Source organism: Polypterus senegalus, chromosome 3, assembly GCF_016835505.1.
Source record: "Polypterus senegalus isolate Bchr_013 chromosome 3, ASM1683550v1, whole genome shotgun sequence".
Taxonomy (NCBI): Eukaryota; Metazoa; Chordata; class Cladistia; order Polypteriformes; family Polypteridae; genus Polypterus; species Polypterus senegalus.
Genome location: NC_053156.1, coordinates 225,974,200 through 226,035,147, shown reverse-complemented (window position 1 = coordinate 226,035,147; position 60,948 = coordinate 225,974,200). Strand labels below are relative to the sequence as shown.

General features: G+C 38.6%; 1 protein-coding gene across 1 annotated transcript; it reads right to left on the bottom strand.

Annotated features, from left to right (window-relative positions):
• Positions 1-200: 200 nt before the first annotated feature.
• Positions 201-53,412, bottom strand: ppardb (peroxisome proliferator-activated receptor delta b). Its single transcript, XM_039748634.1, has 9 exons — positions 53,297-53,412; positions 53,067-53,147; positions 15,263-15,885; positions 9,322-9,473; positions 8,520-8,658; positions 5,478-5,683; positions 4,705-4,911; positions 1,544-1,787; positions 201-843 (listed from the first exon to the last, which is right to left on the bottom strand). Exons 3-9 carry the CDS (start codon positions 15,822-15,824, stop codon positions 596-598), a joined length of 1,758 nt encoding a protein of 585 aa, XP_039604568.1. The 5' UTR covers positions 15,825-15,885; positions 53,067-53,147; positions 53,297-53,412; the 3' UTR covers positions 201-595.
• Between the last annotated feature and the right edge of the window lie 7,536 nt (positions 53,413-60,948).

Genomic DNA, 60,948 nt, shown 5'->3' with positions numbered 1-60,948 from the left:
AAAGAACTAATAGTTTAATCGAGAATATCTAGTTTGTGAGCAGATTCAAATGCTACAGCTTATGAGATGTTGAGGGATTAAAATAATTAAATAAATCTGAAAACTAAATGATTTTCTCTCATTCAAATTTAAAAATGCTACCTATTTTTAAAAATTAACTGTATTTGCCCTGCCCGGCTCCAGCAGACCCCCGTGACCCTTTGTTCGGATTCAGCGGGTTGGAAAATGGATGGATGGATGTCCTCCCACAGAATGACATTTTTTGGAAATGTTTGTTCACTTAGTAAAACTTGAGCTAATATCCTTTCAGAATTTGCTTAATGGCTTACCCGTTGAAATGTTCTTCAATAATAAAAGTAGCAATAATGTATTAAAAATGAGTTTGGGCATGCCGTCTTCAAATTTCACTGTTAATGTCAAATTTTCTGGCAACGTCAAGAGTTAATTTTTTAGGGTGAAAATAAAACAAAACCCAAGTGTCAAAGAGAGATTCCTGCTGGAGGCAGAACTTGTGGGAAAAAAGAGATGAACCATACTTTAGAAAATAAATCCCAGCAGATTTACTTAATAGTCGGTGTAAATCTGTATTTTATATTTAGTACATATCTTTATATATTTCCTGTAGAAGCGGGTGCAGTGAGGTCTCTGACTCGGTTTTTTTAATCTTCTGTACCAGCTGGGCATTTTCAGTCACTAGCTGCCGCAGATCTGCCATTTTCTGTAGAAGCTTTGGAAAAAGATACTGGGAGTCGGGATGGTTGGCCAGTAGGTGAAGGTTCAACACTTGTAGAATATTGTCTTGGATTTCTTCCACTTGCTTCACACTCATGAGTCCAGGCCGGTCTGTAAGAAGATTGCAAAAGAGGTTAAAAAACAATACGCTACACTTCCAGCCATAACAAATGAAAGACGTTTATAGTGCATTCACATTACAAGCCTCACTGCTCAATTCTGATTTTTTGCTCAGGTCAAATTTGCCTTTCTTTACGGTTCACATTCTTAAGTACAAGTGACCTGCATCTAAATGTAATGTGAACGCATCTGTCCTCTGAAACAGTGTGCACAAGTCACGGTATTGAAACCGACAAAATGCACAAACTAATAGCAAGTGTATGCCATCATTTTGCAATGGAGGATGGCAAACAGTCGTCAGCTATACATGATTAGGTCAAGATGTATGGGTATGAGAAAAGGGCCAGCGATGGTGGGACTGGGGCTCTGGTCACAGTTGCAGTTCTGCTCCATTGTTGTTTTGCTGATGATGACAGCGCTAAGCTCCTGTGTATCGACAAAAAATCTTATGAATTCTAATCTTCCCATTCGTGTTGCAGAGCCATAGATCAGATACGTATCTGATCTAGGACCACATGCAAAAGTGATTTGAAAAGGTCAGATTTCTATGTCCACACAGTCCCGAAAAGATCAGACCTATTACACATTAAGGCAAAAAACTGGATTTGAGTCACTTCAGCCTGGTAATGTGAACGTAGTCTTTGATCATTTTCTGCACTCATTTAGAATTCAAATCATAATTACACCTCACCTCCACAGAGAATGATGGCAGCTACAAAAAGAGAGAGGTCACTGTCATCAAGTTCCAACGCATTAAACTTCACAGCAAATTCAAATTTAGGCTCCATAATTTCATTGAAAGGGCAACGTAAGCTGCGCAAGAACTCTCGTGTCACAAAGCCTTTTCCATTGGCTACAAGCAGACCATCCTTGTTCATAAATGAGGGCAGCATGGCAAAGATGGCCTCATGAACTCCATATTTCAGAAGTGTGACCTGTCAAGAAATTACATCACTTTAATTAGAAAAACTGTCATTTGTCAAGGACCCAAGGATTCACACTCTTTTATATTCCTATCACGTTGCTTGGAATCAAGAGATCATCAGAACTGAAAATAAATGTACGCCTCCAATTGAACAGCGCAATACACATGTGGTTTAATGTCATATTGATATTGGCGTGAAGAGATGTCTCTTTTTAAACATTGCGCTATCCACTAAATACTAACTGAAACTTGTGCATACAGCACAAAAATGTCAATTAAAGGATAATATTAAAAAAAAGTTTAAGACATAAATTATTTGATATTGTTTTATTATAATATGTTATCTCTACAGCGTCTAAACTCTGCAATAATATGCCTTGTCACACATGCATGTCTGAGGATCGCCGTCCAAGCTCTTCCCAAGTATGCAATGCAATGCCGCTAACTGCCTTGTCAATTTGTCATCTCCACAGTCTCGAGAAACTGCCCAGTGAGGGTAGCTGACTCTGCCCCTTCTGGTCCCAGAAGGAGGTGTTGTGGAGACAACGTGACCAAAGGCGCTCTGAGTCTGACAAACTGACAGCAGCGCTGAATTAATAAGAAACCACCCTTTTAGGTGACGATAGCCTTTCTATTGCTTTGTTTACTCCATCGAGATTTTTTTATTACAAACCACAAGTAAATGGAGAGAGCCATGCTGGCAGCCTAAAATATTCTACAGCTGTCAACCTTTTCTCACTCAGACTACCACAGTCTATTAATATTAAATAAGCCTCATTGCTCTCAGTGTTGAAATTAAGATTAAGTACTGATTATTTTGCTTTTTAATTCTAGTAATACTTTTTTCATTTCTATTTTTCTTCTATTGTGGGTCTCCATGTTGGCACTGGCTGTGCCTTGGAATGGATGCCCCGCCACAAATGATGGATCTGTTTTCAAACATCTTCTATTCAGATGAAATTATCATAATTTGTCTACAGGATGATCCTTCCCAGAATGCAGCTGACCTTAGCTGACAGTTGCAATATGAATGGAAACCCCCCCCAGCCAGTTTGTGTATCAGGATGTACAGCATCTAAATGCAAAATAGAAACTACTGATCGACATTGTGCTGGGTGAAAAAAAAAAAAACAGTTTATTGAATATGGACATCAATACAATGGAAAAATGAAAACTGACAAAATGCAAATTATTCAGCTTAACAGGTTATCATATTATCACTGCTAGTGGTAAAGTCATCTCACCAAAGTTAGTTAGGTCCATTTTAAAATTACAACATCAAAGGTCAAATGTGATCGAACATGGAAGTGTTGTAAGTAACACAAAGGAGAACGAAGTAGCTGTAAAGCCAATTAATTGCTGCACAGAAAAAGTGGGAAATGACAGAGAACGAGAGATTAGCTGAGGAAGCGCTCCGCTCGCAGTGCTCAGACACGGTCTCTGTGCGGATAACTAATGGAGTTCTCTCATTGGCCCAAGCTACATGGATACCACTTCTAAGCCAGAAGCCGTGGGTTCTCTGCTAACCAGTATAGTACAAATCTTCAAACTGAGGTACATTATAGCATGAGTCTACCTCAATTCAAAGAGACAACAGCGACCTAATAAGTTACTGTGTGTGTGAATGACTGCGAACAACACCAGTGACACAAATGGAACAATATTTATTTTATAATGTAATTAGGAGATTCAACTCTAGATAAACTAGGCCCATGACACAGAATGCATTGTTTTCCACAGAGGACATCTGGCTCTAGGATGCTTGTAACCTTCCTCTAAGTGTGGAAATTGTATATACTGTATGTCTTACTTCTCCGCAATCAAATATTCTCATGTTTTGTTATTTATGTTTGTGTTTAATGTAAGTAATATAACTGAAGTAAACTGCCTAAAAGATTTACAGTTTTTGTTTCAGATTCAGCATAAGAAGGTTGTGATTGTTTTCATTTGTAATCTGAAAGCCCTGCACATCATTTCAAATCAAAAACTGAAAGAGGAATCATCACACTGATCAACGGTAAGACTAAATCTTCTCAAACACAATACAGTACAATACCTCAACAAGTCATACTACTTCTTCATCTGTGTGGCTGAAGCTTCAAAATGAAGACAAAACAGCATTCTAAGCCTGTCAAAGCTCTGGTGAGAGACAAGCAAAAGTCTGTACTGTAGATGGGATCAAAACCTTTTCAAAGTTACTGAACGCCCTTTTAATCTCCACTTCATAAAAGTGATAAACATGAAATCCCTGGTTCAGTGCCTAGTTTTGGCCATTCTTCTAAACACAGTAGACAGACAACAAAAGCACTTATTAGAGAAACTAAAGCAAGATAAAGTCTGACTATAATGTGGTACACAAGTCAGTGGCTGGAATTAAAGATGATGTTCATGGACAGACATCTTCCAAGAAGAGTGCCAATTATGAAGCTAAAAAATACCTTTGCTCCAAAGATTTTGTAGAAGATCTCGCAGACACAAGTGCTGTATGTACTGATAGAACTGATGCTCCGATACGACCAAACTAAAACATTGTGACATGCTAAAAGTTAAGTGTTCATTATAAACTTTAACCATGCCATTATATAAACAGAAAGAAACAGACCTAATGAAATAAACCCCCAGTTATCTCACAGCTTAAACAATTTTTAAGCTGCTAAAACACAAAGCAGTGGATGAATACTTCTTGTGTACTTGGCTATATCTCAGAAATTAAGAAAGTAAAAGATTACCAGAGGTTTACGAGCACATGTTGGAACACAATCCAGAAGAGAATTTCTCTATCTGGTGGCAATCTGACATACAACTGTGGCGCCATTCTCATTTCTGAGAGTGCGATGGAGAGGAAAGGGCTAACGGGTCACTGTACTCACATTCATCCAGGCTGATCGGCAACTAACAACTTCAGAGTGAATGAAGTAAGCACTTACTTGGTCATTAAGGTAGAGCTCTACAAAGCCAGGGATATTTTTGGCAAACTCTGTGAGTTCCCGTACAGTCTCCACAGTGGTGCACTGGCATCGATAGAACACATGAACCCCAATTTCTTTGTTTGGCGGTGCACCATGTGTTAGTTGATTCCACACAATGCCATTCTCTGCCTGCCACAAAGTGTCCATGTCATGGATGACGAAGGGCTGGAAAGTGACAGTAGGAAAAACAGTTAAAATTATTCCAGTTCAATTTATTTAAATAATTATCCATTCAGGAATGACCAATATACCCCATTACCACAACCAACACTGAACCATCTGTCACGTCCTTAACAATTAATATTTTAAAATGCACTGTTCGAGTTAGAAGTCCTGGAAACATTCTTTCCAACCATGTAATGGGAAAAAATGTCCTAATGCTCAGAAAGTATACAATGTAGATGGAATCAAAATTACTACGCCGTTCTGTTTTTGCCCAAAATAACCCCAAATTACACACTTCCAGACCATGAGCAGCATGCATGAAAACTTTGCTTTGCTAGCTATTACACTTCTGGGGCTGGGGCTTTTTTTTTTTTTTGAATAAGAAGTTTGTTTTTTTGTTTCTTGGAAAACAAACTGCAGGACAGATAAACAAAAAAAGTTCAAAAAGAACACCACGTAGGTTGGTATGAAAATAAGTATTCATGCTCTCTCAAAACCCAAACAAGTCAAAATACTCTATTTTCTCAGTACTGTCATCTAAAATGAACAATTTTACAATGTAGTACCGGGTTTGAGCTGTTTTTGCCTGTTAAAATACTGCGTGCTTTCTTCTTTGTCATATTGAGGCTCTTCAAGTAAGCATTGTAGACATGTTTGGCCAACAACTTGAAATCTGTGCTCCCAACGTGGTTTTGGATATCCACTTCTCCAGCTTGAAGCCCAGCTACCAGTTTCCGCTTCTCTGCTTCAGGCATCCTGCCATATCGGATTGCTGCAACCACAAGAAAAGACAGAAGAAAATGAAAGTAGGTGTCATTATCACTTTATGATGCAGGTACTGCACTTACAGATGATCTTTCTTATATTGTGATTTCCACTGATATCTGCCTACACCTCCAAAAGCAGCAGACATTTTATGAGTTTTACCATAAAACACAAAAGCTCACACTCCTGAAACAACCAATGAAGCAAAGGTACACACAAAACATACATTTTATGTGCTGCCATGTAGCTAGGCCAATACATGACACATTCAAATATCTCCACCATGCTGATAATTTACAAGTTTGGAATAACACGGCACCAGTTTCATAGCGTAGAATTTTCTAGAGCGATGACTGCAAACTCTTGTCTCTCTCTGGTGGTTCAAAGGCCTTTTTCTGGTTTCACATACAGAGGAACTTTAGGCTGCCTCTGTTCAAAAAAAAAAAACGGATCACTACTTGACAGAATTAAATTTAAAGTGACGTAGGATATATCAGGGCTTATCCAACATTTGCCCTTCTTCCACATTTCACCAGCACATGCTCCCATATTTTGATATTTTGAGTTAGATTTTGGACAAAAAAAAAAAAGAACCATAAACAAACATGCACAAACAACAACAACATTTATTTATATAGCACATTTTCATACAAAAAATGTAGCTCAAAGTGCTTTACATAATGAAGAATAGAAAAATAAAAGACATAGTAAGAAATTAAAATAAGTCAACATTAATTAACATAGAATAAGACTAATGTCTGATGGCCAGGGAGGACAGAAAAAAAAAAAACTCCAGACGGCTGGAGAAAAAATAAAATCTGCAGGGATTCCAGACCATGATACCCGCCCAGTCCCCTCTGGGCATTCTACCTAACATAAATGAAACAGTCCTCTTTAGATTTAGGGTTCTCACGGAAGGAATAGTACTACAAAACCAAACATATACCAGCATTCTGCGCAAGCTCTAAATATGGCAGTATGAAGAATGTTGAGGTAATGTACACTTAGATTTGTAATCGGATACATTGTTAAATCTCTCTATCTTGGAAGGCGACGAGTAGGGATTTTCTCTGAGACACTCTTTCGGCCAGCTGATCGTGCGACCGCGTCTTCTTAGCGTGGGTTCAGCTCCCCTCTTCACAACACGCGCGGCAGAGATGTGAAGTGGCTGGAGCATAGCGCGCCCCGTTTTTGGTGTTAGGTGGTGGTAGGGGGTGAGCGAGTGAAGTGAGCCGGGGGCAAAGCCCCCTAGTCTTTCAAAAATCTGTAATTAACTTGCTAATAAAGTTAAGCTAATAAAGCTGATATACAAGAACAGGGCTCTAGACTAACTTTTTGCACTGGTTGCACTGGTGCTCCTAACTTTTTTTCTTAGGTGCACCAGCACAAAAGTTAGGTGCACCCAAATTTTCAACCACATCACATTTAATGTTTATAGTATTCATTATTCACCTGTTGTTTCAGAAAATTTCTCAGACTTAACAGAAATCTTCTTTTGCACATTTGTATCTTCCTTAGCATTATATCTACACCAGGAAAACAAATGAACATGTTGATTTTTTTTTTCCCCAAAAAGAAAAAAAAATGTTATTACATGCAACATAAATATCTGGTGCCCACTTCTGTACTAATGCAGATTTAGTACATGTCCTTTGTGTGATGTGCTTTAAGACAGTCACCAGATGTTGCAATTGGGACAGTAGAAGCGTGTTTCTTTGCACACTTTTCTTATATTTATTTCTGTTGTTTGCAAACAAGATGGCAGAAAATCAGTGCCTGACCTGCATGACTAATGTTCTCCTTATGTTACTGTAAGCTACCACAGTGCAAGGCTTAGCGACTTCCACATTTCCCCTCACACAGAGTCAGACAGTTGTGACCTGTGCTTAGGGGGCTAAGATCTTGCTTGTCCTTTGCTATGTTGTCATGCAGCTACTGTCACATCATGGTGAAACTTCACACAACTTAATTTACTGAACATATCACATCAGTTCGTTCATACTGTGCCGTATTGTGCATCAGTTTTGCTTTCCATGTCAACATCTTATGACTAATTCACATCGTCATCACTATCTTTTGATCCGAGCAATGGTCCAGTTCCAGTTCATTCTAAAACTACCTTTGTGGCTTTTCATTTGACACTGAGTTTTTAGTTGAGGTTCAGCTACACTCTTGAATATTAATAAGAAACCTCAGAGTTACCATAAAGGGCCAGAAAAAGCACAGAAATATTCATTTTTTGCAGCATTTTTGTTATTTCATACACTACATGGCAGCAGAATACTGTCCCAAGAGCTCTGTGGGTTTACGACTACAAAGTGGATCATTACACATCAACCTGTGTTTGACTTGGGTTTAACAGTAATTGCATAGAATTCCATGCCCAAGCCATGCTCGGGATTAACGCCAAGGAGATTAAGCTCCTTCTGATTATGCTTGGTTATACCAAATTTATCAGGAGGACTCTGCTGGGTGGAGATTATTATGGGTTTATGTTAAGACAGCTATGTCTTCCTCTACTCAAGGGGATTTCTTTGTTGGGCTGGTGACTGTGAGGTCTTCTCAAACCAGAAGCCATTGTTTTGAAGCAGAAGATAAGAATAAAAAAGTGAATGACCCCTTGAACAACTCCACTTAGCCTGCATCACCTACCAAGGATTCCTTGCAATTTGGAATTTTGAACTTTAATGTTTTCCCTCTCTGTGATCATCCTGTCCTCAAGTTAATTTTGCTTAATAAAGGCACTATTTTTAAGTATCTTTTCCTTGTAGAACTTTACCATCCCTGACAAAATGCTTCTACTCTATCACACAATATTCTTCACAATGAGTAGAAGCACTTACCATCATGAGACATGCCTAAAGCAAGGCACTTTTGAAAGCGACAGTACTGGCATTTGTTTCGGCTCTTTTTCTGAATCTTGCAGTTTCGTTCGCATTTCTCATACTCAAGTTTCATTCGGATTGTCCTCCGAAAAAATCCCTATCAAACAGAAAATTTGTGAGACCATAAGAATAAAGGAACCAGTTACAACATAAACCTCCTTGACCACACATTTGCAAAGAGATCAGGCCAGGAATGGCTAAACATCTGAAAGCAAAAGGACTCCATCATTTACATTAAAGAAGACATGAGTGAGCAGTGCAGTGCTATTGGCAATAAGTGAAGAGTAATACTGCACAGCATGCTGTATGTTACTGTATGTTTCTAAGCACTGCTATGAGATACATTACTCTGCCAACTGTTCCTCTGAAATGAGAGGCACGATGTAGCCATAATATGCACAGGAATTATTCGATTTGAAAATGGATAAAAAGTTAATGACCATCAAAACAGAAACACATCTTATGAATACTCTTTAACTACTAAACAGAAATGATAGATAGATAGATAGATAGATAGATAGATAGATAGATAGATAGATAGATAGATAGATAGATAGATAGATAGATAGATAGATAGATAGATAGATAGATAGATAGATAGATAGATAGATAGATAGATAGATAGATAGATAGATAGATAGATAGATACTTTATTGAGGAGGTCTCCTCCTCAAGTGAATAGTTAATAGCCTACTCATGCTTAACAGTTCTAAGTATCTGCAGGGTAAATTCCTGTTCCAAAAATATTGTTAAGATGTACCTTGCAGCCTTCACAGGCATGTACTCCATAATGAAACCCAGAGGCCTTGTCTCCACATATTCGGCACTCAACATTTAGTCCTGCCCCAGAGGTTTCTTCACGACCGAGCCGGAGTTGATCAGAAAGCGAAGGAGAGGATGTCTGTGATAGGTCTGGATAAGGAATTAAAAGAAAACGTATCTCAGATAGTTACTTTCAAATGTTTTCATATATTGTTTTGCATAGTTGCTAAACAATTACAGGTTCTAAAGATTAATTTATAATGACACTTGCTACTTATTATAATGATTATGATTCAATTAATCCATTTCTCTTCCTGCTTTTTCCATTTTACTGTCAAGTTGCATGCAATCCTGGTAGCATCAGAACCAATGCAGGACACTCACCCGATGCAACAGATGCATCCCCCTATGATTACTCAAGGAAATGCTAAATAATTGAATGCAGATTCAACCAACACTGGCTTTGTCAGAACTCTAACTTTAGCCTCTGGAACTTTGAGGCTGCAGAGTTAAAGTTTATCAAAGCTGGCTTTTGGTATCCTTTAATTGGATTGCCTCATTGGCTATTGGATAAGTCTGTTCATTAAAAAAAAAAACAAGGATTAAACAAAGGTCTGGTGTTTTTGTTTCCCCTCAGAAAACCTCTATTATTTAAATCCATGCAAAGATCTGATAAATTTCCAGTGTTTAAAAAGACTTGAAAATTAGGGTATTTTATTTCAGAGAACTGGAAGCAGTGAAAGTGTCCTGTCTAGTCCAGCTGAATGCATAACATGTTTGTCGTGGCTGAAAAGACCTAGAGACTCCTGGCACAAGTTCGGGTTCCTCCATGTGTGAGGAAGGTTTTATGCTACTGTTCTGGCAATCACAAAAGCAAGGGTGCTGCAATATGATCCTAACAGAACTAATTTTCAACATTTCATAATCAGGGTAGTCCTTAACACTGTTGAAATGATGTTGTTACTCTTTATTGATTTTATTTGCTATTCCATTGCCTGCTTCTAAATGTTTTAAAAGCAAATGAACACTGTATTACCTAAATAGGCACTTAAACAACAGTTTAACTAGGATAGGGGTCATTAATAAGAAAATCATTGTCATCCATTCACACTCTTTTATTATTAAAAATAAAAAAAAAAAAGTTTAATTTATATTTTTAAAAAGTTAACATGGTAGTGTCTAAGTAAAGAAGTAATACGGATAGGAATCAGCCAGCTACAGCTCGGATCAAGTCTGGTAGCCAGTATCCACAAAGAAAAATAAAAAAGGGCTGTACACTGAACTAAAAAGAACCGTAAAAGAATGCACTTAATGAAAGAAAGGCAAATAAAAAAGCATTGTGTAGGATAGAACTGTTCTGTCGAAAAATGTAAAAAATTAGAGTAATAAAACTTTATACGTTGTATAATTATGCAAATACTATAAAAAGAACTAAGTTGGTTTACTAATACAAAATCACACAAAACATGCCATTTATCTCAGTACTGCTCACATTTTTTTAATGCCCCTTCACCTAATGTTTTCAAAGTATTGTCAAGCTAAGATCTATAGGTCTCAAATGTACTGATATCCATTAGATTACTTGGTAATTTATGCCATTATTTTTTAAAATTATTACAACATGCATGCAGAATTCACACTAACAGAATAACTTCATTATTTTAAACACTTTTTTTTATATCACCTCTGGATCCTCTCTACTGTTATGCCCTTACAGACAATGTTCCTAGATGAGTCTTCACAAATGCATTATGTATCTCAATGTTACTTAATATCGAACTGCGAGGGTGCCGCAAAAGGACTGCTGCTATCTTGACTGGCCCAATGAAAATCAGATACTGTACTTCTGTAGTAACCTTGGGTTACCACTGGAAGAGGTGTTAGTTATGCCATTGGAGGCACTTACTCTCTGTGTGTGGACCCCAATGCCCCAGTGCAGTAAATATGGCGCCGCCATTTGGATGGGATATGAAACTGAGAACTTGTCATGCATGAGTGTCAGAGGACCTCCTATCAGGCTCACATGAATAACCAACCAAAACAAGAGGTGACACTGCTGCTAATGATTTCATGTCCCTCTTTCCCGACAATGTAGAGAAGCCACCCAAAAAAGGCAATTAACCCCACTCTTTCTGGTCCAGCCACCATAAAAGCCCAGGTGTCCTGGAAGGAGGCGTCATTACTGGCCAGAGCAACCTACCAGACAGAGCTCCTTTGTCTACTTTTCTTGATGAGTGACTTTGCCTTTTGTTTAAATTGCTGTCTCTGGGCAATAAGCAGGAGGACCTGAGAGGTACCCCAAAATTTCTTTGCTGTTTCCGGCGCTCTCATTACAAACCCTGCCTCACCTCTCTGTGGTCATAAAAGATTTGAATTCTGATGTCCTGGCCAAATTGCTCATCATGGCCTTGTCCATTCTGGCCTCCTAATCATTCCCTGTGACTTATTGGCTAACTATCTCTTTCACCTCTTCACCACCTGATAGCTAATGTATGGTGTGTGTACTGGCGCTAGAATGGCTGCTGTCACACCATCGAGATGTACAGTATGCTACACATTAGTGGAGGTTGAAGTAATTCCCCATTCTCTATGTTAAGTGATTTGAGTAGTGAGAAAAGTTCTTTACACGTCTTGCAATTGTCCTGTATTTATGGATATTTTGCACCGTGGTACTGGGGAACTTATTTCGTGCCCATTGTATGCTGCAATACTGTGTGTGGATGTTATGACAGTAGAGCCACTTGACTTGAATAAAGAAATTAGTGGAATAATAGAAGAAGTGCAATGACCTGCAGGGAGACTATGTGGAGAAATGATCTAACAGTTACGTTCATCTGCTTACAGTTACCGGTATTAAAGGGGAAGACGGCTTTCCTTTTTGATATTCCATCATATTATTATTATTATTATTAGCAGACACCATAAATGTCAGAAACAGAAGGCTTTTAACTTTGTGGGTACCATATAACTACTTGCATTGTCATTACTCACACATTTATTTAATTAGTCCTTATAATCTGTTATAATCCAATTCTGTACAACATGAGTCAAAATCCAACCCTTGACAGGGAGACTCATTCACAAGTATCCAGTTTATTGTGCTCAAATAATTATTAAAGTTTAAAAAACAACATTAATGAGCTACAGAAATAACATAAAAACGTTTATCATAAAATAAACAGTTAAAAAATTGTAAAGACAGTAATAACAATAAACATACTACCACAGCAAACCCAAGGAGCAAAAAGCAGTCGAGAGAAATTTACCAACAGACAATCACAAAACCAGGACTGGTGGGCACTACTAAAACATGTGCAAAAAAGTATCTGGAATGCTCGCCTAGCAGAAGGAACAATATGGATCAGTGGACAGACACATGGCATAACACTTCTAAAGAGTAAAAATAAAAATGCAATGAATGCTCCTAAATTAAATTTTTTGAAGAATGTTTTTTTAAGGAAAGGTCCCACTGCCAAACAGAGAACTGTTAAAGGTCGATATGAAGATTTGCACAAACAAGCATACAAGTAGCCAGTTTATAAAGCCAGGTCTTTTGAATTAAGGAGGTAACTGATCCAAGTATGTACTAGGCTATGGCCTGGCACTCTAAGGTTGGATGGAGCGCTTGACTAAATGGTGCCGAGAGAGAAAGGCATACTGAACCATTAAACCCCCTTCTCCTTCCGAACACACACACACACACAGATGTGCACACTCACAAAATATACAGTATCTTCAGAAAACTGATGATTATCTTGGATCGTTATGTTTATGTCATGGTCACTATAATTACTTAATGTGTTTGGAGTAAAAAGAAGTCTACAATAAAAAGTAAGCAGCCGCACAATTACTGTAAAGAGGATGGCCCTGAATGCTTTAACCTTTCATTCACTCACCCATCCAATTCCTCACTTTTATGCTGCATAAAGCAGGAGCACATTCCTGTGAGATTGAGTGCAGATTAGGATAGAAACCAGTCTTGGACAATGTATCACCGATCGCAGGTCACAAACACCCTGTGCTAAAAGAATCATTAACCTTAGATCATTTCACCTTTCACCATGCAGTTTATTTTTTAATCTGTGTAAAAACAAGAAGGAGGAAAAGGGAGTTTCACAAATTAATTAGTTTGGATAAACTGCTTAAAAAATACGAGTGTCTTAGTAACAGAGTAAAGGTTTGGAAAACAGTGATCGATCATCCTCCACAGAAAACAGTTAAAATTTGCAGTTCTGTTATTAATAAATGCATTCTGCTACTTAATACCAGAAGTGTTGATATAATTCAGTTTCATTAGTCTTAAAATTTCACCAACTTTGCTTTTGTTGATTTTGATTGCAGTAATGACAATTTCACTTCAAGATTAAAATCTGTATAGTGTTTATTTTATTCACTGTTTAATTTTAAAAATGTATATTTACCCACTTTTTTGTTAAAAAAGTGTAAACATTAAAAACAATAAATACACTGTTAACCTTGTGCTACAGTACAGCCCTAACTTTCAAAGCACAAGAGTATCACATAAGCCATTATGCTATTTAACCACAGTGATGCTAAACTTTTTGTTGAAAAGTAGCAACTGAGTGAGTCAAATTCATGGTGATGTTTGCAAATAGTAGATTATAGTAATATGTTTAGTAACAACACTGTACAAGTGTATTCAATGTTTAGATCTCATTAATATTAATTTCTTTAGCTTGAAATTCCATATTGTATTTGGTATTAAAGGGTTTCTCAAAAGTAAGTTATTTTCCCCACTGTGAAACAAACCAAGTATTCAGAGAAAGTACAGTATAAAACATTGCAACTTTTTCTGAAATACAGTATATAAACACAGTTGAAGCATAAATATCAAAACCTTCTTAAAAATAACCATAGCAAGTGGCCTAGTAGCTGTACAATTTCCTATTACACAGATTTAAACATGAACAGTAAAGAGATTAAATGAAGCAATCTTATCACTAATAAATGATACACCATGAGTGCTACCTTGTGATCACGAACAGTCTGCCCTCAGAACAGCGAATATAGTGGGAGCAAGTGTGCATACCTTTGAAAATTCAGCATTCCCAACTCCCAAATATAAATCATATATACTTTTTTCAATTTTTTAAATTAATTTTATGTTTTGCCCACTGTCCATTGTGGCCAAAATCCAATGGGTTATGGATTAAACTAAATGAAACAAACCAGTCATTAGCAGTAAGAATGGCTTTCTCACTTTTCTCTTCTTAGGTATTTCAAACACTTTGCACCAGTAAAATGTCATTTTTAACTTTAGTTTCTTTTTACATTGTATTAAATAAAGGTTTCTATTTATTTCAGTGGTCAATATATTACGCTACATGCAATTTCTTGTTCAATAAACATTAACAGTTAGAATACATGCTCATGTTTTTTAATTTAAATGCATTTTAGAATAAACTTTAATAATATATATCATGGGGCGGCACGGTGGCGCAGTGGTAGCGCTGCTGCCTCGCAGTTAGGTGACCCGGGTTCACTTCCCAGGTACTCCCTATGTGGTGTTTGCATGTTCTCCCCGTGTCTGCGTGGGTTTCCTCCGGGCTCTCCGGTTTCCTCCCACAGTCCAAAGACATGCAGGTTAGGTGGATTGGCGATTCTAAATTGGCCCTAGTGTGTGCTTGGTGTGTGGGTGTGTTTGTGTTTGTCCTGCGGTGGGTTGGCACCCTGCCCAGGATTAGTTCCTGCCTTGTGCCCTGTGTTGGCAGGGATTGGCTCCAGCAGACCGCCGTGACCCTGTATTCGGAATCAGCGGGTTAGAAAATGGATGGATGTATGGAATATATATCATGAAATTAAAATGACTTTGAAAGAATTAAAAAAAAAAGACATTTTACTCTTGTCTTTACCCTTCTGCATATAAAACTTCCACTTCTGGATCATGACCTTTTTGCCCATGCCACCTGTACATTTACCTGTATAGCTGCTTGATGGAGCTGGGCTCTCAGACCCTGTGGTGCCACAGGCACTAGTGTTAGCTTCAGAGCCATCCTCCACGACTGGGCATTCACTATGTTCTTCTCCATTAAGGGAATTCACATGCCACACGGTGCTATTGGGGCAAACCTCTGTTATCACTTCCTCCTCAGTGTCTGCCAACTCTACTTGCACTGCCTCATCCGGACAAATCTCAAGTTCTTTCTCAGGAGAGTGTTCTGCCTCTACCTTAAGGGAAACCACATGGGGCCGTGTTCCCTCTAGGGTGTAGATCTGCCATGGCTTTTCTTGGGCAATTTCTTCATGGGTGAAAATGTCTGGCTCCACCTCAGGCAGTTTCCCACCTGTCCTGTATGGTACTTTGGCCATATTGAGAATTACTGTTGGCTCATCTTCCTGCAGCAAACGCTGTGGTTTCTCCTGTTCATTGAGCTGAATCTCCTGCAGCACCACCATTCCTTCCCCTTGCTGATGGATGTCCAATCCTAAATCCCGATTCTCCGCGCCAACTCCAAATACATTGATCTGGGCAGGCTCCATATTGGCATGCCCTTTCTTGTTATCGTTGACTTCTCTCCATCATAGTGTTGCAATGATTGCCCTGTAAAACAGACACAAAAAAGAGATATTCACATGTAGCACTTTTCAGAAGAAATCAGTTTTTTATTTAAATGGCAGCCCAATAAGTATCTTCACAAACTGCTTCATATAATAATGACAATTTTAATTTTACATATCTCCATCCTGATTACATTCCCACAGGAAAAAGTAAGGTTTAATGTGCCTCAACACAATAAATAAGCATTTACCAGAACCTGAATGCCTTTTCTGCTATGCGGTGAATGACTAATTTTATGTTATTATTAAATAAAACACAGAAATGGTGGGTTAACCAATTGTGACAAAATAAAAATCTAAAAATCATATCCGTCCCACTTGAACTATTGAGCACTAAAGTTGCAACAAAACCACTTTTGTAACAAAAGCTTTCAAATCAAATACAAGCCACATAATCAGGTATCTGTCATCTGAATGAATAAGGCTATATTTTCATTTGTGTATTCTGGAAACATAAGCTGATTAATGACATTTAGTAAAAAATTGTCTGTGCCTTCTAATGCGCTATTTTAGAAAACCAGTAAATCTGGTTTTGTTGTTTAGTTTCATGGAATCTTAAACAAGTGATCAGATGTTTACTATTGTTCATGTAACAGCAGAAGGAAATTAACTCTTTGAGGGCTGAATATTTTTTCCAAAAAACAGATTTCTGAAAAGTAATGGCTTCACACAGAAATCAAAATAAAACATCTGTTACTGCATGCTGCGGCTGCCAGTTTGCCAAGAATGTGCAGCAAGTTTGCTGCCAGACTGTCTTCGCGTGGCTGGGGCAGCAGCAGTAGTCACAGTCGCAGTGCATTGCAATCTGGTTTCTACCTCTTATCATTATTAAGTGGCAGTTCTACCTGGTGAACATTGCTGTAGGCGTGTCAGCTACATGAACCTGTTCAGCACCACAATTAGCTAGGGACCAGTCAGCTGAAGCTGGAACCTCATATATATTTTCGATCACTTGTATCAAAACCAGAGTCTGACGAGTCATAGTCCAATTCAGAGATAATAGGCAAAACGTCGTCCACAGAGTATTTTACTTTACGCATTCGCCATTATGTCAGCACCATTTTTGCCATTGTTTGCGCCTTACAGCTCACACGAGCACAGGAAATCTCGGTCAAAACCAATTGAGCTAACTTTCCTTCTAGCAATAAGAGTTCAACTAAAACATAACTGTTGGTTTTGTCACAGTTTACAGATAATTACCATCATCAACTCCTCTTTTGACAAGAGTTGACATCAGCCCTGAAAGAATTAAAAGAAACAGAATTCCATGGTGGACAAATAAGGAGTTAAAAATAAAATTACATAGGGTAAAAAAAGGGTAAAAACAGCAGTCTTCGAATACGCATTTTTCTAGTCGATAATCTTGTAAAAGGGACTACAAAGTAGCATCCACACTATAAACAGTATTTTTAAAAGGAAATGATATCTGTCGACACTATTATTTTTATATCGTCTACAAAAGTATTTTCAACCATAACAAAATGACCAAAAACGCATATGACAATCGTCTGCTTATGCTTGGCATGGGCACATTCTAAGCATCTTAAACTGGGCATACTCTGTGCCGTTTTGACACAATTTTAAGCCTGATTTTCAGTCACTAATTGATTTTCTGAGTCAGCCTGAATTTTATCTTCATCCGCCATCATTTCACGTGCAGTATGAGAGTGGCTGTGATGCCCAATTGACTCTCACAATTGGGCTTTAACACGATCAGAAGAATTTCTGTCATGTCAGAAATTGAAGTTGGTTCTTTTGAAGCGTGCACAGACTCACATGCCAATTTTCTAATGTTGCCATCAAACTTGCTGAAATCCAGCTACTGCAGTGCAGCACTCATGTCTTGCACAGAATTGCACAGAAAGTGCTTATACAGTTTGACCAAATATACGACTGGCAACTCTGTCATGAAGTAAGAGTTCGCTTGACCAGGATTTCTAAAAATCACAAAAAATGCAATCTAGATGCATACAGGCAAGTAACACAGCAAGGATCATGGAAAGCAACTCTTTTATGCCCGCTATATTGGAACGTGTATTTTTTCTTCCATGAAGGGTGACCAATCAGGGAATGAGACGTTGTAACAAGCAGGATCCAATCATGTATCAGCCATGTAATAAGATAGTGACAGAGTCTGCGCTTTCAGGAATCTTCATTTTTACCACACTGAAAAACCGCACAGGTGTTTTCAAAAGTCTCTAGCTCAGATTTCTTTGGGTGAAAACGCATGGGGAAGTGCGTATAAAAGGCGAAAACAGAGGCAAATGTATGCATTTTTAAATGAAAACATGCTAGTGTGGATAGGGCCTTAGTGACCAGAAAACTGTAGAGGAATTTTGAGAAGGCTTTTCATAAGGTATCATGTTAAAGGTTATGGATCAAATTAAAAGAAGTGGAAATCCAAGATGTAGTGTGTGAGTATATAATTGACTTAATCACAGCAAGCAAAGGGCTATGGTGAGGAGAACTTCGTCAGAATTAGGAAAGTTAAAATTGGTGTCACTCAGGGATCATTGCTGGGACCACTTACTGCATATACTCGTGTATAAGTCGGGTCATGAATTCCGAAAAATCTATCATAAAATCAGACCCCAATTTATATGCCCATTCAAAAATCCAACACTTTTTTATTTTTAATTTTTTTACATCTTCTTGTTTCCTCCAATCTCGCACTAGTTTCTCAGACACATCAAACTTTGTTGCAGCAGCACAGTTAACAATTTGTTTCGCCACTTCAACGACGTTTAATTTAAAACCAGCTTCATATTGTCTTCTGATTGAACACTCCATCATAGATAAGGGATGCTCTTACGATAAAGGAGTATGAGGGCGCGAGATACAAAAAACACTAAACGGTGCAAACGTCGCTTCGGAATAGTTTGGGTATTACCGTGTGGTCACGTAGGCACAATACATAGAAAAAAGGCAGTGTGGTCCATGGTTACTCTCTCAGGTAGGCGTTAACATATCATCATCTCTTGGACCAATAGCGTGAGTTTTCCGCATTCGAGTTATACGACGACGTTTATAAAATACTTGAAATTATATGATAAAAGCAAGCCCCGACTTATCCGTGGGAGAGTATATACGGTATTTAGTTTTCAGATGAAACCAAACTTGGCAGAAGAGGAGATAACACAGAGTCAGCTAAAAGGTCACAGAGGGACTTGGACAACATACGGGTTTGGGCAGATTTGTAGCAGATGAAATTTAATGTAAGTATTACACATAGGAAGTAGAGATGTTATATTTGAATACACAATGGGAAATCAAAAATATGAAAGTTCACCTTATGAGAAGAATCTAGGAGTCATAGTGGATTCATTGCTAATTACATCAAGCCATTGCACAGAAGCAATCAAGAAGACTAAAGGATGTTGGGTGATATACTGTAGAATAATGTGTGGAGTAAAAAGTAATGGGAGGTTAAGCTTAACCTACTTAACACACTTGTGAGGCCTCACCTACAATTTTTGTTTTCATATTATAAAAAAAGACACGATAGCCCAATAGAAACGCTCTGAGTGCTGTGACCAGGCATCTTCTGGGACTAAAATGCATGAGCTATAAGAGACTGAAGGAGCTGAATTTTTTCAGTTTAAGCAAACAGAGATTAAGAGGTGACATGACTGAAGTATTTAAAATTAGGAAAGGAATTAGTACAGTGGATCCCAACTGTTACTTTAAAATATATTCTTTAACAAGAACATAGGGACACAGTTGGACAATTGTTAAGGGCAAATATTGCACAAATGTTGGAAAGTTTTTCTTCACACAAACAACCACAGACATGTGGAAAATTGTGTAAGTGAGTAGTGTGGCAGTGAATAGGACTTTGAGGACCTTCAAATGTGTACATAAAGTTATTTTGGAGAATCAAGCAAAAATAGGATTGGCAAGTTTGTTGGGCTGAATGATCTGTTCTCATTACAATTATTTTTATGTCTGTGGACTTGCTGAGAATTACTCCTAGAATAGGATTGGTCTTAATAGCAGTCACTGCCCTCACAGTTTGAGAATGCATCTCAAATACTTGGTCTTTCATTCACAGTTACAGTAACAATTCAAACAGATTTAAATGTACATTACATATGAAGGTAAACAAAACATTTCATAAGTATCTTGATTTATTTTAGTGTCTCTCTTTGGATTTGATGTATTATTCATTTTTATTACTGATTATTGATATTTGTACTGTCATTTCTGTGAAGCCATTTCATTGAATTTTATGGGATTGTTTTCATGGGCACTGCTATTTTGTACTTTTGGATTCTGTGCATTGCTGAGTACGTGATGAGAATGCTACATGACATAGGATGTTATTGACAACCACACACATTGTAAAGTATTTACACATTAAGGAATAAAAGGAACAACTTAGTGCGAGACTTCTCTTTTGAGGAAACTATTGTGGAGTGTAATCTGGTTTAGTTGACTCTGAGTTTAGTATAACCCCATGAAATATGAATAAACTAATGTCTAGTGTAATGACCTTTGTTACAACTGTGACTATTCTATTGTGAAGCACTAAAAGAAACATCTTAACCAAGGTCTGCCATTGGCTAATACAAACTGTCTCTTTCATGACAGCTTTAGTTTGAAACTACTATATAATATGGCAAGAATTTACAAATCTCACGTGTACATCACTTAACAGACTATTCGTATTTTGGTTAATAGCTGCTCTTTTAATCAATGACATAAACAATCTCCTGTCCAATGAGAAAGACAACACTTATTTTTTCAAATTTAGTAGAGGGATCTCCAGAGCTTCTCTTGTAAATTGAGAAGCTGAAAGGTAAGCAAGTCTCCAATATCTAATTAATGCCGATAGGTACATTTGAAGGCTAAGGCAAATATACTACATGTGGAGGCAAATATTGCCTTTTTCCATTTGCACACACTAACATGATCTGAATCTGTTTTTCACACACTGCAGCCATAACTAGCTGAAAACATTACATACAGCTGATACACCCTTGGTGATGCCAAAGGCTAGAACAATGTCACTGCCACTCCATTCATCCATTATAAAAATCCCCTTAAAGCTATTAAGATTCATAGAGCCCGAGTCTAAACTGGCAAGACTGTGCACAAGTCAAGGGTGTCTCTCAGAAAAATGTAATGTACTACTGTAATGTAATGACTGCAGAGTTATTCAGACACCTTTATTACTAACAATAAAAATGAAATTAACATGAAATACATCTGAGAGATTAGAAGCAATGTACGAAATGAAAATGAACAAAAGGATGAAACCAAAATTTTAAAGTAGATCACAAAAAGCTCAAATTGGTGTGATAGCAAATAGGTCAGTACTGCTGCCTCACAGACCAAGTGTTCCAATTTCAAATCCTGCACTCACTTGTTTTCTGTGTGGTTTCCATATGTTCTTACCATAATCCAGTGGGTATTTCTTTGTATACTCTTGTTTTGCTCCCAGATAGATGGATGGATGTTAGGGCATTTTTGTAACCTAAAAAGGGTACATTTGTAACCATAGCAGGGTACTTTCATAACTCTGCATAGGGAAAATTTATAACTTTTAGGGAAATTCTGCAACATTAGTCAGGTACTTTTTCAACATACCAAAAAAGGGCATTAATGTAACAAGAAAATGTAATATTTAATCCAGAGTTTAGCTGGTTTATTGTTAGACTCCCTCCTAACCTGAGTATGCATTTGGTATAGGCCCATTGTTCCCATCGTAGGATGCAACTCCCAATGTCCTCATCAATTCAGATAATTGGGAATATGTATATTGATTTAATTTTTTCATCCTATTATTAGTACTTCTATATGACATATCAGCCTCAAAAACCATTGGATATCTCTGGCTCAATGGTTCTTGAGGCTGATCCTCCGATTAGCTGTGAACCACCCAGTCTCACTGGGATTGCACAGGTGGTGAACCAGCTGAGGCTGCAGGGATCTGTGGTATCCGGGGTTAACTTCTCCAGGCTGGTGGTAAGGCTGTCGTCCTGGTATTACAAGCAATCTTTGCTTCCATTTGGTAGACAGGCATCATCCCAACTGACTGGAAAATGGGACTTGTCGTCCTTATGTGGAAAGGGAAGGGTGATTGTCTGGATTGCAGCAACTACAGGGGGATAACACTGCTCTCGGTGCTGGGTAAGTTCCTTGCTAGGGTCGTCCTCAATAGGATCCGTAATTACTTACTAACTTACCGGCGACCGGAACACTTAGGGTTCCCATTTAGCGCAAACACGAATATTGGCAGAGTTTCTTTGCAGCCTTTGTCGATTTCTGCAAAGTGTTCAATTCAGTTGATCGAGCTGCCCTGTGGGACATCCTGAGGGTTCGCGGGATCCCCTCGAGGTTGCTGGATATCATGGCCGGTCTGTACACTGGTACTGTGAGTGCTGTGTAGAGTGGAGGCCGGACGTCTGTGTTTTTCCCAGTTGATTCTGGGGTTCGTCAGGGGTGTGTTCTTGCTCCAACTCTGTTCAATGCTTGTATGGACTGGGTGTTGGGCAAGGTTGTGGGGTCCAGCCGCTGTGTGACATCTGTTGGTGAAGAAAGATTCACGGATCTTGACTTTGCTGATGATGCTGTGATCTTCGCGGAGTCAATGGAGGCTCTGATCGTGGCGCTCGATAGACTGAGTGAGGAGTCTGAGTGTCTGGGCTTGCGAGTGTACTGGATAAAAACCATGATCCTGGCCTTTAATGACCTCTTGGGCACAGCTATCAGCAGTGTGTCTGTCTGCGTAGAGAGTGTCAACCTTGTTGAGAGGTTTGCTTACCTTGGCTGTGACATTCATGTCTCTGGTGACTCTTACTGTGAAGTCTACAGACAGACTGGGAGAGCATGGGGGGGGTCATGAGGTCGCTGGAAAGGGGTGTATGGCCCTGCCGATATCTATGCAAAAGGACGAAGGCTTTAGAGTCCTGGTGCTTCCTGTCTGGCTATATGGTTGCGAGACATGGACGCTTTCCAGTGACCTGAGACAAAGACTGGACTCCTTGGGTACCGTTGGTTTGACTTTGTGTTAAATGAGCGGTTGCTCATGGAGTCCCAAAGGAGGCACATTACCTGCACTGTGAGGGAGAGTCAGTTACGGCATTACGGCCATGTGGCGCGTTTCCCCAAGGGTGATCCGGTTTGTAAGATCCTCATTGTTGGGGACCCGAGTGGGTGGACCAGGCCAAGGGGTCGCCCATGTAACACCTGGCTGCGGCAGATAGAGGGTAATTTCCGGAAGGTGGGACTGGACCATGCGTCTGCCTGGGGGGTTGCAAACCGGGAACCTGAGTTTTTTCGTCGTGTAGTGGGTGCGGCAACGCATTGTACCAGTGCATGCTCCCCAACTAGACTTGACTTGATATGACATATACTGTATGCATACATAGTGCCCTCCATAATGTTTGGGACAAAGACACATTCTTCCTTGATTTACCCCTCTGCTTCATAGTTTAAAATAACAAATCAAATAATTTAAATGTGATTAAAGTCCATATTTCAGATTTTAACCTGTAAAAGTACCAAATGTTCAAAATTTGTTCATCAAGGCTAACATGCATAACAAGTTTATAAGTACAAGACACATTTTGCTGTTAAGCTACCAATCCTATTGTTTAATAATTAGCACTTTCCAATTCGTCTTTAACATGTCTTTCTCCAATTAAAAATCTAGGCTGCTGAACTAAAAACAAGCTTGCTGTCCAAACTCAAATGGTATCCCTTTTAATTTCAAGGACAAAGTAAAAAGGTCTGAATTCATTAAAGACGCTTTTCTTGCCATTTGTCTAATTGCACAGGACAACTCTTCCAATTTCTTTTTCTCGGTTTATTAATCCACTTTCTTTAACATACTGGCTAACATTCCAGTCACCGCTCGCTCTCTGCTAAGTGCTAAAACAAGCCTCAACTTGCTGCTCATTGGATGCACTGCTGGAAGTTTGTTCAACTACCAAAATACCTTACGTAAAGGAGCACTGCAACTAAATTACCATAAAGCTTAGACATGCAGAAGCTGAAAAGATTGTTTTTTGCGATCGTCCAATTTACTAACCACCTATCGAGTCTCTTTTAGTCAAAATCGTCTGATTTAGATTGCCGGCCAATCAACTGAAGCATCCTCAGTATGAAGTGTTGCGATTGCCTTTTTGGAACCTTGCATCAAAACTGAGAAACTCCAGACCACAAAAGACCAATTATAACTATAACTACAACAAATGGTGGCTTAATAATCATTAAATAATATATCTTTACTTTCTAATAAGAACAAAAAATAAAGAAAAAAATACCATTCAAGAAATGCTTAGAATAAGTCTAACTATGCCATGCAAAACGACCAATAAAACAGAACCGAAGTCTCGATTCAATAAATAAAGAAACAATGCAAGAACTTAGATTGAGAAGACTAGAAAGTAAATCCCAAAAACAGTATGTCTGTTGTCTGAGGATGCAAGAGGCAAAGACCAGGAGCAAGGACTCCATATAATGAATCCAAATAATGAATAATAATTGCTCTTATAGAAGTTCTATCAAATGTTATAGCTCTTCTCAAAGCAAAAGTACAGGTATAAGGCAACACACTCTTAAATCATAAGACAGTGACGACAGAGCACGAAAGTGTACAGTGAACTTTAATTTTGGACTGTTTCAGATTAATGAAAGTAGGGATTGGGTTTAGTTTTCCTGCATCTATTAATAATGTTGTATTGAGTTCAACACTGACTTAACCTTTAGTTCTCATATTATTATACTATTCAAAACCTGACTATTCTAGATATGAAATATAGATTAGGTTAGCTAAACTTTATTAATCACATGGGGAAATTCAGAAATACTAAATTAAGACAGTTTCTTACTATAAATTAAGAAGACAATTTACGTTATTCTTTTTTTCAAGTTGAACATAATACCATAATACTTCGATAATTTTTACAGACGTTTTCCAATCATTCATTTCTAAGCAGCTATAAAGATCATAACAGTAACTAAGAAACTAGGATGTCACAAGGACTGGTTTTTTTGTACCAAAGGTCCAAAAATGTAATGGTACTTGCTTTTTATACAGTACTGGTAGTACAGAGAAAATTGGTACTACACTTATGCGTGACTGCACGTAGACAAATTACGTTGGACGACACAATAATTACTTGAAAAAAAATCATGTGTAGAATGTCATATGGAAATAGGGCACAGTAGTGATGATATAGCACCATGGCAACACATATCAAAAAGACAAGCATCAAAAGTCTTATTAAGAAATGCTTTTAGTCGAGGCAGTAGAATTTCAGTGCACAATTTTAGTAGTAGGGTGTTAGCCATTATGGGTGCAATGAGAAGTCAAGCAAAAATGACATCTTTTATTTGCTAACTAAAAAGATTACAATCTTTTTACAATGTCGAGGCAGCTCTGGCACCTTCTTCAGGCCCTGAAGCATCTGCAGTTACACATATAGGTGGGACGTGTGAGGACTGGCAGCACTAGCCAACAGCTGTAGCAAGAAAATATTAAAGCAAGATTCAAAGGAATTGACTATTCGGCAACATGAGTTGCTTTACTTGTTAATACCAAAATAAAATTTATTTATGTTTCAAAGGCCAAGGTCAAGGTATACAGTATCTCCTTATTATTATAACATTTACTGTGTTACCATAAGTGCATAATTTGCTGAAACATGCAGTTAGCAGGACAAGCAAAACAGCATACTTCATTGCTGAATACAAATCTGCAAAGACAGAATTTGTGTCATTTGTTTGGTTTTTGAAGGCAAACTACCATTCATTAGTAGAACCTGTAAGTGAAAGCACACATCATATATTTAAATGGAACATCAAAAAATGTATGTAAGCACCATTAGCATGGGAAAGGTACTATATAAATAAAATATATTATTTATTATTATGATGAAGGAGAGTCAAGCTAAAGTTAGAAAATGGATTCAACTTTAACAAAACTGATAGACACTTCTCAATGTACTTGCGCCACCTGACTGGAAGTGCCTGGTTTTGTCTTGTCCTTGCAACCACTCGTTCACCCGAGCACTATATGCCAAGGAGTAAATACTGTCACTAGTGCAGGTTACTGTGACTTGCTGGAGACCAATGTGAAGCCTGCTATTCGATCCAAGTGCCAGGAACTGCTGTCTCAAAGAGTCCTTTTGCTCCAAGACAATGCCTATCCACACACTGCTAAGAACACCAAAGCACACATGATACAAATATAAATCTGACAACAGCAAATATTACAAACTGAACAGATTGGTTCTCTAACAAACAATACTTTAAAAGCACGCTGTTATAAAAACAGCTTTAAAGAGTTTGTTATATCCTGAATTATCTTGGAATTCACTACTTCAACAGTACAGATGTGTGTATTCACCCTGCAATGGACTGTTGCCTTGTCCAGGAAATTGTTCCTGCCTTGTGCACTATGCTAGCTGGAATAAGCTCCAGTGCCCGGGACCCTGTTCAGGATATAATAAAGTTTGAATGTTTATATTTAGTATGAGTTTAAAAAAGTATTTTTCAGTTACTGGACAGAAAATGTAAGAGAATAAATTTAGAATGTACACATAAGATAAATCAGGTAGTTTATACTATCATCCATCCATCCATCATCCAAACCACTATATCCTAACTACAGGGTCACGGGGGTCTGCTGGAGCCAATCCCAGCCAACACAGGGCGCAAGACAGGAAACAAACCCTGGGCAGGGCACCAGCCCACCGCATATACTATTATTCTTTACTGAAATATGAGCTGAAATCCCCCAAAATATAAACACCCCTATTTGTTGTTACACTGGGGGATCCCCATCTCTAAAAAACAATTAAATTTCAAGCCCTGCATTGTATTTTGATATTTATTAATGCCAGTAGTAGTTTACTTCAATGAGAGTTGGGTGACTACTTGATGAATATGCCAGTATTTTAAAGCTGTTGTTATTGCTAGTATTTATGTATTCTATATTGTATTACAGAAAAAGGAACAACATGGTTCACTTTAATAAGTGAGGTACTTTAATAAAAAGCCATTGAATGAAATTTCTGTTTTTGTTGTGGTATCAACATGTATTGAGTTTGTTAAAATTTTACTGGTATTGGTATCAAATGCAAAACTTCTGTTATTATGACATCCCAAACATGGACTATTAAAAATTACAAGTATAGAGGCCATTACTGTCTACTGTCTAATCTTTGCAAATGTGCAAACGTGCTTAGAAGCTCTCTATTGAAAAAACTAAGGATAAATTGAATATCATATCTGACTTGGATCATTGGATCATTGTTAGCAGTGCTCTCTGAAGCCATCCTTCCCCACCCCTATGTGGCACCGGATAATTTATAACACTGAATTCCGTTAACACTAGAATTACCAAAGCCTGTGGAAAAAACTTGTAAATCTGGCCCACCTTAAATCCCTTCGCACCTCTCCGTCAGTGTCTTTTGTCCTGTAAATGTGCCAATAAAGACAAGCAGCCCGCTATACCATCCCCCCAATGCTGCAGAACGTGCACAAAGTTCTCCCAGCTCTTGCCTTGATTACCTGGGAGTGAAGTGCTGGAGTTTTAGAGTGGAAATAATAGATCGTTATTTGGAACACACACATTTCATATGTGATCCGTTTCTACAATAATCTGTGTAAACACATTGCTAAAACAGAAAAGTTTTTCATATTTTAGTAATAAATGACAAAATGTAGGGTGGTGTGGTGGCGCAGTGGGTAACGCTGCTACCTTGCAGTAAGGAGACCTGGGTTCACTTCCAGGGTCCTCCCTATGTGGTGTTTGCATGTTCTCCCCGTGTCTGCGTGGGTTCCCTCCGGGTGCTCTGGTTTCTTCTCACAGTCCAAAGACATGCAGCTTAGGTTCATTGGCGATTCTAAATTGTCCCTAGTGTGTGTCTGTTTGTGTGTGTGTGTGTGTGCACGCCCTGCGCAGGGTTTGTTTCCTGCCTTGCACGTTGTGTTGGCTGGGATTGGCTCCAGCAGACCCCCGTGACCCTGTAGTTAGGATATAGCGGGTTGGATAATGGATGGATAGCTGACAAAATGTAGGCATAAACTATATAATGTGTGAAGCCTGAAGTCCAAAGATCAAAAAGGTCAAGGATGATACAACAGTTTCCATTGCGCAGCGGTAAGAATTGCTGACTTGTAACAAAGAGTCCCCCGGTTCGATCCTCACTGCCTTCTATATTTACCGCTTTGAGTAATGAGCTGCTCTTATTATTAATATTATACAATAAACACATACATTTAGTTTGTGTCTGTAACAGGCGCTGTACATTTATAGTACTTGCAAAACTTAGCTTTTTTTCCTCACTTTTATTCTCTTACTCACGATCACGATACATACTACTGCCAAGGGGATCTGACGCTGTTAGTTTTTATTTAAAATTGGGAATAACTGTACATGTGAGTGGTGTTTTGAGACAGTCTAACTGGACATTCTCTGATCTGGAAGGATAAAAGCTGACACACAAACGCTGGTGAATCTGCCTTCTTCATATCTCAGTCACTTGATTTTTTTTGTTATTCAGTTTTATTGAGTGTTCCTGCTCACGCTGAATTAGTATGCACCTTATGGTCTATGATGTCAAAGCCGCACTGACAAAAAAAAACAGAGACATAGGTATAGTATATATGATATTTGAAATTATTCATTTTATGACCTGTATAGTACATTTCGGAAAACATTGTGGCACTAATGCAACATTATTCATATTCATTTGCATAACATCTTGCAGTTTGTAATCAGTGACCATGTGTTTTTTTTTCCGATCTTGCCAGTCCCCACATGTTGCTGTATGGTGGTGTTTCTTTTGTACTCCAGGACATGCAGAGGAAAGAATAGTACAGTGAGGTCAGTTCAGAGCTGTATGCAATCATCAAATTCAAATGTTAACCGTTCACACACACGCAAGGACCTTCCTTTCTACATTTATGACATATTTATATACTATTCTTTCCTCTGCATGTCCTGGAGTACAAAAGAAACACCACCATACACCAAGATGAGACTGCCAACAGATTTAACCGCGCCCGGGGCCAGAAATAAAAGACAAAGAGTAGGACAGCTGCTGTACAGTATTTTAAATGTTTGAAGCACCACGCGAGATGCAGATCACGCAGCACGGCAGCAGCAGCAACCCTGCAGCTGATCGAGCAAAGAGGAGGTAAAAGAGAGCGGTGCAGGGCAACACTAAATCAGGTTTTGACTGCCTGTCAGAAAAGGTGTTTCTGGGACATGTTGACACTGCTCTGCTGTCGGTAAAGTTTATACATTGTTTAACGTTTTCTTGGTTTTTTAAAAAATTCTGCATTCTTATCGAATGTCTCGTAGAGATTGTTTAAAAAAACAAAAAAAACAAAACTGAATATAAGGAAAAGAATAAATCAGACAGCTGGTACACCAAGTATGCATGATACTTCTGAATTACTTGCAACATTTTACCAGTTATTTTGCAGACCTCACCCCTTCCCAGGTACCACAGACCCCACTTTCAGAAACACTGTCATTACAGAGCATCAAATAGTGACACTATATAAATTATTTATGGGTCAACTGAATCTATTCTTCATGAGCACAGAAGATGCGTGGAATGTTGACTCCAGAACCGAACCATTACTGCATTCAATGTTCGAAACAGAATCTGAGCATAAAGAATTTGCCACTGACAGAAGTTTATGGAGTATTTAATAACTGGAAATGAAACGTACACACATTACTACGAAGCAAACTCCAAAAAACAATCAAAAGAAATCAAGGTACCATCAAAATTACATGCACAATTGTTTAAGATGCTGAGGCTATTGTTTTTATTAGTTACATAACTTAAAAGACCCAAAAAACTGGTCAATATTAGGCTGATTTGCTTTGCAGACGTCAATGAGGCAAAGACAGTGATGAAAGTTGCCGACTGTCTAGTTCAAGTACTTTATTGTCATTGTGTAACACAATGAAATAACTTTTTGTGACAGCCCCAAGGTGCATTTAAAGAAAAGCCAAATAATTCCAAACATGTCGTATACAGTGTTAAGTGATCAAGTAACCAGAGCAAATTATTAATGCTCAAAGTACAGCAGCATCAATTGTTATTGCACCTGTTAATGAATAGTACATTATATATTATATATTGTATTATGGGTGGCACGGTGGCGCAGTGGTAGCGCTGCTGCCTCGCAGTTAGGAGACCCGGGTTCGTGGAGTTTGCATGTTCTCCCCGGGTCTGCGTGGGTTTCCTCCCACAGTCCAAAGGCATGCCGGTTAGGTGGATTGGTGATTCTAAATTGACCCTAGTGTGTGCTTGGTGTGTGGGTGGGTTTGTGTGTGTCCTGTGGTGGGTTGGCACCCTGCCCAGGATTGTTTCCTGCCTTGTGCCCTGTGTTGGCTGGGATTGGCTCCAGGAGACCCCTGTGTTTGGATTCAGCAGGTTGAAAAATGGATGGCTGGATGGATATTGTATTACATTAGTATATTGCACATTAGCAATACAGCTTATTAAAAATGATCTCAGACTGAGGAGATTCAGAGTTCAGAAAGTTTATGGCAGGTGGGAAAAACCTATTTTTTAGTCTGTTTGTGCGTACACGGATTGACCTAAAGCGTCTTCCTGACGGGAGGTTCTCAAACAAAGAATTTCCAGGATGAGTTTTGTCCTTGAGAATGTTTTTGGGCCTTTTCGCACAGCGAGTCTTGTACGAGAGTTCGAGTGATGGCAGTTCAGTCCCAATAATAGCCTCTGCTCTTTTTACGACCCACTGCAGGGCTTCTTTAGCAGCCTTGGTGCAGCTGTTGTACCAGGCCATCATGCAGTTGCCGACTGTCCACACTACAGGTCCAGGAAGCTCTGCAAAATGGTGGATTCAAAGTAATGGAGCACCCAACCTATTTCCCAGAACCAGACCCTATGACAATCATCTCTTGCACAATCTAATGGGATAATTCCATGTGATGTCCTAGGCAATGATGAAGATGTCAAAAAAACTTTCTGTTGACATCCAAAAAGTCTAAAGTACCAAGTGCAAAAGCATAATTCCCAATTAACAATATGGACTTTCTATCAACTCAGATATAAAACTACTTTATTAATATTTGATTATTGTCTTAGGTATCCTTACGCCCTACCTATTAGTGGCAAAAATTTCTCTGGGTGACATACTCAGAAATCACTTGTGTAAAGCAATTTCCAGATTAATGGCTTTTTCAGTGATTATCTTTCACTCTGCATATGAGGGGTATATGAACCATGGGAGGAGGTGGGAAACATTATATTGGCTATCCTGTAAGGCAGGGACATGTTCTGACACTAAAAAAATATTTAACCTCATGGAAGGCCAAACTAAACTGAGCTGCAGTACACATGAATGGTTTAATTTGATCTAAAGAACAAAGATTCAACGCTGAACAATTTCTCATTTGGATTAGAGACAAAAATTAAGCCACAATCTAAGGAAGGTTTTACGTTACTTCCTAAAATTCGCAGCTGCATTATCTTTAAACAGAACCAAAAGCATTAACCATTGTGTACTCATAATCGCGTCTCCAGACTCGGCTTATTTTGCTTTTTTTTATTTTTGCTACCTTCAATACAGTGATTTAACTTTTATTCTCCAATTCTTACACAGCTGGGAAACAGTCTTCTAATAGTAGGTTCACTTTATATGCTTCAGTCACAACTGTAATAAATGCACAGGGTTGTCATTTTGCTAAATCTCCAGAAAATGGCAAGTCACTTAACACTGACAGTCACAATACACTAAGTTAAACACAGTGGGTGACACCAGCATTACTGTACATATACTAATCTCCATGTAAGCAGCAAGTTGAGAGTTGATCCCCAAAGAGGTGCTCCATACACTAAACACTGATTAACTAATGTCTGAGAAAATTACACAAATACATAAACCTTGGGATTTATCTAAACCAACAATGTTCTTACCAGCTAGTAATCAGAAACGTGTAAGTTCACAGCACTTAATCTCCAGGGCACTCTGACTGACACTACTTCCTCCTCTCCTCAGTATACATTTTGTGCTTTATGATCTACTGTACTTTATCACAGTGTAAACAGATAATCCTAGTGTGTAACAGTTTCTTTGTAAATGTTTGGCACTCACATTCAGATTTAAAAAAAGGGTTGCCTAAACAATGAGATGTATATACTGTACTTTGCTCAGGCACAGAGTGAACTATAGCTGAAAAATTACATTTTTAACATTGGATTTTTTTTCCAGATAACATAATCTGAATAAATATGATACATAAAATAAACAGAAAGCAGCCCATTTTTTCCTACTGTATACTATACATAAAATAAGCAACAGCGCTGGAAAATGATAACTTGGCTTATCCTATGCTTTTCTCCACATTGTTTTTGAGAGTCAGACACCTCTACATAAATTAAAAGACTTGTATAATATGTAGACATTAATTAAAAAACGTGACACTTTCTCTGAAGTGTTTGGCAAGTAATAAGGTGTGACTAATATTACATTTTTATTTTTCCCACTTCTAATGTATATTAAAAAGATTGGTACAACTAAATTAAAGTTAACACATAAATTCGTAATCCATGGTCGCATATAATTTTCAACAATGAAAAGAGAAAAATTAAGGTGAATAAATATTTATATATTTATATTATATTCATTGAGTGTACATTGCTAACCACCTCCTTTACTGTATATTTCATTTGAATGGACTATAATTACAAACATAATAATAAAAATGAAATGCAACATACAGTATCAAAACTGTTGAAAAATGTTTTTTTATGTAAAGAGATAAGCATCATACAATATACAGGCTTCTGCCATTTTGCAAAGCTAATCCACTTCTGGAAACCACAATGTACGGTAAATTACCAATAACTATTTTAATTATTTCTAATAATCACCAGAAATTGAATACTGTACAAATTTCAAATGTTCCTTGGACGCATAACTATTTTATATACAGGTATATATCTTTCTAATATAAAAGGAAATCCTGTGACAAGACATTCTCAAAGATAGTTTAAAGTCCTGTGAGACAAGACTTTACGCAAACAGATTCTAAAAAGTCATGCCCTCCTCTCAAACATTTGCAACCACACACACGGTACAATCATTTCTCATTCGTGTGAATACTATTGCCAGACACAGTCCATGTGCTCTCAGTGCCTATAAATTGTTACACCACCAAGTCCAAACACGGAATCAAAATTCAATGTGATATTGACAAAAAGGTCATTCCAAACATTACCTAAGCGTTACAGTAAAAGTGTGAGCTTTAAAGGTATTTGCGTGTTAATTTCAAAGCCAAAAAAAATGAAAACGTATAACACAATGAATACCTCTAACGCAACATGAAACATAAATGCAGAGCTAGAGATTATGTATTGGATTAAGTACTAAAATTCAATAGTCTCAAAAAAATGATAGTAAAGATCACATTAGCGCTATAAAAATGGAAGTTATTACTCTGTGAAATAACGGAACAGCAAAAAGAAATCGAATATATGGACATAGGTGATATGACAGAAGTATGTAGATATTGTTTGGCTTTAAACTTTAAGTCGGAGACTTGTAGATCATCTAATGTGTGTTGCCATCACGGAAAAGTAGTGTTTCTTCCCAATGAAGAGGCCTATCTGCAAGAATTAAACGATTTGTTGTTTTGTGAAAGTGACGTCCACATACATGAGTGGCAGAGATGTGAAGTGGCTGGCACGTAGTAGAGCCAGGGGGTTGGCAAGCTAAGCGAGCAGGGGGCAAAGCCCCTAGTTTATATATTATATATATATATATATAGTATATCTGTAGATTGATATATAGGGTGGTCCACATCTAATTATGTAGATCCAGATCATCCGGATGACTTTGATTTATGCAGGGACAATTCCAGTTCAGCATGAAGACGATTCTTCATGTCACCAGTTTGCACACTTCTTGATGGTCCGAGATTTTTTGGGTGATTTTCTGTGTAATAAACTTAATAAGTTATAGTGTAATGATTAGATCTGGACCACCCTATAGACATGATGCAAAGTTGATTGACTGACTCACACTTACCAACAAAAACACAATTTCACGTTTAGTTAAAAAGCTGAAATTTGTCAGGATGGTACATCTAGGACAGGAGGTAACTGAACTTTTTATATCAGTCTTTAGCGGTAAAAACACACGCACAAACAGAAAAATGAAATACCTCAAAATCTCAAAAACACTGATTTGATAAAAATTTGGCATATTTTTATTTCTTAACATTTGTCAGTAATAATGCTGTAGAAAGAGGAATATTATTATGCGTAATTTTTTCACTTCATAGATGACTGCAGAGAAATGGGGGCATGCACTTCATGCAAATGAACGCCACATGCAGAACAACTCTACTGTACAAGCCGAGACTGTAATCGTACAGAGAAATGGGGCTGGCGGCGAGTGAAAAAGGACAGCTACCCTGCACTGGACAAATAAGGATCTGGCGAGCTGCATAGAAAATGAGATATACAGTGAAGTGTCGAAGAAAAGCTGGATGAAACTGAAAGAAGATGTGGTTAGGATGTGGCCTCATGCAGTACTCCCTATTCTGTCAGCATGTTCTCACTTCTCATGATGTGGTACAAAATACATACAAATTCAAGCTAGATTGGATTGGACGCTCTTGTATTCATACATACATACTTAAATCAGATGTGTGAACTAACTATGGATTCAGACAGTGCGCTGGTAAAGAAATCTGAATAAAAGCAAAGCCATACGTAAACTTGCAACTCAGAAGTTAAACGAGTAGAGCTTAAACAATCTACACCGGAGACAGCGTTTAGCTCCTAGCTTCCATTTAATTCACTTCAATCCCAAAAAAAAAATAACAGAATCTATACCAGTTTTTATCAGTAAAAATATGAGACCCTACACCATTGTTCGACAAATGATACTGGTTTTGGAATAGTAGTATGCTATACCAACCAGAAAGCAAACAAGTGAAGTTATTGTACCTAGGCTTTATGAAGTTCTTAAGCAAAGAATCACCATGTCTCTCAGGTCAGAGGCCAGAGTAGCCCTAACTTGAGACAGCTGGACATCCAGAGCAGCAGATTCCTATGTGACAATCACGATACTACCTTAAAAATGACTGGGCACCTATGACAGAATTGTTGCAGACGTGCGCTAATGCCAGCCACACTGGCAGCAACCTCACTGCATGCATACATACAAAGCTACAGAGATAGCTAGTTGTTGTTCCATAAAACGTTCTAGCAATTCCAATGCTCTGTTTCATCACATGACCATATCAATTCTAAGTTTGTGTGCTTGGAAAGTCCAATATAATCCAATAAAGCAAATAAATCTAACATATTTAATATGTTCTTGTTTATGACATCAAAGGAAAGTGGCAACATTTTGCACATTTAAGACCTTCATGGTCCTCTGTACACGAGACAATATTGCTAATATATGTAATGATGCATATACCCCAAAGCAGACCCAGTGAAACCATGCACACCAAGAAGAGAAAGAAAACAGAGGGTCTCTCTAAAACAGGATCTCAAAGTACTTTCATTAATCTAAATTATTCTGACATAGTAAACTGAATTTCTAAAATTTCCTGTGGCAGCAGAATTATGGGAAAAGGCAGACAAACATGGTCTATTTTATAGGATAAAAGACACCATCGCTGAATGAATATGGACTTAGTACAGGCATGTAGGAAGAAACTGAGGCATCTTCCAGCACTACATTGCGTTTGCATTTTTTAGTGAGTTCTCAGACGATAGCATATATACTACAATAACCTCAGCTTAGTAATGTACCCGAGGCATTTTGTTCAAAATGTACAGGCTTCTAGCACATTATGATGTTGTAGTAAGTTTACTCTGAAAGGGAGGCCAAAATGTATATCTGTTGAAAACCAGGATTTAAAAAAACAAACATTTAAACAAATTTACAAGCTTAAAAAAAAAAAAAGTATTTAAACAAAAATTTCATTACAAAAAGTACACTGCTAATAAGAAAAAAATATATAAAAGGCTTCAAGTTGTAAGTTCATAAAAATGAATCATAAAAATATTTAATATAAGACAAAGTAAAACAGAATGGGAACTTCCTGCATTCAAGCTGCAGTGCTTCTATAATTTTAAAAGGAAAAGCATATGGTCTGCTGCTGGTCCAGAAGATGGACGCATGCTTTCACAAAACGGATGTTTGTGCATCTGACTGTTTCACTCCATGTACTTTGTGTCCTGGAACTGTTACAGCATAGGGAATAGCAGGAAATCATTTGTGTTTAAGATAGCCAGAACCCCAGTAAAATGTCATTCAGCATTATAGCCATATCCTGGTCTGCACTGAGAAGTTTTATTCTTGAGGCTACAGTCCCAATCACAGAGTCTTCATCAGTGCGTACATCCACACATACAACTCCACCATTTTTGACAATCATCACTGTTTCTGCACTAAAAGATACGTTCAAGGATGCCTCTGTTCCTGAGGTGTAGTGCTAATGCTCTGACCAGGTATAGGGTTAAATGGGGCAGAGTTGTATCTCATTACTATAATGACTATATTCAAATAAATATTACAAGGTATTTTATGCAAATACACAGTCACTCCCACTGCTGATAAAAAATAGTAGACAAATGCAAAACTTGAGCAAATGTAGATAAATGAAAAGAACTGTTTATCTCCACTGTGATGGAGGTGTTTCTACAAAGAAATAAAGGGAACACTTAAAAGCACATTTACTTTATGGGGAGTGGCTGTAACATACTATAACCCCGGACATATTAACTCAGCAGCATGCAATCAAAGTCCTGCCAAGATGGGACTGCAGAGTCGTGTCCCAATGACAGCAGCTGAAGCACAATTTGAAATAGGGTATAATTTACATTCTGTTTGATCATTCATCATGTGATGCGATGAGACTATAAAATAATGACCATTGAGTTAGCAGATGATATGTCATGAGAAAGATGACATGAGAACTTCTCGATTCTTATCAGCAAATCTGTATATATATAAGCTGCAGTTATAGATCTTTATAGGCTTTAAAATAAAAAATAATAAATATGATGGCATGAAATAATCATTAATTATGGTTAATGCTGGAATGAAACTAATGTTTGTTAATTGTATATGCGTTTGGGAGACAACTTAAGGATTCTAGTGATGGTAGTTACCCACTGAACCAGTTGCTGGTGCTGTTTGCTAATGACTGCTCTCTTCCTCCCTCTACAGAACAAAAGACTGACAACCGTTCCACCCATGACGTCACTTCTGTTGTCCGCCCTCCTGGACCTACCCCTTCCTGTTTGAAAGCCATGTGACCAGCAGTTTGGCCATCTTGAGTCTGTTCTGTATTGGAAAGACGTTTCTGCAGCTTGTTGTGTGTTGTATTGTTGCTGCAAAAGCCTTCAAATCATATGGGGTCATCAAGGTGGTGTCCCAACCCTTTCACATTGTTTTTTTTTTTTATAAGTGCTAAACTAAGACCTTGGTCTCACTAAATTAAAGATTGGTACTCATGTTGCTGTTTATTTGTCATGAAAGAATCAATAAATAAATTGTATTAAACTCTAAATGGGATACACAGACCAAATCAAGAAGCTTATTTTGAGTGGCATTACAGTAATCCCTCCTCGATCGCGGGGGTTGCGTTCCAGAACCCCCCGCGATAGATGAAAATCCGCAAAGTAGAAACCATATGTTTGTATGGTTATTTGTATATATTTTAAGCCCTTATAATCTCTCCCACACTGTTAACATTATTAGAGCCCTCTAGACATGAAGTAACACCCTTTAGTCAAAAGTTTAAACTGTGCTCCATGACAAGACAGAGATGACAGTTCTTTCTCACAATTATAAGAATGCAAATATATCTTCCTCTTCAAAGAATGCGTGTCAGGAGCAGAGAATGTCAGAGAGAGAGAGCGTAACAGAAAAGCAAACAATCAAAAAATCAACACATGCTTTTGGGCTTTTAAGTATGCCGAAGCACCGCGAGAAGGCGTCATTTTTTAGAGGAATGTCCGTATCCTCTAGGCAAACAGCCCCTCTGCTCACACTCCCTCCGTCAGGCGCAAAGAATGTCAGAGAGGGTGAAAGAGAGAGAAAAGCAAACAATCAAGCACCGCGTGGGAAGCATATCTTATTTCATTGAGGAGTTTTAGTTAATATATAGTACATGCTCTGATTGGGTAGCTTCTAAGCCATCTGCCAATAGCGTCCCTTGTATGAAATCAACTGGGCAAACAAACTGAGGAAGCATGTACCATAAATTAAAAGACCCATTGTCTGCAGAAATCCGCAAACCAGCGAAAAATTCCGTGATATATATTTAGATATGCTTACATTTAAAATCCGTGATGGAGTGAAGCCACAAGAGTCGAAGCGCGATATAGCGAGGGATCACTGTATTTTAAAATCTTGAATTTGAGTACCAACTAATTCATATATTTTTCTATATCCAGTGACAAGACTGTTCACTGACAATAAACATCTCAAATGGTGATAAAACTCAAAATAATAGAAAGTGTTGCTGCCAAAATCCAAACATTCAATGGAGTATCACCTCAGCAGCGTTGAACGCTTTTTTGATTCCAGATACTCAACCATAAAATTCTTTAACCCACGGTGTTTTGTAATAGAAATGAAAATTTCCTAGAATAAGCCTTCTCACTTTAAAATAAAATGTGGATCCCATCTCCTTAAGAGGCACATTTTGCACCCACGTTAAAATCTAGGCTTCACAAAAATCTTTTTAACATATTTTTGCATAAATCTTAACTTGTCCTTGCCCTTAGCAATAAAAATATTGACAATACTTGTTATTACCAGATGCTTTGTGACAGTGCTCTGTATGGGAGATATTATTTTAAGACCGATGAACAGATAAGCATTATACTTTGCTAAGCAGATAATAACATGGATCATATTAGGACTAAAGGATGAAAACTTAATTTTGTATGAAATTTGAAATATTCATCAGCTGGAAGCTTCATACACCAAAATGAGTTTAAATATAAAGTGTTTTGCCTCCACTGAAGTTCAAGTTCAAATTTACTGCTATGTGTTGATATTACAGTAAAACTCTTACTTGCCTGGCTGTCGCCCATCAACCGATGACAGTAGTTGAATAACAAGTATCTATACTAGTATCTATACTAATAAGAGGCAAAGCCCTCACTGACTGACTGACTGACTAACTGACTGACTCACTCATCACTAATTCTCTAACTTCACGTGTAGGTAGAAGGCTGAAATTTGGCAGGCTCATTCCTTACAGCTTACTTACAAAAGTTAAGCAGGTTTCATTTTGAAATTCTAACGCGTAACGGTCATAACTGAATCCTACTTACATACATATATACAGCCATAGCCTGCAGCTCGGTCGCCGTGTGAGGTGGTGTTGTGTGGCTGCCTGCCTATATTGTGTCCCCCATACCCACGCCTCCCACGTAATTGACTGCCTGCCTATATAAGGCCGTCCAATAGACACGCTGCCGCTAAATATTCGCAGGCAAATCAAAAAGTTAATATCGGGAATGCCTGATAAACATCTTAAAATTCACTAGTCGAGGTGTTCACTGTAATATTTATATGTCATTGAAATGTATTATTATCAGGCATGGTTTAGGCACTTATGTCATCAGGAAGGCACCAGAAAAAGGGACCTCAAGGTTACTATTATGGAAGTTAATTTAGAGCATGGATGCTGTGAATGTAAGAACTGTAATAAATAAAGTTCCCCTGCATACTTTAAAAGAAAGTCTCGCCATCATTTCATTTTTCACAATTTGTGAAAACAAGACATGGTGTCAGAATAGAGAACAGTCATGGATTTTGTTGGAGTCCCCTCGCCACAAATTGACTGGGATTCTCTTAACCTGCCAGGAGAATGGGAAAAGTTCCGACAGCACGTGGAGCTGATGTTTTCTGGCCCGCTAAAAGGCAAAGACGAGAATGAGAAATGCAGTTACCTGCTCCTGTGAACAGGGGAAAACGGAAGAGACATTTTTAACACATGGACTCTCACCCAGGAGGAAGCCAAGGTACTGAAAACTTATTATGACCGTTTTGAGGCGTTTAACATGCCTAAGACGAATACGATATTCGCGAGATACAAATCTAATGAGAAGATGCAGGGTGTAAACGAGACTTTTGATCACTTTGTAACAGAGTTAAAACTGCTGGTGAAGGACTGTGCTTATGCCAATGAAGATGAGATGGTCAGGGATAAACTAGTGTTTGGCACAAACTCAGTGAAAGTGCGAGAGAAACTTTTAAGTGCCGGATCTGAGCTAACATTAAATAAAGCCGTGGACATCGCAAGATCGCATGAGATAGCACAAGCACAGCTGAGAACATTCGATGCTTGTACTCCGAGCGGCTCACATGAACTGACTGTGAACGCAGTACGCAGACAACAAGCAAGAGCTCCAAAGAGCACTGAACAAAAAACGCATTAAACAATTGAGAAGGCAGCAAAAGAATATGAAGCAAGTGACACATACAAGCACAAACCTCTGACGCTGAACAAGCCTTTGTAGACATATCAATAGGAAAGCAAGGTGTAAAGTTTAAGTTTAAATTAAGTTCATAGACTCGCTGCCGCTAAATATTCACACGCAAATCCACAACTTAATACCGGGAATGCCTGTTAAACATCTTAGATTCACGAGTACTGATTTGGGTAGTGAACACTTCGATGAATGAAACCTGTTATCTTTACAACGGCTGACAAACACGGAATGTAACTTGAACACAACACGTCCTCCAAATACGAACCTGATTGAAACAAATAATGATAATCAAATCCTTGATGACAGCAACACTCAGAACAGTCACAAAACAATTACATTGACAATCATGTTACGTTATTTTTAAAATGTTTCTTCTTTAACACACTACTTCTCCGCTGCGAAGCGCAGGCATTTTGCGAGTTGACAATAAATACAAACAACATCATACGGTACATTTAAAGCAACATTAGACAATACTTACCATTGTGCAGATGGCCGTACGAGTGGCTGTGAAGTAAAATATGATCTGTGAATAAAACATGTCCCTGAACCAAGTTGTGCACGTGCTCAAAGTCCTGTAGCATTTGTCAGAACAAAAGAGTTAGAAATGTGACTGTGTAGGATGGCTAAGTTCTTTAATAATATTAACCTTTTTAAGGCAGTATGTAATATACATTTCAAAATTTTGCCATGTCTGGTCAAATTATATATTTTGAATGACATTTGAATTAAATAAAAAATACAACTTTGACAGCAAATGTTATTATAATGTTAATGTACAGTTATGATTTATTTGATCAAATGAAAAATGTAAAAAATAAAAGACTAAATGTAGCATTTGCAAAAATTTGAGCATCTTTTCAGATGTAAGGTCTCAGAATCCACTAGGCAGGTTGTCAGTCTCTCCTGGCTTAGCTTGTTAGGTCACATGTTAGTCTGGACAAGAATTATCATTATTAACCAGTAACAGCGTACTGCACGATAACGTGCAGGGACTACACTTGGCTTGAGCATTCCTAGTTTTAAGACTCTTTCTCTGTACGTTTAACATTCGCCTGCTCAGAGGTTGATGTGCTTGCTGCTTGAGCAGCTCTTCTTTTCTCCACCCAAGCGGCCCGCTGTTTCTCTTCTTTCGGCAGCATCTTTTTGAGCTAAAACTGATTAAGTTAGTTTTTGTGTTGCAATTACTTAGTACGTTTTTCTTAATTTTTTACATAAGCTGACACTTAAGTCTTCAATCTGCCTCAAGAATGATTAAAGATATGAAGAGGTAGAGAAAGTGACTGTTAAGGTGGTAGGGAATAAGAATGGCGCCTGTATACATGCACCACACGGCCGCCCTGCTGTGTGCCGCTGAGAGTTGATTCTATCAATCCATCCATTATCCAACCCACTATATCCTAACTACAGGGTCACAGGGCGTGCACACACACACACACAATTTAGGATCGCCAATGCACCTAACCTGCATGTCTTTCAACTGTGGGAGGAAACCAGAGCACCCGGAGGAAACCCACGCAGACACGGGGAGAACATGCAAACTCCACGTAGGGAGGACCCTGGAAGCGAACCCGAGTCTCCTAACTGCAAGGCAGCAGGGCCACCGCCACCGTGACGCCCGAGTTGATTCTATAATAAAATAAAATAAAAAGAGTAATAAAAATCATCACACCAAAAGCGGATAGTAGACGTCACATAGTATTTGTTTACCAAATTTTAGGTCAATAGGTGAAATGGTTTGCGAGCTACAGATGATTTAAAATCCTGGACAGAGAAACGAACAGCCACAGTAGCGCATTATATAAGAAGATTGTCAGCTGATGAAAATTCCAGAGCCTAACAAATTCTTTGCCTCAACTGTCAACAACCACGGGCTCTTTGTAGGATCTGAAAATGAAGCTAATTGACGTCTACAAAGCAGGGGAATGTTATAAAAAGACAATCAAAGCACTTCCAGCTAGCAGTTTCAACAGACCAAAATGTCATTAAAAAATGACATTTAAGGGGAATCACAGAGGTCAAGATAGGATCTGGAAGACCAAGAAAACTAACAGATTGAACAGCTCTGATACTGCAGAAAGGCAAAGTAAAACCTCCATATGGCTGCAAGTGACCTGCAAGCAGGTTTAGCTGAGAAAGGCATGGTGGTGCACTGCTCTACTGTGCAGCTTTACTTACACAAATATGGCCTTCATGGAAGAGCCATCAGAAGGAAATCTCACCTGTGATGTCATCACAAATAACAACACCTTAATTATGAAAACAATATCTACGTAAGATAGAGGCGTTAGGGAACCAGGTGCTATGGCCAGATGAAATTGAAATTAAACACTTTGGCCACAGAAACAAAAGGTTTGTTTTACAGAAAAAAGGAGCAGCATTTAAAGAAAAGAAAAAAAAAAAAAAAAAAAAACCACATTGCCAACTGGCAAGTATGACGACTGGATCTTTAATACAGTATATACTTTGGGACTGTGTGGCAGCTAGTGACACAAGAAACACTGCGAATACAGCTACGAATGGATCCCACTAAGTATCAACAAATCCTCAAGCACAATGTCAGTCAGTCAGAAAACTGAAGCTGAAAAAAGAATGCCTTCTCCAAAATACAACAGTGCAATACACTTCAAAATCTCCTACGGTGACCCTCAAGAAACGCAAGATGAAGGTTTGGAATAGCCCTTACAGTCCGTAGACCTCAGCATCATTACAAATCAGTAGGTAGACCTTAACTATACAATGCACATGAGACAACCCACAAATATCTCACAGCTGGGAAAGATCTGAAAGGAAGAATGGAAAAACTCTACTAAACAAGAAGAATTTAGAGATACAAAGCTGGCTACAAAAAATGTTTGCAAGTCTGATTTTTTTTTTTTATAAAGGGGCTGTTACTAAGTACTGACTGAGTACATTGCCCAAACCTTTACATTTTTTAGTTCATCAAAATCATTATCTATATATATAATTCACTAAGGCAAGACACCCATGGAAAGCACGCTGGAAGGGGCGTGGATTCACTAAGCCACCGACAAGTAAGACACTTATGGCGCACGCAGGGAGGAGCCACGCCGGAGGTGAATCGCCATATGCAGCGTGTAAAACGGTTTGCGAGGGGTATCCCATGGGACCCTTAAAACAATCCTTTACAACTGAGGTTAAAACACAATGAAGTAAGCAGTCTTCAAAAACCGAGTTTTCGGTTATGACGCACAACCGCGTGCACCATAGCAAACTGTTTTACATGCAACATACAGCAATTTGCATCCACGACAAACATGCGTCTTCTTAGATGCTCCTGCAGGAACACGGAAAGTCACAGGTGCATCTGGACTGTGCAAAGGCGACAACAACTCAAGTGACGAGTTGGACGTGGGCACATGAGCGATGGCGGTCCGCCAGTTTTCAACCACGGACGATTGTGTGTTGATTCATTCCGTGCATTGTTATAATGTTGCTTTTCTTGCTGATTTATTACATTACCGATTTTTCAAATGTTAATTTTCTCCCTGTGCTTAAAAATCATTAAAAAAACGGCCTTATTATGCGGTGTATGGTATGCCACGGGTTGGCTAGTTGTAAATATGCTCATAAATATTTCCATTGTTTTAGTTTGTTTGCTCTCTTTTTTAATTTAAATGTCAGCAAAATATGTAATTTGGCCAGGGCTGTCCAAATGTTTGTATGGCACTGTATGCGTGCAGAACAAAGGAGTGCTGTATTCCACCAATTTTCAGGTGTCGTTCCAGAATGTTATGTACAGTATGTAGTGAGGACTGATTCAGCATACATAGGGACGCACAGACTTTTCTCAGACATCTGAGAAGGTGAAGGTAATGGGTTATTCTTCTTGCTAATAGCTGAGATTTGTTGTGTCCCACTAATCTGGAATGGTAATCTCATAAAATCTAAAGCGAATGACCCTCCTCACAGTGCTCATAGGAGTGTGGTCTTTGCAGACATTAAGGGAAAGACTAAAATCTTTAAACCGGAGGCAAATGTCTTTTCTGTAAGAATCCCCATCATTGGCTGCAGTGGTGGTGTCAGCAGCACATTTACTGAAGGAGATAGAACAGTGACCAACTACACAGTCACAGATAATTAAGAAGTACTGCGTGGGGCTCAGAACACTACCCTGCGGGGTGCCTGTGCTAAAAAGCAGTGTACAAGAAGTGACAATGCATGTTAAGAAATCCAAAAATCCATTTTCAGAGGGTGGTGCTATGTCCAAGGTCTATGAATTGGTGGTCAGCTTTGTTGGTACCACGGTGTTTAGTGTTAGCTCTAATCTACTGTATAAGCAAAACTCTGGTATAGCAGTTTTCATAGTGCAGATGTGCTGCGATGGCATGAAGAGTACAATAGTAGCTATGTTTTCCACTGTTACCCAGGTATGATTTGAAACTGCTGTAAATGTAAAGTGGGATTTTTTTTTATTTTAGTTATAATAAGTACAGCATTGCAATTTGTTTTGAAATTTCACTTAGCTGTGTGGGTATGGCTAATGGTTAGCAGAGTACAGCTTCAAATATGACAGAAAAAGAGTGCCGGGAAAGTTTTTATGGTTGCGTAATGCTCAAAGATTAGGCTTAAGATCCCAAATTGCAATAAATAACTCTGCAGGCAAATGTCCTAACCTCTTGGTTAATTAATGAGAAAAAACTTTGATTAAATAAAAAGGTTAGGTGGGCATCAAACCCAGAACAACTGCTTCGAATACAAGTATGCTAACCATTACACCACATTTGCCACCTGCCTGGCACCATTCCTCTGCAAACAGATCGCACCACATGCTGCATTTCATCACACTTGCTCTGGTCCTTGATGGAGTATCAAGACACCATTTAGCAAATATTTAATTTGGACTTTGCCTGAGGTAAACTCCAATATTTTTTGAAAATGTGTACAGTCAGAACAACCATATAAAACACAAGAACATCACAAAGATGTAGACGAGGATAGGCCATTCAGCCCAAATAAGTTTGCCAGTCCAATCAACTTAATTGCTCCAAAATAATATGAAGTCAAGGTTCGAAAGTCCATAAAGTCCTATTGTCTATCACACTACGTGGCAACTTATTCCAAGTGTCTGTGGTTCTCTGTGTGAAGAAAAACATCCTAATGTTTGTGAGAAATTTACCCTTACCAAGTTTCTAACCGTGTCCCCGTGTTCTTGATCATTGTGTTCATTTTAAAATAACAGTCTCGATCTACTGTACTAATTCCCTTCATAATTTTAAACACTTTAATCATATAATTTATTTTTGCTTAAATAATTTATTTTTGCTTAAACTGAAAAGGTTCAGGTCTTTTAGCTTTTTCTTATAACTTATCCCTGTAACCCTGCAGCCCCGGCGCTTTTCTTAGGACTTTGTCTAGCACTGCTATGTCCTTTTTGTAGCCTGGAGACCAAAACTGCATACAATGCTCCAGATGATGCCTCACCAGTGCGTTATAAAGCTTGAGAATAACCTCCTTGGACTTACATACAAAGAGATGCCAGCTCAGTTTTACTTGTGTTAATAATATTACATAATACAATGTAAGCTGATATAATACATATTATAAATTCAGTAAAGCAAATTACTTAGTCTACCCCAACAAAGCCTATATGTGGTACAACTGTGTTAATCACACTCAGCTAGCCGCTGTACCACTTCACCCTGCTCTTTCATAAACCGCAGCCAGTATGCAACGCCTGGGACTGTCTGGACCCAAAGACTGAATGAAGTGGAGAATGAAATAAAGATTCTTGTGAAATCAGTAACTTACAAAATGTAGAAACAACTAAGTAACAGGTCAAAACTTTTTTTTTTCTTTGTAAGCTTAATTCTGATCTCTTTATACCAGCTAGGCAATTGTCGTAATTGATAAGATTTAAACCTCTCTTCCACCAGGACAATGTATGACATGAGAAATGTCAACTTCCCAATCCGCGTGCGAGCAGTGAAGACAGTGATGTTAAACATACGGATTCACAGTTAACAGAATACAACTGTTTTAAATGTATATATATATAATAATCCTGGATATCTTTAAAACAGACCTTTGCAAATAGCTATTTAACCTGAAGCCTGTTACAATGGTAAGCAGCTTTAACTAAAAACAAAATTCATGACATACAGATCCTTCCATAATGGCAAGCCACATCGTGCTTTCATATCAGATTTACTTTTCGCAATGCCCAAAGAGTATTTAAAGTAACAAGATGGCCTGGGCTGACACCTGGTCTAAATCCAGCAGGCTGCTTTCTAAGCTACTGCATTACCTCCACTGTGATGTTGACTTTATCCTTTATCATTGTAATCAGTTAGATTTGTGTACCTTTCTAAGACATCCACAGCTTGTACAGAAACAAGTCCCCTTGTAATAGTGGTTCAAATTCCACCACAACCCAGATACTGTCAACAAGCAAAAATACAGAAAGTAATAAAGCCACTTGTTACACTGCGGCTGCACCAAGTCAATCTGATTCGCTAGTCCCACTAAAGCCTTCTACAATACTGAGCGTGCACCATCATCAAGTGTCTTAATTCTCTGTTCTGTTTAGACAATATGCACATTATTAAAAGACACAGCAAGAATGACCTGGAAAGCAATCATCTAAATGGGCGTAAATGGCAGCTTTTTAACTAAATCGTGACAAGCTTCCTAAAAGAGCCGGTTCTCTTAAGCACTTCCCAGAGAAACCAAGTTTTGTCAAAAAAAAGTTTTGCATTTTGCTATTCATTTTATTTGTTTAATTTTCTTTCTTTATTAATAACATGTCTTGTATATACTGTATTTAACTTATGATGATCACTCAGAACTGGGTGACACTCTCACAGTGACTAATAAGCTGATGTCACAACATATGATGTTTCCACAAGCATTATGACTGCTATGCTGTGGCTATGACATATATTTTTCAGTGAAACGGCTATAATTCTTTCTTTATTATTAACTTAGAATAGATGCATGACACAACATTAAATTAAACATATTTTCCAAACCATTTATTCTAAGCCTATCCTGGCAGCTTCAGGCAAAAAGTACTGCCCAAACTTCAAACAAATGGCAGGCCATTGCAGGGTATACCATCTACATCTATACATTGGTCCTCTTCTTCTTCTCTTGGCTACTCCCATTAGGGGTTGCCACAGCAGATCATCTTCTTCCATATCTTTCTATCCTCTGCATCTTGCTCTGTCACAACCATCACCTGCATGTCCTCTCTCACCACATCCATAAACTTTCTTTTAGGCCTTCCTCTTTTCCTCTTCCCTGGCAGCTCTATCTTTAACATCCTTCACCCAAACCAACACAATCTCGCCTCTCTGACTTTGTCTCCCAACCGTCCAACTTGAGCTGACCTCTTCACACAGGACTAATGTATACCCACGTGGCATACTAGCCACTCGGCCTAAACAGAATGTATTCTGGATATGGAAGGAACTTGAGCACTAAAAGAAACGGGGAACATGCAAGTCCCACACTGCCAGTATCCAGGTTGGATGTTGAACTATATCATCCCATTTAATCTTATAATGTGAAAATAAGACTAGAAAATGAAGGAACTCACAATTTCTGAAGTCAAATGTTCAGGTGCATTGTAAAGGAAAGTGACAGCCTATATTATAAGTAATAAGATCAAGAAATTGCATAAACAGCAAGCCATAATGGACATACTCATACACATCCACCGACACACCAGTCTGCCTTTGCACTATGGGAAGCAACCCATGCGATACCTTAAAGGTCAAACCAGGCGTCATCTTTATATTGGAAGAATCAAAATGCCATACCCAGGTAAAGAATTCAAGATTAGTGGGGTTCTGTTTCAGAAAACGATAACAGCGCTTTTCACTGACATCAACATAACATATCCTTCTTCTCTATGTAAGTGGAATAGAGAGTTTCCATGAAACTTGCATTTTCCCAAAGCACGTCTAAAAATACAAAACAACTTTTTATACTATTAACCTTAATAAAATTATGTGTCTATATGTTATGTGTGTTTGTCCAGTTGAAATGTCTCTGTCATTGCAACAAATGGCATATCACAAACATTTGTACCAATGAAATGCATCACATTTGTCATTCTAAAAGATGGTGCATCACAAACGTTTGTAGTAACGCATTTACAAAATATATCCAAATTGATGGTGCACTGTAAATGTCAATGCTGAGGTCTATGTCGATTTCTTAAGATTTCAACCTGTCTTAGATGGGCAGCAGAGCTATTTAAGCTGCATTACACCTTGCAGTGCACATGCCAACAGGATTAGCTCATGTTCTTTTAGACTTGATCCAACAGGGCAATCTAATTGGATGGGATATAGAGAGCGTATTAGTTCATAAAAAACATTGATGTATTTTGAAAAGCATCATCCTAAAATTCCTATCTGGATTTGCTGAAAATAAATTCCATTAAGTTTATTATACCATTTAAGTCTAACATTATCCAGACTAGTGACATGCATGTAAGAATTTGACTTCAATATATGCATGCAATAATACATTACTACTACTACGAACATGGCAAGTGCTTCTGAATAAATACTTATCATGAACTTTACTCACATGCATGTCTGCCTAACTGGCAGGAATAAGGTGCCTTTTTTCATGCCAGTTTTCTTCTTAAAATCTTTAATCCTCTTTAACAAAAGAGTTCATTATAATGCTGTATGTGTGTATATATATTATATATACACACACATACACACAAGTCAAGCTGGGGAGTATGCACTGGTACAGTGCGTTGCTGCACACTCTACACGACGAGAGAACTTGGGATCCTGGTTGGCAACCCTCCAGGCAGACACGCGGTCCACTCTGGAAATGACCCTCTATCTGCCGCAGCCAGGTGTTACGTGGTCGACCCCTTGGCCTGGTCCAGCCACTCGGGTCCCCAACCATGAGGATCTTACGCTCCTTCGGGAAACACGCCACGTGGTCATAGTGCCGTAACTGACGCTCCCTCACAATGCAGGTAATGTGCCTCATTCGGGAATCCACGAGCAACCGCTCATTGGACACGAAGTCAAACCAACGGTACCCAAGGATTTTCTGGAGAGACACAGTAACAAAGGAGTCCAGTCTTCGTCTCAGGTTACTGGATAGCGTCCAGTCTCACAACCATATAGCAATATATACTAATATATGTAGAGTACTGTGCAAAAGTTTTAGGCAGGTGTGAGAAAATGCTGTAAACAAAGAATGGAAGTGTTAATCATTTATTTTCATCAATCAACAAAATGCAGTGAATGAACAAAAGAGAAATCTAAATCAAATCAATATTTGGTGTGACCACCTTTTGCCTTCAAAACAGCATCAATTCTTCTAGGTAGACTTGCACACAGTTTTTGAAGAACTCGGCTGGTAGGTTGTTTCAAACATCTTGGAGAACTAACCACAGATCTTCTGTGGATGTAGGCTTCCTCACATCCTTCTGTCTCTTCATGTAATCCCAGACACACTTCGATGATGTTGAGATCAGGGCTCTCTGGGGGCCATACCATCACTTCCAGGACTTATTGTTCTTCTTTACGCTGAAGATAGTTCTTAATGACTTTGGCTGTATGTTTGGGGTTGTTGTCCTGCTGCAGAATAAATTTGGGGCCAATCATACGCCTCCCTGATGGTATTGCATGATGGATTTTCTTCAGCAATGAGGAACACAATTAATCCTGACCAAATCTCCAACTCCATTTGCAGAAATGCAGCCCCAAACGTTCAAGGAACCTCTACCTTGCTTCAATGTTGCCTGCAGACACTCATTATTTTACCGCTCTCCAGCACTTTGACGAACAAACTGCCTTCTGCTACAGCCAAATATTTCAAATTTTGACTCATCAGTCCAGAGCACCTGCTGCCATTTTGCTGCACCCCAGTTCCTATATTCGTGCATACTTGAGTCGCTTGGCCTTGTTTCCACGTTGGAGGTATGGCTTTTTGGCTGCAACTCTTCCATGAAGACCACTTCTGGCCAGACTTCTCCGGACAGTAGATGGGTGTACCTGCGTCCCACTGGTTTCTGCCAGATCTGAGCTGATGGCACTGCTGGACATCTTCCGATTTCAAAGGGCAATAAGCTTGGTGTGTCTTTCATCTGCTGCACTAAGTTTTCTTGGCCGACCACTGCGTCTATGATCATCAACGTTGCCCGTTTCTTTGTGCCTCTTCAAAAGAGCCTGAACAGCACATCTTGAAACCCCAGTCTGCTTTGAAATCTTTGTCTGGGAGAGACCTTGCTGTTGCAGTATATCTACCTTGTGTCTTGTTGCTGTGCTCAATCTCGCCATGACATGAAACTGTCTTCATGAAACAGTATTTTTTCACAACTGCCTAAAACTTTTGCACAGTAGTGTATATATATATATATATATATATATATATATATACACACACACACACACACATACATACAGTATATATATCAGTTATGTCATTGTCTAACCTGCTATACCCTAACACAGGTTCACGAGGGTCTGCTGGAGCCAATCCCAGCCAGCACAGGGCACAAGGCAGGAACAATGCCTGGGCAGGGTGCCAGCCCAATGCAGGGCACACACACACACACCAGACACTAGGGACAATTTAGAATCGCCAATGCACCTAAGCTGCATGTCTTTGGACTGTGGGAGGAAACTCACGCAGACACAGGGAGGACGTGGGAAGCAAACCCGGGTCTCCTAACTGCAAGGCAGTAGCACTACCCACTGCGCCACCCACATTCAAATTAGATAACAATAAAATTAAATAAAATGATATGTTTATATGTTAACTATGCTAATTGTAAAAAAACATAAATCAGTAAGCTTACTTTATAAGTACTATACAGAGAAGCCCAACCAATGTCAAAGACTATCATAGATAATTTATATTGACGTCCTGGTCTATAGCTGCAGTTTGCAAATGGAATTTACACATATACTAATTTAGACTTTCAAAATGATACATTTTTCTATTATTCTCGTTAATAGAGATATGAAGCAATAAAATGTCATTGATGTCAGCAGGTCATCTGTTCGCGATGACCTGCTGGCTCACACTCTAGTAATTGGCTTATGTCAACTCTTAAAGATCACTTGTGAAATATCCTGTTGCTTCCTGTGGTTTTGAAAGAAATGGATGAAAAGACAATATTGACTTGAAGTGTCAGGAATACTGTCTTGCCTTGTATATAAACTGATTATTTTGGGGGAAAAAAAATGTAAATGTAATGATGGCTGCAGTGATTCACTGCTAACATCACAGTAAATCAATGATATTTTCTGGCACTCTGGAAGTACAGTAAATCCATATAGCTGATATGAAAAGGTTGGTTTATCAAAACAACTTATAGGAAGTGATATCAGTCATTTGGCTTTTCAATACTTGTTTATGTGTAAAATATGGTCCCATTGAATGGGCGGCACAGCTTATGGTTGCCACACGACTCGAGGGACCTGTGCTCCGTTTCTAGCATGATCGCTGTCTGTGGGGAGAGTGCATAATTTTCTTTGTGTCATGGGGGTTTCCTCCCTAAGCGCACAAATAAGAATGTGAGATTGACTGATGACTCTAAATCGGTTTACTATGTCTGCACAATAATGTAATGGCACCTTATACAGAGACTAATGAGGGGAAATGCTCCATCTCCAAAACACTAAGTAGTGATATCACAAAAGACTGAAAGGGCTCAGATGGTGTCTTATTTGTTTTGTTTTTTTTTAATTTAAAGTACAAACTCAAATCTGCTACTGCTACCATCAGAGAAAATTACATTTATTCTGCCCTTCAGTAACAACTATAAATTCTACATTCTGAACACTCAATTATTTGTTGCCATCCTCAGGGCTGAAAACTGGTCAGAAATAATTATCAACCAAACAAACACAGCTTGACATGCAGATACTGTTGTTGTTTATCCCTTAAAGACTGATCAAAATCAGAGTTCTCCTGTCTTGTCAAATATATTTGTATAGACTCAATTCCTTGAAGACTGTCTGCGTCAGGCAGTTAACCACCTATTGTTCCCCAGGACACTCACACAGCCAACTTAACTTACTTATCCCATAATGACAGAGGGCCTATCCTTCCCTATTTGAACGTTGTGCCGCTGTAAGGCTGCTTTAGTTACTTACAAGCTCCAACAGAGGCAGAGTGGTCAAACTTGACCTAACCCGAACATATTATCAAACACACAGAACTGACAATCTGCTTCAATACAAAGTCACTATGGACATCGTTTCCCCTGATTACTATGCGTGAAACATTTAACGTCAGAAAACAAACAAAAAAAAAATCAGGACTGAACATTTCAGAATGTTCTACACCCCAGTTATAATTAAACAAAATCAGACAGAACGCTCTGGAGGCTCTAGAAGAATGACGAGGTCAACCTCAATTTCACCTGGCGACTTGAGTTCCCTAGAAGTCACTGAAACCTCAAGGGCTACTCGACCCAAGTCTGAAAGATCCCCTGACCGGCCAAGTGTACAGAATCAGTGTGCATGTAATCTCTACTCTGTCTAAGAGACACTCGACTGTACTCAGGACGGCAAACACCGTTTATAATGGGAGACTCCCAAAACTTGCCAATCCACTCCCTGGAACACACAGGCCTTCTCTGGGTTTACCGGAGGCACCCAATGTCACACACCACTCACTTTGACTGTTTACGTTTCATCCCACAAAGAGTAACCCTAAGTCGTCTCACCTGACCGCTCCGGCTCTCCGTCCGCCAGCTTGGGTTTTACAGAAGACGCACGTCCGGATCACGTCGATACATCTTTGTCCACTAAATAAGAAAAAAAGAATCTCCTGATGCTTTTGATTTTAAATCATCTCGATTCACGCTAACTTCACCCGGACCTTCGCGATAAATTTCAGAAAATCAACTGAAAGAGATGTTCCGCTTTGTTGCACTAAGACTCTCCAGTAACGCACTTTCAAAATACAATCTGAAGTGTTTTCTGTTTTCACAAGAGAAGTTTTGTAGTCTGTTTCTCAAACCAGCTTGACTCACTCTAGAGCCTGTCAGGACAGCGACTCTGTCACGTCAGTGAGAATGCGCACGTACAAAGACGCGATGACGTCACGGGCGGCTGTAAGCACCGTGCCAGCGGGGTCGCGCTCGTTCAGTGGCAAGGTGTCGTCATAAGAGTCCCGCTATAAGTAATATTTTTTTTTTTATGTATTAATTGAGAATTAATATAAAATAGGTGATAAAAAGTATGAAGCCTCCCAAAAAACAAGATAGTAAGTGATGTCGACTGTAGTCGAAATTATTACATCTACACTACAAGCATTTTGTATATTAGCATATTTTTACAATACTTTAAAATGGTTCTGTTTCCTTTTCAATAACTAAAGACAAGGTTTACGCCTCATATTTTTGTTTTTTGCAGAAAATGTTATAAATAAATTAATGTGTTTTCTATAATTAGTGCAAGGAATTTAAACAAAAACGATGTCTTTATCATTGGGTGTAACTTTAATTTTAATTTCCAGGTGTATTTTGAACCATGCACGTGGCTGATTCCATACAATTTTACATAGCCACCATGAATAAAAGGGATAAACTGCGTTTATATTTCAAATGTACACAAATATTTTGACTGAAACAACATTGCGTTAGTAGGCATCATTAATCATTTATATAATGTCCAAACTTTATTCCAATTAATGTTATTCATTCATTCATTTTCCACAGTTTATCCAAGACTGGGTCGTGAGGGCAACAGTCTTAGCAGTGAAGCCCGTGCCATTTGGAAGATATAGTGCTTCCAGTAAGTCCTTGGTCTTCCCTTGGGTCACCACTGCTGGTCCTGCCCTTTAAACCTCCGCACCGAGGCGTCAGGGAGGCAAACATATCAGAGGCCCGAACCACCTTAGTTGGCTCCTTTCGATGTGGTGTTACTGAACTCAGATTTCCTGTTCCACATTATAGAAGGAGTAATATGGTGATGGGGTGCACACTGCTGTAGTTGTTAGCACTGATGCCTCAAAGATCTATCCTTGAAGTTCCAATGCTGTGTGTAGTCATTGTCTTTTTGGAGATTTCACCTTCTCCATCTGTCTCTGTGGGTTATTTCTCAGAGTAGTCCGATGTTGTGATGGCTGGAAACCCACTGAGGACTGGTTTGTACGTTTCACCACATTCAGCATGGGGTACGCTCCAGCTTGTACGTTTAAGACTGGTAAGTTTCCAGACATTACATTTGTTATGCTATAGCTTGGTACCAGTATCAGTGCTTGACTGTTAACTTGTAAAAAAAATATAGTTTTCAAAATGTTTAGTAAAACCTGTGTTCACAGAAAGAATTTCTTTTCTGATCTGATTATGATTAAAATAAGAAATAACTAGCAAAATACCCATGCTTCGCAGCAGAGAAGTAGTGTATTAAAGAAGTTATGAAAAAGAAAAGGAAACATTTTAAAAATAACGTAACATGATTGTCAATGTAATTGTTTTGTCACTGTTATGAATGTTGCTGTCATATATATATATATATATACACACACACACATAAACATATATACATATAAACATATCTACACATACACACATCTATATATACACTGCAGTGGGTTGGCACCCTGCCCAGGATTGGTTCCTGCCTTGTGCCCTGTGTTGGCTGAGATTGGCTCTAGCAGACCCCCGTGACCCTGTATTCGGATTCAGCAGGTTAGAAAATGGATGGATGGATGGATCTACATATACATACAGTGTTGTGAAAAACTATTTGCCCCCTTCCTGATTTCTTATTCTTTTGCATGTTTGTCACACAAAATGTTTCTGATCATCAAACACATTTAACCATTAGTCAAATATAACACAAGTAAACACAAAATGCAGTTTTTAAATGATGGTTTTATTATTTAGGAGAAAAAATCCAAACCTACATGGCCCTGTGTGAAAAAGTAATTGCCCCTTGTTAAAAAATAACCTAACTGTGGTGTATCACACCTGAGTTCAATTTCCGTAGCCACCCCCAGTCCTGATTACTGCCACACCTGTTTCAATCAAGAAATCACTTAAATAGGAGCTGCCTGACACAGAGAAGTAGACCAAAAGCACCTCAAAAGCTAGACATCATGCCAAGATCCAAAGAAATTCAGGAACAAATGAGAACAGAAGTAATTGAGATCTATCAGTCTGGTAAAGGTTAAAAGCCATTTCTAAAGCTTTGGGACTCCAGCGAACCACAGTGAGAGCCATTATCCACAAATGGCAAAAACATGGAACAGTGGTGAACCTTCCCAGGAGTGGCCGGCCGACCAAAATTACCCCAAGAGCGCAGAGACGACTCATCCGAGAGGTCACAAAAGACCCCAGGACAACGTCTAAAGAACTGCAGGCCTCACTTGCCTCAATTAAGGTCAGTGTTCACGACTCCACCATAAGAAAGAGACTGGGCAAAAACGGCCTGCATGGCAGATTTCCAAGACGCAAACCACTGTTTAACAAAAAGAACATTAGGGCTCATCTCAATTTTGCTAAGAAACATCTCAATGATTGACAAGACTTTTGGGAAAATACCTTGTGGACTGATGAGACAAAAGTTGAACTTTTTGGAAGGCAAATGTCCCGTTACATCTGGCGTAAAAGGAACACAGCATTTCAGAAAAAGAACATCATACCAACAGTAAAATATGGTGGTGGTGGTGTGATGGTCTGGGGTTGTTTTGCTGCTTCAGGACCTGGAAGGCTTGATGTGATAGATGGAACCATGAATTCTACTGTCTACCAAAAAATCCTGAAGGAGAAAGTCCGGCCATCTGTTCGTCAAATCAAGCTGAAGCGATCTTGGGTGCTGCAACAGGACAATGACCCAAAACACACCAGCAAATCCACCTCTGAATGGCTGAAGAAAAACAAAATGAAGACTTTGGAGTGGCCTAGTCAAAGTCCTGACCTGAATCCAATTGAGATGCTATGGCATGACCTTAAAAAGGTGGTTCATGCTAGAAAACCCTCAAATAAAGCTGAATTACAACAATTCTGCAAAGATGAGTGGGCCAAAATTCCTCCAGAGCGCTGTAAAAGACTCATTGCAAGTTATTGCAAACGCTTGATTGCAGTTATTGCTGCTAAGGGTGGCCCAACCAGTTATTAGGTTCAGGGGGCAATTACTTTTTCACACAGGGCCATGTAGGTTTGGATTTTTTTCTCCCTAAATAATAAAAACCATCATTTAAAAACTGCATTTTGTGTTTACTTGTGTTATATTTGACTAATGGTTAAATGTGTTTGATGATCAGAAACATTTTGTATGACAAACATGCAAAAGAATAAGAAATCAGGAAGGGGGCAAATAGTTTTTCGCACCACTGTACATATCTACATATATACACACATATATACATATCTACATATATATATATATATATACACACATACATACATACATATATATCTACATACTGTATATATATACTGTATATAGCAAAATCCTCGCGCTTCGCAGCGACAAAGAACTGCTTTTAAATTTTTATTAAGAAGAAAAGAAAACCTTTTTAAACTGAGGGAAAATATACCAATAACTATCTGTTAAGGATCTCTTTGTATAGCACGTTGTCAGTTCAGCAGTCCGGTTGTAATATGACCAAGCTGTACACTGAGATTACTTTTGAGAATGCAACGTATAGTTTTGTCCAGGAGGAAAGCAATGTTGCCTCAAATCAATGGCAACCTTTTGTAGGGTGTGTCCTTGAGACTTATTAATTGTCATCGCGAAGCAGAGCCTTACTGGAAATTTGAGGCATTTGAATTGAAATGGGAGATCAGAGGGTATAACGGTGATGCTATCAATACATTCAGAGTGTAGCGCTCTGCTGATTTTCGTGTAGCTGCCTTCACACAGCTTCTTTGCTGCTTTCTAAACGAACGCCATATAAGGCCATCGTTTCTCCTTGCTTCGCGGTTCTGTACTGTTTTATTGTTCGTTTATTACGATTCTTATAGTTATTGTGTAGCTATTCGAGACTTACTTTACTGTTCAGGTACCCATTTCCTTTATTTAATCCGTGGCTTGTATGCTATTTTTTGTTCGTTTATTACGATTATAGATATTTATTGATTCCCTTCTTTAGCTGACTGCCTGCTCATATAAGACGCTCCGCTGGTTTTTTGTGAAACAGCCTTTACACAGCTTCTCCGCTGTTTTATAAACGAACAACATATAAAGCCATCAACTTGTCCATTGTGTAATACGTTTTTAAAACAGGTTTGATGCATGGAAGTGATCACTCGTACTGCGTTCAGTCAGTTCACGTCAGCTGCTCTCTTGTGTGATGTTGCGATGTCCACGGCTTTATTTAATGTTAGCTAAGACCCGGCACTTAAAAGTTTCTCGCTACAGCAATTTTAACTCCGTTACAAAGTGATCCAATGTCTCGTTTATACCTTGTGTCTTCTCATTAAACTTGTATCTCGCGAATAAAGTATTTGGCATTTTTCTTCAGCGCTCTTTGGGAGCTCTTCCTTCTTTTCTATGTACTGCGGTCACAGTCAGTTCACGTGATTACGTGGGAGGCGTGATGATGTCACACGCAGCTCCGCCCCCCAGGAAAAAATAGGTTCCAGTTATGACCATTATGCGTAGAATTTTAAAATGAAACCTGCCCAACTTTTGTAAGTAAGCGGTAAGGAATGAGCCTGCCAAATTTCAGCCTTCTACCTACACGGGAAGTTGGAGAATTAGTGATGAGTCAGTCAGTGAGTCAGTGAGTGAGTGAGGGCTTTGCCTTTTATTAATATAGATTTGGCATAATTTTCAAATTAATTACAATTTCATTTTAACAAAGTGCCAGAAAAAAGTTTCAAACAAAAAAAAAATATAAAAAATGTTTTGCATAAATGGAAACATCTACATACAATTGAAGGAATTTTCAAACAAAACATATTTACCTGACCCAGATGTCCTTTTGTAGATTTTTTGCACACCTAAGGTGGTTTGAGAAGAGACTCCAGACTAGAGAGGCAAAGATAGGTGGGTCACATTCAAACATAAGTGCAATGTAAAGGGTGCACACTGTCTAGGGACATCAACCCCAGAACTGTAAGTGTCAAATGGTTTTCAGGTCCTTTCTGGATGATGAATCTGAAATCTCTGATGGGCAAGTACGAGTAGTTGCAATGGGTAATCTCAAAACCAATCTCCAGAAAGAGAGAGATGGTTATAATGGGGGACTCAGTCTTTAGCAGGACTGAGATGCAGATTCGCTCCTGAGACATAGAGTCTCGAACAGTGTATTGCCTTCCGAGCTCACAGGTGACCTACTTGGCCAAAGCAGGGTTGGATCCAGTAGTCATTGTCCATCTTGGAACAAATGACATAGAGTTAGGTCCATAAGTATTTAAATAGTGATACATTTTTTGTAATTCTGTCTTGGTGCTTACCTCAATGAATTTGAAATGTAGCAATCAAGATGTGATTGAAGTGTACACTTGCAGTTTTGATTTATGGCATTTAACAAAAACATCATATGAGCCATTTAGAAAAGATTGCAATTTTTATACATGGCCCCCCATTTTCAGGGGCTGAAAACTATTTGGACAAACTAACATAATCATGAATATAATGATAGTTTTCCATATTTTGTTGAAAATCCTTTGCAGTCAATGACTGCCTAAAACCTGAAACCCATGTGCTGGTTTTCCACCCTATTGATGCCAGGCCTTTAGTGTAGCTGTCTTTAGGTGCTGCTTGTTCATAGGATTTTCTGCCTTCTGTTTGTCTTCTGCAGGTGAAATGCATGTGCAATTGGGTTGAGGTCAGTTGATTGAATTGGTCATTGAAGAATATTCAACTTCTTTGCCTTGAAAACCACTTGCTTTGCTGACACAGTATGTTTTGGCTCATTGTCCATCTGTACCGTGATGCGTCGTTCTATCAATTTTGCAGAACTTGTCTGAATCTGAAGAGATAGTATAGCCCCGTACACTTCAGAAATCATCCTGCAACTTTTGTCAGCAGTCATTTCATCAATAAACACCTGTGACTCCCTTCCATTGGCAGTCACGCATGCCCATGCCATAACACTGCCTCCACCATGTTTCAGAGATGATGTGGTATGCTACAGATCATGAGCCATTCCTTCTCTTCTCTATATTCTTTTCTCTCCACTATTCTGGTACATATTGATCTTAATTTCATTTGTCCACAGAAAACTGTTTCAAAACTGTACTGCTTTTTTAAAATATTTCCTTGCAAAGTCTAATGTGTCCTTCCTATGCACCTTGTGGTAAACCCTCTGTATTTACTTTCATGAAGTCTTCTCTCGCTTACTGACTTTGGCAATGACAGGCCTTCCTCCCAGACAGGGTTCCTGGTTTGGCTTAGTTTGTCGTGAATTGGTTTTTCTTCACCAAGGAAACAATTCTGTGATTACCCAGCACATTTGTCTTCCATGGCTAACCAGGCCTTCTGGTGTTGCTGAGCTCACAGTGCACTCCTTTTCTTTAAGAATATACCAGATGGTTGATTTGGCCACTCCTAGCGTTTCTGCTGTCTCTCGGACGGGTTTGTTTTGTTTTCTCTGGTTAATGATGGCCTGTTTTTACTTGTATGGACAGCTCTTTGGACCTCATAGTGAGAATTCACAGTGACAGGTACCAATTTTAGATTCCACACTTGGATTCAACTCCAGATCTTCTACCTGCTTAATAATTAATGAAATAATGTGGGACCTGCTCACACCTGGCTATGGAACAGCTTGTCAGTCAGTTGTCCAAATACTTTTGAGCCCCAGAAAATGGGGGGCCATGTATAAAAATGGTTGTCTTTCCTAAACGGCATATACAATATTTCTGTTAAACCCTATGAATTAATGCTGTAAGCCTTATGAAAATTGTGTCACTGTCCAAATATATATGGCCCTAACTGAACATACAGTAAGTGCAGGCTGTCAGTTCTACAGTACAACTTTGAAAAGTTAGGTGACAAACTGAGGAGCAGAACTGCCAAAGTGTTTTTCTCCAAAGTTCTGCCTCTGCCATGTGCCAATCCAGGCGAGACTGAGTAAATTAGGAGGCTTAACACACACCTCATATCTTGGTGTAGGATAGATGGGCATAACTTTATGGCACATTGGGACTCAGATTGAACCTGTTCCTCCATGGCAGACTACATTCAAGCCAGATGGGCACCAATGTATTAGGAAAATGTATGAGCAGATTAGTTATAAAAATAAGGAAATAGGGGGTAGGGAGCTTAGCTTAGGTTTAGAACTTCATATGAAGGCACAAACAGTAGTGTAATAAAAATACACCTTATAACTTAATTTTTATCCCAAAGTGCCAATTAAAAATGAATGATAAATCAAAAATTGCTTAATTGAATTCTAACAGTATTAAAAATAAAATAAACGAGGTGGAATTGTATGTAGTTGAAAATAATTATGATATTATAGTAATAACAAAAACCTTGCTAAATATCAGAGATGTTGATGAATATAACATAGATGGTTACACATTTTTAAGGAAGGACAGATAAACAAGAAAAGAAGAGGGGTTGCTATTTATGTAAAAACAGAAGTTAAATGCAAGTCTTCTTCACTCTGATGATGAGTCACATCTTACTGATGATGTCTGG

What these genes read in the sequence shown, in the direction of transcription:
- ppardb (XM_039748634.1), bottom strand. Translation starts at nt 15,824, where the DNA reads ATGGAGCCTGCCCAGATCAATGTATTTGGAGTTGGCGCGGAGAATCGG. An exon ending in ATGCCTGTGAAGGCTGCAAG is followed by an intron (nt 8,659 to 9,321) that starts GTACATCTTAAC and finishes TCTGTTTGATAG; the next exon opens with GGATTTTTTCGGAGGACAAT. An exon ending in GCAAAAACAGCTCAAACCCG is followed by an intron (nt 4,912 to 5,477) that starts GTACTACATTGT and finishes GTCACTTTCCAG; the next exon opens with CCCTTCGTCATCCATGACAT.